Raw genomic sequence first — 71,316 nt, 5'->3', positions numbered from 1 at the left:
TTGTCCCGACGCTAACCCTAGTTGTCCTGAGGCTAACACTAGTTGTCCTGACGCTAACCCTAGTTGTCCTGACGCTAACCCTAGTTGTCCTGACGCTAACCCTAGTTGTCGTGACGCTAACCCTAGTTGTCCTGACGCTAACCCTAGTTGTCGTGACGCTAACCCTAGTTGTCCTGACGCTAACCCTAGTTGTCCTGACGCTAACCCTAGTTGTCCTGACGCTAACCCTAGTTGTCCTGACGCTAACCCTACTTTTCCTGACGCTAACCCTAGTTGTCCTGACGCTAACCCTAGTTGTCCTGACGCTAACCCTAGTTGTCCTGACGCTAACCCTAGTTGTCGTGACGCTAACCCTAGTTGTCCTGACGCTAACACTATATGTCCTGACGCTAACCCTAGTTGTCGTGACGCTAACCCTACTTGTCCTGACGCTAACCCTACTTGTCCTGACGCAAACCCTACTTGTCCTGACGCTAACCCTAGTTGTCCGGACGCTAACCCTAGTTGTCCTGACGCTAACCCTAGTTGTCCTGATGCTAACCCTAGTTGTCCCGAAGCTAACCCTAGTTGTCCTGAGGCTAACACTAGTTGTCCTGACGCTAACCCGAGTTGTCCTGACGTTAACCCGAGTTGTCCTGACGCTAACCCGAGTTGTCCTGACGCTAACCGAGTTGTCCTGACGCTAACCCTACTTGTCCTGACGCTAACCCTACTTGTCCTGACGCTAACCCTACTTGTCCTGACGCTAACCCTAGTTGTCCTGACGCTAACCCTAGTTGTCCTGACGCTAACCCTAGTTGTCCTGACGCTAACCCTAGTTGTCGTGACGCTAACCCTAGTTGTCGTGACGCTAACCCTAGCTGTCCTGACGCTAACCCTAGTTGTCCTGACGCTAACCCTAGTTGTCCTGACGCTAACCCTAGTTGTCCTGACGCTAACCCTAGTTGTCCTGACGCTAACCCTAGTTGTCCTGACGCTAACCCTACTTGTCCTGACGCTAACCCTAGTTGTCCTGACGCTAACCCTAGTTGTCCTGACGCTAACCCTAGTTGTCCTGACGCTAACCCTAGTTGTCCTGACGCTAACCCTAGTTGTCGTGACGCTAACCCTAGTTGTCCTGACGCTAACCCTAGTTGTCGTGACGCTAACCCTAGTTGTCCTGACGCTAACCCTAGTTGTCCTGACGCTAACCCTAGTTGTCCTGACGCTAACCCTACTTGTCCTGACGCTAACCCTAGTTGTCCTGACGCTAACCCTAGTTGTCCTGACGCTAACCCTAGTTGTCCTGACGCTAACCCTAGTTGTCCTGACGCTAACCCTAGTTGTCGTGACGCTAACCCTAGTTGTCCTGACGCTAACCCTAGTTGTCGTGACGCTAACCCTAGTTGTCCTGACGCTAACCCTAGTTGTCCTGACGCTAACCCTAGTTGTCGTGACGCTAACTCTAGTTGTCCTGACTCTAACCCTAGTTGTCCTGACGCTAACCCTAGTTGTCCTGACGCTAACCCTAGATGCCTTGACGCTAACCCTAGTTGTCCTGACGCAAACCCTAGTTGTCCTGACGCTAACCCTAGTTGTCCTGAAGCTAACCCTAGTTGTCCTGACGCTAACCCTAGTTGTCCTGACGCTAACCCTAGTTGTCCTGACGGTAACCCTAGTTGTCCTGACGCTAACCCTAGTTGTCCTGACGCTAACCCTAGTTGTCCTGACGGTAACCCTAGTTGTCGTGACGCTAACCCTAGTTGTCGTGACGCTAACCCTAGTTGTCCTGACGCTAACTCTAGTTGTCCTGACGCTAACCCTAGTTGTCGTGACGCTAACCCTAGTTGTCCTGACGCTAACCCTAGTTGTCGGGACGCTAACCCTAGTTGTCGTGACGCTAACCCTAGTTGTCCTGACGCTAACCCTAGTTGTCCTGACGCTAAACCTAGTTGTCCTGACGCTAACCCTAGTTGTCGTGACGCTAACCCTAGTTGTCCTGACGCTAACTCTAGTTGTCCTGACGCTAACCCTAGTTGTCGTGACGCTAACCCTAGTTGTCCTGATGGTAACCCTAGTTGTCGGGACGCTAACCCTAGTTGTCGTGACGCTAACCCTAGTTGTCCTGACGCTAACCCTAGTTGTCCTGACGCTAACCCTAGTTGTCCTGACGCTAACCCTAGTTGTCGTGACGCTAACCCTAGTTGTCCTGACGCTAACCCTAGTTGTCCTGACGTTAACCCTAGTTAGCCTGACGCTAACCCTAGTTGTCGTGACGCTAACCCTAGTTGTCCTGATGCTAACCCTAGTTGTTGTGACGCTAACCCTAGTTGTCCTGACGCTAACCCTAGTTGTCGTGACGCTAACCCTAGTTGTCCTGACGCTAACCCTAGTTGTCCTGACGCTAACCCTAGTTGTCCCGACGCTAACCCTAGTTGTCCCGATGCTAACCCTAGTTATCCTGACGCTAACCCTAGTTGTCCTGACGCTAACCCTAGTTGTCCTGACGCTAACCCTAGTTGTCCCGACGCTAACCCTAGTTGTCCTGACGCTAACCCTAGTTGTCGTGACGCTAACCCTAGGTGTCCTGACGCTAACCCTAGTTGTCGTGACGCTAACCCTAGTTGTCCTGACGCTAACACTATATGTCCTGACGCTAACCCTAGTTGTCCTGACGCTAACCCTAGTTGTCGTGACGCTAACCCTAGTTGTCCTGACGCTAACCCTAGTTGTCCTGACGCTAACCCTAGTTGTCCTGACGCTAACCCTAGTTGTCGTGACGCTAACCCTAGTTGTCCTGACGCTAACCCTAGTTGTCCTGACGCTAACCCTAGTTGTCCTGACGCTAACCCTAGTTGTCGTGACGCTAACCCTAGTTGTCCTGACGCTAACCCTAGTTGTCGTGACGCTAACCCTAGTTGTCCTGACGCTAACCCTAGTTGTCGTGACGCTAACCCTAGTTGTCCTGACGCTAACCCTAGTTGTCCTGACGCTAACCCTAGTTGTCCTGACGCTAACCCTAGTTGTCCTGATGCTAACCCTAGTTGTGACGCTAACCCTAGTTGTCCAGACGCTAACCCTAGTTGTCCTGACGCTAACCCTAGTTGTCCTGACGATAACCCTAGTTGTCCTGACGCTAACCCTAGTTGTCCTGACGCTAACCCTAGTTGTCCTGACTCTAACCCTAGTTGTCGTGACGCTAACCCTAGTTGTCGTGACGCTAACCCTAGTTGTCGTGACGCTAACGCTAGTTGTCCTGACGCTAACCCTAGTTGTCCTGACGCTAACCCTAGTTGTCCTGACGCTATCCCTAGTTGTCCTGATGCTAACCCTAGTTGTCCCGACGCTAACCCTAGTTGTCCTGAGGCTAACCCTAGTTGTCGTGACGCTAACCCTAGTTGTCCCGACGCTAACCCTAGTTGTCCTGACGCTAACCCTAGTTGTCCTGACGCTAACCCTAGTTGCCCTGACGCTATCCCTAGTTGTCCTGACGCTAACCCTAGTTGTCCTGACGCTAACCTTAGTTGTCCTGACGCTTACCCTAGTTGTCCTGATGCTAACCCTAGTTGTCCTGATGCTAACCCTAGTTGTCCTGGCGCTAACCCTAGTTGTCCTGGCGCTAACCCTAGTTGTCCTGGCGCTAACCCTAGTTGTCCTGACGCTAACCCTAGTTGTCCTGACGCTAACCCTAGTTGTCCTGACGCTTACCCTAGTTGTCCTGACGCTAACCCTAGTTGTCCTGACGCTAACCCTAGTTGTCCTGACGCTAACCCTAGTTGTCCTGACGCTAACCCTAGTTGTCCTGGAGCTAACCCTAGTTGTCCTGGCGCTAACCCTAGTTGTCCTGGCGCTAAACCTAGTTGTCCTGGCGCTAACCCTAGTTGTCCTGGCGCTAACCCTAGTTGTCCTGACGCTAACCCTAGTTGTCCTGACGCTAACCCTAGTTGTCCAGACGCTAACCTTAGTTGTCCTGACGCTAACCCTAGTTGTTCTGATGCTAACCCTAGTTGTCCTGACACTAATCCTACTTGTCCTGACGCTAACCCTACTTGTCCTGACGCTAACCCTACTTGTCCTGACGCAAACCCTACTTGTCCTGACGCTAACCCTAGTTGTCCGGACGCTAACCCTAGTTGTCCTGACGCTAACCCTAGTTGTCCTGATGCTAACCCTAGTTGTCCCGACGCTAACCCTAGTTGTCCTGAGGCTAACACTAGTTGTCCTGACGCTAACCCTAGTTGTCCTGACGCTAACCCTAGTTGTCCTGACGCTAACCCTAGTTGTCGTGACGCTAACCCTAGTTGTCCTGACGCTAACCCTAGTTGTCGTGACGCTAACCCTAGTTGTCCTGACGCTAACCCTAGTTGTCCTGACGCTAACCCTAGTTGTCCTGACGCTAACCCTAGTTGTCCTGACGCTAACCCTACTTTTCCTGACGCTAACCCTAGTTGTCCTGACGCTAACCCTAGTTGTCCTGACGCTAACCCTAGTTGTCCTGACGCTAACCCTAGTTGTCGTGACGCTAACCCTAGTTGTCCTGACGCTAACACTATATGTCCTGACGCTAACCCTAGTTGTCCTGACGCTAACCCTAGTTGTCGTGACGCTAACCCTAGTTGTCCTGACGCTAACCCTAGTTGTCCTGACGCTAACCCTAGTTGTCCTGACGCTAACCCTAGTTGTCGTGACGCTAACCCTAGTTGTCCTGACGCTAACCCTAGTTGTCCTGACGCTAACCCTAGTTGTCCTGACGCTAACCCTAGTTGTCCTGACGCTAACCCTAGTTGTCGTGACGCTAACCCTAGTTGTCCTGACGCTAACCCTAGTTGTCGTGACGCTAACCCTAGTTGTCCTGACGCTAACCCTAGTTGTCCTGACGCTAACCCTAGTTGTCCTGACGCTAACCCTAGTTGTCCTGACGCTAACCCTAGTTGTCCTGATGCTAACCCTAGTTGTGACGCTAACCCTAGTTGTCCAGACGCTAACCCTAGTTGTCCTGACGCTAACCCTAGTTGTCCTGACGATAACCCTAGTTGTCCTGACGCTAACCCTAGTTGTCCTGACGCTAACCCTAGTTGTCCTGACTCTAACCCTAGTTGTCGTGACGCTAACCCTAGTTGTCGTGACGCTAACCCTAGTTGTCGTGACGCTAACGCTAGTTGTCCTGACGCTAACCCTAGTTGTCCTGACGCTAACCCTAGTTGTCCTGACGCTAACCCTAGTTGTCCTGATGCTAACCCTAGTTGTCCCGACGCTAACCCTAGTTGTCCTGAGGCTAACCCTAGTTGTCGTGACGCTAACCCTAGTTGTCCCGACGCTAACCCTAGTTGTCCTGACGCTAACCCTAGTTGTCCTGACGCTAACCCTAGTTGCCCTGACGCTATCCCTAGTTGTCCTGACGCTAACCCTAGTTGTCCTGACGCTAACCTTAGTTGTCCTGACGCTTACCCTAGTTGTCCTGATGCTAACCCTAGTTGTCCTGATGCTAACCCTAGTTGTCCTGGCGCTAACCCTAGTTGTCCTGGCGCTAACCCTAGTTGTCCTGGCGCTAACCCTAGTTGTCCTGACGCTAACCCTTGTTGTCCTGACGCTAACCCTAGTTGTCCTGACGCTAACCCTAGTTGTCCTGACGCTTACCCTAGTTGTCCTGACGCTAACCCTAGTTGTCCTGACGCTAACCCTAGTTGTCCTGACGCTAACCCTAGTTGTCCTGACGCTAACCCTAGTTGTCCTGGAGCTAACCCTAGTTGTCCTGGCGCTAACCCTAGTTGTCCTGGCGCTAAACCTAGTTGTCCTGGCGCTAACCCTAGTTGTCCTGGCGCTAACCCTAGTTGTCCTGACGCTAACCCTAGTTGTCCTGACGCTAACCCTAGTTGTCCAGACGCTAACCTTAGTTGTCCTGACGCTAACCCTAGTTGTTCTGATGCTAACCCTAGTTGTCCTGACACTAATCCTACTTGTCCTGACGCTAACCCTACTTGTCCTGACGCTAACCCTACTTGTCCTGACGCAAACCCTACTTGTCCTGACGCTAACCCTAGTTGTCCGGACGCTAACCCTAGTTGTCCTGACGCTAACCCTAGTTGTCCTGATGCTAACCCTAGTTGTCCCGACGCTAACCCTAGTTGTCCTGAGGCTAACACTAGTTGTCCTGACGCTAACCCTAGTTGTCCTGACGCTAACCCTAGTTGTCCTGACGCTAACCCTAGTTGTCGTGACGCTAACCCTAGTTGTCCTGACGCTAACCCTAGTTGTCGTGACGCTAACCCTAGTTGTCCTGACGCTAACCCTAGTTGTCCTGACGCTAACCCTAGTTGTCGTGACGCTAACTCTAGTTGTCCTGACGCTAACCCTAGTTGTCCTGACGCTAACCCTAGTTGTCCTGACGCTAACCCTAGTTGTCCTGACGCTAACCCTAGATGCCTTGACGCTAACCCTAGTTGTCCTGACGCAAACCCTAGTTGTCCTGACGCTAACCCTAGTTGTCCTGAAGCTAACCCTAGTTGTCCTGACGCTAACCCTAGTTGTCCTGACGCTAACCCTAGTTGTCCTGACGGTAACCCTAGTTGTCCTGACGCTAACCCTAGTTGTCCTGACGGTAACCCTAGTTGTCCTGACGGTAACCCTAGTTGTCGTGACGCTAACCCTAGTTGTCGTGACGCTAACCCTAGTTGTCCTGACGCTAACTCTAGTTGTCCTGACGCTAACCCTAGTTGTCGTGACGCTAACCCTAGTTGTCCTGATGCTAACCCTAGTTGTCGGGACGCTAACCCTAGTTGTCGTGACGCTAACCCTAGTTGTCCTGACGCTAACCCTAGTTGTCCTGACGCTAACCCTAGTTGTCGTGACGCTAACCCTAGTTGTCCTGACGCTAACCCTAGTTGTCCTGACGCTAACCCTAGTTGTCCTGACGCTAACCCTAGTTAGCCTGACGCTAACCCTAGTTGTCGTGACGCTAACCCTAGTTGTCCTGATGCTAACCCTAGTTGTTGTGACGCTAACCCTAGTTGTCCTGACGCTAACCCTAGTTGTCGTGACGCTAACCCTAGTTGTCCTGACGCTAACCCTAGTTGTCCTGACGCTAACCCTAGTTGTCCCGACGCTAACCCTAGTTGTCCCGATGCTAACCCTAGTTATCCTGACGCTAACCCTAGTTGTCCTGACGCTAACCCTAGTTGTCCTGACGCTAACCCTAGTTGTCCCGACGCTAACCCTAGTTGTCCTGACGCTAACCCTAGTTGTCGTGACGCTAACCCTAGGTGTCCTGACGCTAACCCTAGTTGTCGTGACGCTAACCCTAGTTGTCCTGACGCTAACACTATATGTCCTGACGCTAACCCTAGTTGTCCTGACGCTAACCCTAGTTGTCGTGACGCTAACCCTAGTTGTCCTGACGCTAACCCTAGTTGTCCTGACGCTAACCCTAGTTGTCCTGACGCTAACCCTAGTTGTCGTGACGCTAACCCTAGTTGTCCTGACGCTAACCCTAGTTGTCCTGACGCTAACCCTAGTTGTCCTGACGCTAACCCTAGTTGTCGTGACGCTAACCCTAGTTGTCCTGACGCTAACCCTAGTTGTCGTGACGCTAACCCTAGTTGTCCTGACGCTAACCCTAGTTGTCGTGACGCTAACCCTAGTTGTCCTGACGCTAACCCTAGTTGTCCTGACGCTAACCCTAGTTGTCCTGACGCTAACCCTAGTTGTCCTGATGCTAACCCTAGTTGTGACGCTAACCCTAGTTGTCCAGACGCTAACCCTAGTTGTCCTGACGCTAACCCTAGTTGTCCTGACGATAACCCTAGTTGTCCTGACGCTAACCCTAGTTGTCCTGACGCTAACCCTAGTTGTCCTGACTCTAACCCTAGTTGTCGTGACGCTAACCCTAGTTGTCGTGACGCTAACCCTAGTTGTCGTGACGCTAACGCTAGTTGTCCTGACGCTAACCCTAGTTGTCCTGACGCTAACCCTAGTTGTCCTGACGCTAACCCTAGTTGTCCTGATGCTAACCCTAGTTGTCCCGACGCTAACCCTAGTTGTCCTGAGGCTAACCCTAGTTGTCGTGACGCTAACCCTAGTTGTCCCGACGCTAACCCTAGTTGTCCTGACGCTAACCCTAGTTGTCCTGACGCTAACCCTAGTTACCCTGACGCTATCCCTAGTTGTCCTGACGCTAACCCTAGTTGTCCTGACGCTAACCTTAGATGTCCTGACGCTTACCCTAGTTGTCCTGATGCTAACCCTAGTTGTCCTGATGCTAACCCTAGTTGTCCTGGCGCTAACCCTAGTTGTCCTGGCGCTAACCCTAGTTGTCCTGGCGCTAACCCTAGTTGTCCTGACGCTAACCCTAGTTGTCCTGACGCTAACCCTAGTTGTCCTGACGCTTACCCTAGTTGTCCTGACGCTAACCCTAGTTGTCCTGACGCTAACCCTAGTTGTCCTGACGCTAACCCTAGTTGTCCTGGAGCTAACCCTAGTTGTCCTGGCGCTAACCCTAGTTGTCCTGGCGCTAAACCTAGTTGTCCTGGCGCTTACCCTAGTTGTCCTGGCGCTAACCCTAGTTCTAATGGCGCTAACCCTAGTTGTCCTGGCGCTAACCCTAGTTGTCCTGACGCTAACCCGAGTTGTCCTGACGTTAACCCGAGTTGTCCTGACGCTAACCCGAGTTGTCCTGACGCTAACCGAGTTGTCCTGACGCTAACCCTAGTTGTCCTGACGCTAACCCTAGTTGTCCTGACGCTAACCCGATTTGTCCTGACGCTAACCCTACTTGTCCTGACGCTAACCCTAGTTGTCGTGACGCTAACCCTAGTTGTCCTGATGCTAACCCTAGTTGTGACGCTAACCCTAGTTGTCCTGACGCTAACCCTAGTTGTCCTCACGCTAACCCTAGTTGTCCTGACGATAACCCTAGTTGTCCTGACGCTAACCCTAGTTGTCCTGACGCTAACCCTAGTTGTCCTGACTCTAACCCTAGTTGTCGTGACGCAAACCCTAGTTGTCCTGGCGCTAACCCTAGTTGTCGTGACGCTAACGCTAGTTGTCCTGACGCTAACCCTAGTTGTCCTGACGCTAACCCTAGTTGTCCTGACGATAACCCTAGTTGTCCTGACGCTAACCCTAGTTGTCGTGTCGCTAACCCTAGGTGTCCTGACGCTAACCCTAGTTGTCGTGACGCTAACCCTAGTTGTCGTGACGCTAACCCTAGTTGTCCTGACGCTAACCCTAGTTGTCCTGACGCTAACCCTAGTTGTCCTGAAGCTAACCCTAGTTGTCGTGACGCTAACCCTAGTTGTCTTGACGCTAACCCTAGTTGTCCTGACGCTAACCCTAGTTGTCCTGACGCTAACCCTAGTTGTCCTGACGCTAACCCTAGTTGTCGTGACGCTAACCCTAGTTGTCCTGACGCTAACCCTAGTTGTCCTGCGCTAACCCTAGTTGTCCTGACGCTAACCCTAGTTGTCGTGACGCTAACCCTAGTTGTCCTGACGCTATCCCTAGTTGTCGTGACGCTAACCCTAGTTGTCCTGACGCTAACCCTAGTTGTCGTGACGCTAACCCTAGTTGTCCTGACGCTAACCCTAGTTGTCCTGACGCTAACCCTAGTTGTCCTGACGCTAACCCTAGTTGTCGTGACGCTAACCCTAGTTGTCCTGATGCTAACCCTAGTTGTGACGCTAACCCTAGTTGTCCTGACGCTAACCCTAGTTGTCCTGACGCTAACCCTAGTTGTCCTGACGATAACCCTAGTAGTCCTGACGCTCACCCTAGTTGTCCTGACGCTAACCCTAGTTGTCCTGACTCTAACCCTAGTTGTCGTGACGCTAACCCTAGTTGTCCTGACGCTAACCCTAGTTGTCGTGACGCTAATGCTAGTTGACCTGACGCTAACCCTAGTTGTCCTGACGCTAACCCTAGTTGTCCTGATGCTAACCCTAGTTGTCCCGACGCTAACCCTAGTTGTCCTGAGGCTAACCCTAGTTGTCCTGACGCTAACCCTAGTTGTCCCGACGCTAACCCTAGTTGTCCTGACGCTAACCCTAGTTGTCCTGACGCTAACCCTAGTTGTCCTGACGCTAACCCTAGTTGTCCTGACGCTAACCCTAGTTGTCGTGACGCTAACCCTAGGTGTCGTGACGCTAACGCTAGTTGTCCTGACGCTAACCCTAGTTGTCCTGACGCTAACCCTAGTTGTCGTGACGCTAACGCTAGTTGTCCTGACGCTAACCCTAGTTGTCCTGACGCTAACCCCAGTTGTCCTGACGATAACCCTAGTTGTCCTGACGCTAACCCTAGTTGTCGTGTCGCTAACCCTAGGTGTCCTGACGCTAACCCTAGTTGTCGTGACGCTAACCCTAGTTGTCCTGACGCTAACCCTAGTTGTCCTGACGCTAACCCTAGTTGTCCTGAAGCTAACCCTAGTTGTCGTGACGCTAACCCTAGTTGTCCTGACGCTAACCCTAGTTGTCCTGACGCTAACCCTAGTTGTCCTGACGCTAACCCTAGTTGTCGTGACGCTAACCCTAGGTGTCCTGACGCTAACCCTAGTTGTCCTGACGCTAACCCTAGTTGTCCTGACGCTAACCCTATATGTCCTGACGCTAACCCTATATGTCCTGACGCTAACCCTAGTTGTCCTGACGCTAACCCTAGTTGTCGTGACGCTAACCCTAGTTGTCCTGACGCTAACCCTAGTTGTCCTGACGCTAACCCTAGTTGTCCTGACGCTAACCCTAGTTGTCGTGACGCTAACCCTAGTTGTCCTGAAGCTAACCCTAGTTGTCCCGACGCTAACCCTAGTTGTCCTGAGGCTAACCCTAGTTGTCCTGACGCTAACCCTAGTTGTCCCGACGCTAACCCTAGTTGTCCTGACGCTAACCCTAGTTGTCCTGACGCTAACCCTAGTTGTCCTGACGCTAACCCTAGTTGTCCTGACGCTAACCCTAGTTGTCGTGACGCTAACCCTAGGTGTCCTGACGCTAACCCTAGTTGTCGTGACGCTAACCCTAGTTGTCCTGACGCTAACCCTATATGTCCTGACGCTAACCCTAGTTGTCCTGACGCTAACCCTAGTTGTCGTGACGCTAACCCTAGTTGTCCTGACGCTAACCCTAGTTGTCCTGACGCTAACCCTAGTTGTCCTGACGCTAACCCTAGTTGTCCTGACGCTAACCCTAGTTGTCGTGACGCTAACCCTAGTTGTCGTGACGCTAACCATAGTTGTCCTGACGCTAACCCTAGTTGTCGTGACGCTAACCCTAGTTGTCCTGACGCTAACCCTAGTTGTCCTGACGCTAACCCTAGTTGTCCTGACGCTAACCCTAGTTGTCCTGATGCTAACCCTAGTTGTGACGCTAACCCTAGTTGTCCAGACGCTAACCCTAGTTGTCCTGACGCTAACCCTAGTTGTCCTGACGATAACCCTAGTTGTCCTGACGCTAACCCTAGTTGTCCTGACGCTAACCCTAGTTGGCCTGACTCTAACCCTAGTTGTCTTGACGCTAACCCTAGTTGTCCTGACGCTAACCCTAGTTGTCGTGACGCTAACGCTAGTTGTCCTGACGCTAACCCTAATTGTCCTGACGCTAACCCTAGTTGTCCTGACGCTAACCCTAGTTGTCCTGATGCTAACCCTAGTTGTCCCGACGCTAACCCTAGTTGTCCTGAGGCTAACCCTAGTTGTCGTGACGCTAACCCTAGTTGTCCCGACGCTAACCCTAGTTGTCCTGACGCTAACCCTAGTTGTCCTGACGCTAACCCTAGTTGCCCTGACGCTATCCCTAGTTGTCCTGACGCTAACCCTAGTTGTCCTGACGCTAACCCTAGTTGTCCTGACGCTTACCCTAGTTGTCCTGATGCTAACCCTAGTTGTCCTGATGCTAACCCTAGTTGTCCTGGCGCTAACCCTAGTTGTCCTGGCGCTAACCCTAGTTGTCCTGGCGCTAACCCTAGTTGTCCTGACGCTAACCCTAGTTGTCCTGACGCTAACCCTAGTTGTCCTGACGCTTACCCTAGTTGTCCTGACGCTAACCCTAGTTGTCCTGACGCTAACCCTAGTTGTCCTGACGCTAACCCTAGTTGTCCTGGAGCTAACCCTAGTTGTCCTGGCGCTAACCCTAGTTGTCCTGGCGCTAAACCTAGTTGTCCTGGCGCTAACCCTAGTTGTCCTGGCGCTAACCCTAGTTGTAATGGCGCTAACCCTAGTTGTCCTGGCGCTAACCCTAGTTGTCCTGACGCTAACCCGAGTTGTCCTGACGTTAACCCGAGTTGTCCTGACGCTAACCCGAGTTGTCCTGACGCTAACCGAGTTGTCCTGACGCTAACCCTAGTTGTCCTGACGCTAACCCTAGTTGTCCTGACGCTAACCCTAGTTGTGACGCTAACCCTAGTTGTCCTGATGCTAACCCTAGTTGTGACGCTAACCCTAGTTGTCCTGATGCTAACCCTAGTTGTGACGCTAACCCTAGTTGTCCTGACGCTAACCCTAGTTGTCCTGACGCTAACCCTAGTTGTCCTGACGATAACCCTAGTTGTCCTGACGCTAACCCTAGTTGTCGTGACGCTAACCCTAGTTGTCCTGACGCTAACCCTAGTTGTCCTGACGCTAACCCTAGTTGTCCTGACGCTAACCCGAGTTGTCCTGACGCTAACCCTAGTTGTCGTGACGCTAACCCTAGTTGTCGTGACGCTAACCCTAGTTGTCCTGACGCTAACCCTAGTTGTCCTGACGCTAACCCTAGTTGTCCTGACGCTAACCCTAGTTGTCGTAACGCTAACCCTAGTTGTTCTGACGCTAACCCTAGTTGTCGTGACGCTAACCCTAGTTGTCCTGACGCTAACCCTAGTTGTCGTGACGCTAACCCTAGTTATCCTGACGCTAACCCTAGTTGTCCTGACGCTAACCCTAGTTGTCCTGACGCTAACCCTAGTTGTCCTGACGCTAACCCTAGTTGTCGTGCCGCTAACCCTAGTTGTCCTGATGCTAACCCTAGTTGTCCTGACGCTAACCCTAGTTGTCCTGACGCTAACCCTAGTTATCCTGACGCTAACCCTAGTTGTCCTGACGCTAACCCTAGTTGTCCTGACGCTAACCCTAGTTGTCCTGACGCTAACCCTAGTTGTCCTGACGCTAACCCTAGTTGTCGTGACGCTAACCCTAGTTGTCGTGACGCTAACCCTAGTTGTCCTGACGCTAACCCTAGTTGTCCTAACGCTAACCCTAGTTGTCCTGACGCCAACCCTAGTTGTCCTGACGCTAACCCTAGTTGTCCTGATGCTAACCCTAGTTGTCCTGACGCTAACCCTAGCTGTCGTGACGCTAACCCTAGTTGTCGTGACGCTAACCCTAGTTGTCCTGACGCTAACCCTAGTTGTCCTGACGCTAACCCTAGTTGTCCTGACGCTAACCCAAGTTGTCGTCATGCTAACCCTAGTTGTCCTGACGCTAACCCTAGTTGTCCTGACGCTAACCCTAGTTGTCCTGACGCTAACCCTAGTTGTCGTGACGCTAACCCTAGTTGTCCTGACGCTAACCCTAGTTGCCCTGACGCTAACCCTAGTTGTCGTGACGCTAACCCTAGGTGTCCTGACGCTAACCCTAGTTGTTGTGACGCGAACCCTAGTTGTCCTGACGCTAACCCTAGTTGTCCTGACGCTAACCCTAGTTGTCCTGACGCTAACCCTAGTTGTCCTGACGCTAACCCTAGTTGTCGTGACGCTAACCCTAGTTGTCCAGACGCTAACCCTAGTTGTCCTGACGCTAACCCTAGTTGTCCTGACGCTAACCCTAGTTGTCCTGATGCTAACCCTAGTTGTCGTGACGCTAACCCTAGTTGTCCTGACGCTAACCCTAGTTGTCCTGACGCTAACCCTAGTTGTCCTGACGCTAACCCTAGTTGTCCTGACGCTAACCCTAGTTGTCCTGACGCTAACCCTAGTTGTCCTGACGCTAACCCTAGTTGTCCTGACGCTAACCCTAGTTGTCCTGGAGCTAACCCTAGTTGTCCTGGCGCTAACCCTAGTTGTCCTGGCGCTAAACCTAGTTGTCCTGGCGCTAACCCTAGTTGTCCTGGCGCTAACCCTAGTTGTAATGGCGCTAACCCTAGTTGTCCTGGCGCTAACCCTAGTTGTCCTGACGCTAACCCGAGTTGTCCTGACGTTAACACGAGTTGTCCTGACGCTAACCCGAGTTGTCCTGACGCTAACCGAGTTGTCCTGACGCTAACCCTAGTTGTCCTGACGCTAACCCTAGTTGTCCTGACGCTAACCCGATTTGTCCTGACGCTAACCCTACTTGTCCTGACGCTAACCCTAGTTGTCGTGACGCTAACCCTAGTTGTCCTGATGCTAACCCTAGTTGTGACGCTAACCCTAGTTGTCCTGACGCTAACCCTTGTTGTCCTGACGCTAACCCTAGTTGTCCTGACGATAACCCTAGTTGTCCTGACGCTAACCCTAGTTGTCGTGACGCTAACCCTAGTTGTCCTGACGCTAACCCGAGTTGTCCTGACGCTAACCCTAGTTGTCGTGACGCTAACCCTAGTTGTCCTGACGCTAACCCTAGTTGTCCTGACGCTAACCCTAGTTGTCCTGACGCTAACCCTAGTTGTCCTGACGCTAACCCTAGTTGTCGTAACGCTAACCCTAGTTGTCCTGACGCTAACCCTAGTTGTCGTGACGCTAACCCTAGTTGTCCTGACGCTAACCCTAGTTGTCGTGACGCTAACCCTAGTTATCCTGACGCTAACCCTAGTTGTCCTGACGCTAATCCTAGTTGTCCTGACGCTAACCCTAGTTGTCCTGACGCTAACCCTAGTTGTCGTGCCGCTAACCCTAGTTGTCCTGATGCTAACCCTAGTTGTCCTGACGCTAACCCTAGTTGTCCTGACGCTAACCCTAGTTATCCTGACGCTAACCCTAGTTGTCCTGACGCTAACCCTAGTTGTCCTGACGCTAACCCTAGTTGTCCTGACGCTAACCCTAGTTGTCCTGACGCTAACCCTAGTTGTCGTGACGCTAACCCTAGTTGTCGTGACGCTAACCCTAGTTGTCCTGACGCTAACCCTAGTTGTCGTGACGCTAACCCTAGTTGTCGTGACGCTAACCCTAGTTGTCCTGACGCTAACCCTAGTTGTCCTGACGCTAACAGTAGTTGTCCTGACGCTAACCCTAGTTGTCGTGACGCTAACCCTAGTTGTCCTGACGCTAACCCTAGTTGTCCTGACGCTAACCCTAGTTGTGCTGACGCTAACCCTAGTTGTCCTGACGCTAACCCTAGTTGTCCTGACGCTAACCCTAGTTGTCGTGACGCTAACCCTAGTTGTCGTGACGCTAACCCTAGTTGTCGTGACGCTAACCCTAGTTGTCGTGACGCTAACCCGAGTTGTCCTGACGCTAACCCTAGTTGTCGTGACGCTAACCCTAGTTGTCCTGACGCTAACCCTAGTTGTCGTGACGCTAACCTTAGTTGTCCTGACGCTAACCTTAGTTGTTCTGACGCTAACCCTAGTTGTTGTGACGCTAACCCTAGTTGTCCTGACGCTAACCCTAGTTGTGACGCTAACCCTAGTTGTCCTGACGCTAACCCTAGTTGTACTGACGCTAACCCTAGTTGTCGTGACGCTAACCCTAGTTGTCCTGACGCTAACCCTAGTTGTCCTGATGCTAACCCTAGTTGTCCTGACGCTAACCGTACTTGTCCTGACGCTAACCCTAGTTGTCCTGACGCTAACCCTAGTTGTCCTGACGCTAACCCTAGTTGTCCTGACTCTAACCCTAGTTGTCCTGACGCTAACCCTATTTGTACTGACGCTAACCCTAGTTGTCCTGACGCTAACCCTAGTTGTCGTGACGCTAACCCTAGTTGTCCTGACGCTAACCCTAGTTGTCGTGACGCTAACCCTAGTTGTCGTGACGCTAACCCTAGTTGTCCTGACGCTAACCCTAGTTGTCCTGACGCTAACCCTAGTTGTCCTGACGCTAACCCGAGTTGTCCTGACGCTAACCCTAGTTGTCGTGACGCTAACCCTAGTTGTCGTGACGCTAACCCTAGTTGTCCTGACGCTAACCCTAGTTGTCCTGACGCTAACCCTAGTTGTCCTGACGCTAACCCTAGTTGTCCTGATGCTAACCCTAGTTGTCCCGACGCTAACCCTAGTTGTCCTGACGCTAACCCTAGTTGTCCTGACGCTAACCCTAGTTGTCCTGACGCTATCCCTAGTTGTCCTGACGCTAACCCTAGTTGTCCTGACGCTAACCCTAGTTGTCCTGACGCTAACCCTAGTTGTCCTGACGCTAACCCTAGTTGTCCCGACGCTAACCCTAGTTGTCCTGACGCTAACCCTAGTTGTCCTGACGCTAACCCTAGTTGTCCTGACGCTATCCCTAGTTGTCCTGACGCTAACCCTAGTTGTCCTGACGCTAACCCTAGTTGTCCTGACGCTAACCCTAGTTGTCCTGACGCTAACCCTAGTTGTCGTGACGCTAACCCTAGTTGTCCTGACGCTAACCCTAGTTGTCCTGACGCTAACCCTAGTTGTCCTGACGCTAACCCTAGTTGTCCTGACGCTAACCCTAGTTGTCCTGACGCTAACCCTAGTTGTCGTGACGCTAACCCTAGTTGTCCTGACGCTAACCCTAGTTGTCCTGACGCTAACCCTAGTTGTCGTAACGCTAACCCTAGTTGTCCTGACGCTAACCCTAGTTGTCGTGCCGCTAACCCTAGTTGTCCTGACGCTAACCCTAGTTGTCTTGACGCTAACCCTAGTTGTCCTGACGCTAACCCTAGTTGTCCTGACGCTAACCCTAGTTGTCCTGACGCTAACCCTAGTTGTCCTGACGCTAACCCTAGTTGTCGTGACGCTAACCCTAGTTGTCCTGACGCTAACCCTAGTTGTCCTAACGCTAACCCTAGTTGTCCTAACGCTAACCCTAGTTGTCCTGACGCTAACCCTAGTTGTCCTGACGCTAACCCTAGTTGTCCTGACGCTAACCCTAGCTGTCGTGACGCTAACCCTAGTTGTCGTGACGCTAACCCTAGTTGTCCTGACGCTAACCCTAGTTGTCCTGACGCTAACCCAAGTTGTCGTGACGCTAACCCTAGTTGTCCTGACGCTAACCCTAGTTGTCCTGACGCTAACCCTAGTTGTCTTGACGCTAACCCTAGTTGTCGTGACGCTAACCCTAGTTGTCCTGACGCTAACCCTAGTTGTCCTGACGCTAACCCTAGTTGCCCTGACGCTAACCCTAGTTGTCGTGACGCTAACCCTAGGTGTCCTGACGCTAACCCTAGTTGTCGTGACGCGAACCCTAGTTGTCCTGACGCTAACCCTAGTTGTCCTGACGCTAACCCTAGTTGTCCTGACGCTAACCCTAGTTGTCCTGACGCTAACCCTAGTTGTCGTGACGCTAACCCTAGTTGTCCAGACGCTAACCCTAGTTGTCCTGACGCTAACCCTAGTTGTCCTGACGCTAACCCTAGTTGTCCTGAAGCTAACCCTAGTTGTCGTGACGCTAACCCTAGTTGTCCTGACGCTAACCCTAGTTGTCCTGACGCTAACCCTAGTTGTCCTGACGCTAACCCTAGTTGTCTTGACGCTAACCCTAGTTGTCCTGACGCTAACCCTAGTTGTCCTGACGCTAACCCTAGTTGTCCTGACGGTAACCCTAGTTGTCCTGACGCTAACCCTAGTTGTCCTGATGCTAACCCTAGTTGTCGTGACGCTAACCCTAGTTGTCCTGACGCTAACCCTAGTTGTCCTGACGCTAACCCTAGTTGTCGTGACGCTAACCCTAGTTGTCCTGACGCTAACCCTAGTTGTCCTGACGCTAACAGTAGTTGTCCTGACGCTAACCCTAGTTGTCGTGACGCTAACCCTAGTTGTCCTGACGCTAACCCTAGTTGTCCTGACGCTAACCCGATTTGTCCTGACGCTAACCCTACTTGTCCTAACGCTAACCCTAGTTGTCGTGACGCTAACCCTAGTTGTCCTGATGATAACCCTAGTTGTGACGCTAACCCTAGTTGTCCTGACGCTAACCCTAGTTGTCCTGACGCTAACCCTAGTTGTCCTGACGATAACCCTAGTTGTCCTGACGCTAACCCTAGTTGTCCTGACGCTAACCCTAGTTGTCGTGACGCTAACCCTAGTTGTCCTGACGCTAGCCCTAGTTGTCGTGACGCTAACCCTAGTTGTCCTGACGCTAACCCTAGTTGTCCTGACGCTAACCCTAGTTGTCCTGACGCTAACCCGAGTTGTCCTGACGCTAACCCTAGTTGTCGTGACGCTAACCCTAGTTGTCGTGACGCTAACCCTAGTTGTCGTGACGCTAACCCTAGTTGTCCTGACGCTAACCCTAGTTGTCCTGACGCTAACCCTAGTTGTCCTGACGCTAACCCTAGTTGTCCTGACGCTAACCCTAGTTGTCCCGACGCTAACCCTAGTTGTCCTGACGCTAACCCTAGTTGTCCTGACGCTAACCCTAGTTGTCCTGACGCTATCCCTAGTTGTCCTGACGCTAACCCTAGTTGTCCTGACGCTAACCCTAGTTGTCCTGACGCTAACCCTAGTTGTCCTGACGCTAACCCTAGTTGTCGTGACGCTAACCCTAGTTGTCCTGACGCTAACCCTAGTTGTCCTGACGCTAACCCTAGTTGTCCTGACGCTAACCCTAGTTGTCCTGACGCTAACCCTAGTTGTCCTGACGCTAACCCTAGTTGTCGTGACGCTAACCCTAGTTGTCCTGACGCTAACCCTAGTTGTCCTGACGCTAACCCTAGTTGTCGTAACGCTAACCCTAGTTGTCCTGACGCTAACCCTAGTTGTCGTGCCGCTAACCCTAGTTGTCCTGACGCTAACCCTAGTTGTCTTGACGCTAACCCTAGTTGTCCTGACGCTAACCCTAGTTGTCCTGACGCTAACCCTAGTTGTCCTGACGCTAACCCTAGTTGTCCTGACGCTAACCCTAGTTGTCGTGACGCTAACCCTAGTTGTCCTGACGCTAACCCTAGTTGTCCTAACGCTAACCCTAGTTGTCCTAACGCTAACCCTAGTTGTCCTGACGCTAACCCTAGTTGTCCTGACGCTAACCCTAGTTGTCCTGACGCTAACCCTAGCTGTCGTGACGCTAACCCTAGTTGTCGTGACGCTAACCCTAGTTGTCCTGACGCTAACCCTAGTTGTCCTGACGCTAACCCTAGTTGTCCTGACGCTAACCCAAGTTGTCGTGACGCTAACCCTAGTTGTCCTGACGCTAACCCTAGTTGTCCTGACGCTAACCCTAGTTGTCTTGACGCTAACCCTAGTTGTCGTGACGCTAACCCTAGTTGTCCTGACGCTAACCCTAGTTGTCCTGACGCTAACCCTAGTTGCCCTGACGCTAACCCTAGTTGTCGTGACGCTAACCCTAGGTGTCCTGACGCTAACCCTAGTTGTCGTGACGCGAACCCTAGTTGTCCTGACGCTAACCCTAGTTGTCCTGACGCTAACCCTAGTTGTCCTGACGCTAACCCTAGTTGTCCTGACGCTAACCCTAGTTGTCGTGACGCTAACCCTAGTTGTCCAGACGCTAACCCTAGTTGTCCTGACGCTAACCCTAGTTGTCCTGACGCTAACCCTAGTTGTCCTGAAGCTAACCCTAGTTGTCGTGACGCTAACCCTAGTTGTCCTGACGCTAACCCTAGTTGTCCTGACGCTAACCCTAGTTGTCCTGACGCTAACCCTAGTTGTCTTGACGCTAACCCTAGTTGTCCTGACGCTAACCCTAGTTGTCCTGACGGTAACCCTAGTTGTCCTGACGCTAACCCTAGTTGTCCTGATGCTAACCCTAGTTGTCGTGACGCTAACCCTAGTTGTCCTGACGCTAACCCTAGTTGTCCTGACGCTAACCCTAGTTGTCGTGACGCTAACCCTAGTTGTCCTGACGCTAACCCTAGTTGTCCTGACGCTAACAGTAGTTGTCCTGACGCTAACCCTAGTTGTCGTGACGCTAACCCTAGTTGTCCTGACGCTAACCCTAGTTGTCCTGACGCTAACCCGATTTGTCCTGACGCTAACCCTACTTGTCCTAACGCTAACCCTAGTTGTCGTGACGCTAACCCTAGTTGTCCTGATGATAACCCTAGTTGTGACGCTAACCCTAGTTGTCCTGACGCTAACCCTAGTTGTCCTGACGCTAACCCTAGTTGTCCTGACGATAACCCTAGTTGTCCTGACGCTAACCCTAGTTGTCCTGACGCTAACCCTAGTTGTCCTGACTCTAACCCTAGTTGTCGTGACGCTAACCCTAGTTGTCCTGACGCTAACCCTAGTTGTCGTGACGCTAACGCTAGTTGTCCTGACGCTAACCCTAGTTGTCCTGACGCTAACCCTAGTTGTCCTGACGCTAACCCTAGTTGTCCTGACGCTAACCCTAGTTGTCCCGACGCTAACCCTAGTTGTCCCGACGCTAACCCTAGTTGTCCCGACGCTAACCCTAGTTGTCCTGACGCTATCCCTAGTTGTCCTGACGCTAACCCTAGTTGTCCTGACGCTAAACCTAGTTGTCCTGACGCTAACCCTAGTTGTCCTGACGCTAACTCTAGTTGTCCTGACGCTAACCCTAGTTGTCCTGACGATAACCCTAGTTGTCCTGACGCTAACCCTAGTTGTCGTGTCGCTAACCCTAAGTGTCCTGACGCTAACCCTAGTTGTCGTGACGCTAACCCTAGTTGTCCTGACGCTAACCCTAGTTGTCCTGACGCTAACCCTAGTTGTCCTGAAGCTAACCCTAGTTGTCGTGACGCTAACCCTAGTTGTCCTGACGCTAACCCTAGTTGTCCTGACGCTAACCCTAGTTGTCCTGACGCTAACCCTAGTTGTCGTGACGCTAACCCTAGGTGTCCTGACGCTAACCCTAGTTGTCGTGACGCTAACCCTAGTTGTCCTGACGCTAACCCTATATGTCCTGACGCTAACCCTAGTTGTCCTGACGCTAACCCTAGTTGTCGTGACGCTAACCCTAGTTGTCCTGACGCTAACCCTAGTTGTCCTGACGCTAACCCTAGTTGTCCTGACGCTAACCCTAGTTGTCGTGACGCTAACCCTAGTTGTCCTGACGCTAACCCTAGTTGTCCTGACGCTAACCCTAGTTGTCGTGACGCTAACCCTAGTTGTCCTGACGCTAACACTAGTTGTCGTGACGCTAACCCTAGTTGTCCTGACGCTAACCCTAGTTGTCGTGACGCTAACCCTAGTTGTCCTGACGCTAACTCTAGTTGTCCTGACGCTAACCCTAGTTGTCCTGACGATAACCCTAGTTGTCCTGACGCTAACCCTAGTTGTCGTGTCGCTAACCCTAGGTGTCCTGACGCTAACCCTAGTTGTCGTGACGCTAACCCTAGTTGTCCTGACGCTAACCCTAGTTGTCCTGACGCTAACCCTAGTTGTCCTGAAGCTAACCCTAGTTGTCGTGACGCTAACCCTAGTTGTCCTGACGCTAACCCTAGTTGTCCTGACGCTAACCCTAGTTGTCCTGACGCTAACCCTAGTTGTCGTGACGCTAACCCTAGGTGTCCTGACGCTAACCCTAGTTGTCGTGACGCTAACCCTAGTTGTCCTGACGCTAACCCTATATGTCCTGACGCTAACCCTAGTTGTCCTGACGCTAACCCTAGTTGTCGTGACGCTAACCCTAGTTGTCCTGACGCTAACCCTAGTTGTCCTGATGATAACCCTAGTTGTGACGCTAACCCTAGTTGTCCTGACGCTAACCCTAGTTGTCCTGACGCTAACCCTAGTTGTCCTGACGATAACCCTAGTTGTCCTGACGCTAACCCTAGTTGTCCTGACGCTAACCCTAGTTGTCCTGACTCTAACCCTAGTTGTCGTGACGCTAACCCTAGTTGTCCTGACGCTAACCCTAGTTGTCGTGACGCTAACGCTAGTTGTCCTGACGCTAACCCTAGTTGTCCTGACGCTAACCCTAGTTGTCCTGACGCTAACCCTAGTTGTCCTGACGCTAACCCTAGTTGTCCTGACGCTAACCCTAGTTGTCCCGACGCTAACCCTAGTTGTCCCGACGCTAACCCTAGTTGTCCTGACGCTAACCCTAGTTGTCCTGACGCTATCCCTAGTTGTCCTGACGCTAACCCTAGTTGTCCTGACGCTAAACCTAGTTGTCCTGACGCTAACCCTAGTTGTCCTGACGCTAACTCTAGTTGTCCTGACGCTAACCCTAGTTGTCCTGACGCTAACCCTAGTTGTCGTAACGCTAACCCTAGTTGTCCTGACGCTAACCCTAGTTGTCGTGCCGCTAACCCTAGTTGTCCTGACGCTAACCCTAGTTGTCTTGACGCTAACCCTAGTTGTCCTGACGCTAACCCTAGTTGTCCTGACGCTAACCCTAGTTGTCCTGACGCTAACCCTAGTTGTCCTGACGCTAACCCTAGTTGTCGTGACGCTAACCCTAGTTGTCCTGACGCTAACCCTAGTTGTCCTAACGCTAACCCTAGTTGTCCTAACGCTAACCCTAGTTGTCCTGACGCTAACCCTAGTTGTCCTGACGCTAACCCTAGTTGTCCTGACGCTAACCCTAGCTGTCGTGACGCTAACCCTAGTTGTCGTGACGCTAACCCTAGTTGTCCTGACGCTAACCCTAGTTGTCCTGACGCTAACCCTAGTTGTCCTGACGCTAACCCAAGTTGTCGTGACGCTAACCCTAGTTGTCCTGACGCTAACCCTAGTTGTCCTGACGCTAACCCTAGTTGTCTTGACGCTAACCCTAGTTGTCGTGACGCTAACCCTAGTTGTCCTGACGCTAACCCTAGTTGTCCTGACGCTAACCCTAGTTGCCCTGACGCTAACCCTAGTTGTCGTGACGCTAACCCTAGGTGTCCTGACGCTAACCCTAGTTGTCGTGACGCGAACCCTAGTTGTCCTGACGCTAACCCTAGTTGTCCTGACGCTAACCCTAGTTGTCCTGACGCTAACCCTAGTTGTCCTGACGCTAACCCTAGTTGTCGTGACGCTAACCCTAGTTGTCCAGACGCTAACCCTAGTTGTCCTGACGCTAACCCTAGTTGTCCTGACGCTAACCCTAGTTGTCCTGAAGCTAACCCTAGTTGTCGTGACGCTAACCCTAGTTGTCCTGACGCTAACCCTAGTTGTCCTGACGCTAACCCTAGTTGTCCTGACGCTAACCCTAGTTGTCTTGACGCTAACCCTAGTTGTCCTGACGCTAACCCTAGTTGTCCTGACGGTAACCCTAGTTGTCCTGACGCTAACCCTAGTTGTCCTGATGCTAACCCTAGTTGTCGTGACGCTAACCCTAGTTGTCCTGACGCTAACCCTAGTTGTCCTGACGCTAACCCTAGTTGTCGTGACGCTAACCCTAGTTGTCCTGACGCTAACCCTAGTTGTCCTGACGCTAACAGTAGTTGTCCTGACGCTAACCCTAGTTGTCGTGACGCTAACCCTAGTTGTCCTGACGCTAACCCTAGTTGTCCTGACGCTAACCCGATTTGTCCTGACGCTAACCCTACTTGTCCTAACGCTAACCCTAGTTGTCGTGACGCTAACCCTAGTTGTCCTGATGATAACCCTAGTTGTGACGCTAACCCTAGTTGTCCTGACGCTAACCCTAGTTGTCCTGACGCTAACCCTAGTTGTCCTGACGATAACCCTAGTTGTCCTGACGCTAACCCTAGTTGTCCTGACGCTAACCCTAGTTGTCCTGACTCTAACCCTAGTTGTCGTGACGCTAACCCTAGTTGTCCTGACGCTAACCCTAGTTGTCGTGACGCTAACGCTAGTTGTCCTGACGCTAACCCTAGTTGTCCTGACGCTAACCCTAGTTGTCCTGACGCTAACCCTAGTTGTCCTGACGCTAACCCTAGTTGTCCCGACGCTAACCCTAGTTGTCCCGACGCTAACCCTAGTTGTCCCGACGCTAACCCTAGTTGTCCTGACGCTATCCCTAGTTGTCCTGACGCTAACCCTAGTTGTCCTGACGCTAAACCTAGTTGTCCTGACGCTAACCCTAGTTGTCCTGACGCTAACTCTAGTTGTCCTGACGCTAACCCTAGTTGTCCTGACGATAACCCTAGTTGTCCTGACGCTAACCCTAGTTGTCGTGTCGCTAACCCTAAGTGTCCTGACGCTAACCCTAGTTGTCGTGACGCTAACCCTAGTTGTCCTGACGCTAACCCTAGTTGTCCTGACGCTAACCCTAGTTGTCCTGAAGCTAACCCTAGTTGTCGTGACGCTAACCCTAGTTGTCCTGACGCTAACCCTAGTTGTCCTGACGCTAACCCTAGTTGTCCTGACGCTAACCCTAGTTGTCGTGACGCTAACCCTAGGTGTCCTGACGCTAACCCTAGTTGTCGTGACGCTAACCCTAGTTGTCCTGACGCTAACCCTATATGTCCTGACGCTAACCCTAGTTGTCCTGACGCTAACCCTAGTTGTCGTGACGCTAACCCTAGTTGTCCTGACGCTAACCCTAGTTGTCCTGACGCTAACCCTAGTTGTCCTGACGCTAACCCTAGTTGTCGTGACGCTAACCCTAGTTGTCCTGACGCTAACCCTAGTTGTCCTGACGCTAACCCTAGTTGTCGTGACGCTAACCCTAGTTGTCCTGACGCTAACACTAGTTGTCGTGACGCTAACCCTAGTTGTCCTGACGCTAACCCTAGTTGTCGTGACGCTAACCCTAGTTGTCCTGACGCTAACTCTAGTTGTCCTGACGCTAACCCTAGTTGTCCTGACGATAACCCTAGTTGTCCTGACGCTAACCCTAGTTGTCGTGTCGCTAACCCTAGGTGTCCTGACGCTAACCCTAGTTGTCGTGACGCTAACCCTAGTTGTCCTGACGCTAACCCTAGTTGTCCTGACGCTAACCCTAGTTGTCCTGAAGCTAACCCTAGTTGTCGTGACGCTAACCCTAGTTGTCCTGACGCTAACCCTAGTTGTCCTGACGCTAACCCTAGTTGTCCTGACGCTAACCCTAGTTGTCGTGACGCTAACCCTAGGTGTCCTGACGCTAACCCTAGTTGTCGTGACGCTAACCCTAGTTGTCCTGACGCTAACCCTATATGTCCTGACGCTAACCCTAGTTGTCCTGACGCTAACCCTAGTTGTCGTGACGCTAACCCTAGTTGTCCTGACGCTAACCCTAGTTGTCCTGATGATAACCCTAGTTGTGACGCTAACCCTAGTTGTCCTGACGCTAACCCTAGTTGTCCTGACGCTAACCCTAGTTGTCCTGACGATAACCCTAGTTGTCCTGACGCTAACCCTAGTTGTCCTGACGCTAACCCTAGTTGTCCTGACTCTAACCCTAGTTGTCGTGACGCTAACCCTAGTTGTCCTGACGCTAACCCTAGTTGTCGTGACGCTAACGCTAGTTGTCCTGACGCTAACCCTAGTTGTCCTGACGCTAACCCTAGTTGTCCTGACGCTAACCCTAGTTGTCCTGACGCTAACCCTAGTTGTCCTGACGCTAACCCTAGTTGTCCCGACGCTAACCCTAGTTGTCCCGACGCTAACCCTAGTTGTCCTGACGCTAACCCTAGTTGTCCTGACGCTATCCCTAGTTGTCCTGACGCTAACCCTAGTTGTCCTGACGCTAAACCTAGTTGTCCTGACGCTAACCCTAGTTGTCCTGACGCTAACTCTAGTTGTCCTGACGCTAACCCTAGTTGTCCTGACGATAACCCTAGTTGTCCTGACGCTAACCCTAGTTGTCGTGTCGCTAACCCTAAGTGTCCTGACGCTAACCCTAGTTGTCGTGACGCTAACCCTAGTTGTCCTGACGCTAACCCTAGTTGTCCTGACGCTAACCCTAGTTGTCCTGAAGCTAACCCTAGTTGTCGTGACGCTAACCCTAGTTGTCCTGACGCTAACCCTAGTTGTCCTGACGCTAACCCTAGTTGTCCTGACGCTAACCCTAGTTGTCGTGACGCTAACCCTAGGTGTCCTGACGCTAACCCTAGTTGTCGTGACGCTAACCCTAGTTGTCCTGACGCTAACCCTATATGTCCTGACGCTAACCCTAGTTGTCCTGACGCTAACCCTAGTTGTCGTGACGCTAACCCTAGTTGTCCTGACGCTAACCCTAGTTGTCCTGACGCTAACCCTAGTTGTCCTGACGCTAACCCTAGTTGTCGTGACGCTAACCCTAGTTGTCCTGACGCTAACCCTAGTTGTCCTGACGCTAACCCTAGTTGTCGTGACGCTAACCCTAGTTGTCCTGACGCTAACACTAGTTGTCGTGACGCTAACCCTAGTTGTCCTGACGCTAACCCTAGTTGTCGTGACGCTAACCCTAGTTGTCCTGACGCTAACTCTAGTTGTCCTGACGCTAACCCTAGTTGTCCTGACGATAACCCTAGTTGTCCTGACGCTAACCCTAGTTGTCGTGTCGCTAACCCTAGGTGTCCTGACGCTAACCCTAGTTGTCGTGACGCTAACCCTAGTTGTCCTGACGCTAACCCTAGTTGTCCTGACGCTAACCCTAGTTGTCCTGAAGCTAACCCTAGTTGTCGTGACGCTAACCCTAGTTGTCCTGACGCTAACCCTAGTTGTCCTGACGCTAACCCTAGTTGTCCTGACGCTAACCCTAGTTGTCGTGACGCTAACCCTAGGTGTCCTGACGCTAACCCTAGTTGTCGTGACGCTAACCCTAGTTGTCCTGACGCTAACCCTATATGTCCTGACGCTAACCCTAGTTGTCCTGACGCTAACCCTAGTTGTCGTGACGCTAACCCTAGTTGTCCTGACGCTAACCCTAGTTGTCCTGACGCTAACCCTAGTTGTCCTGACGCTAACCCTAGTTGTCGTGACGCTAACCCTAGTTGTCCTGACGCTAACCCTAGTTGTCCTGACGCTAACCCTAGTTGTCGTGACGCTAACCCTAGTTGTCCTGACGCTAACCCTAGTTGTCGTGACGCTAACCCTAGTTGTCCTGACGCTAACCCTAGTTGTCGTGACGCTAACCCTAGTTGTCCTGACGCTAACCCTAGTTGTCCTGACGCTAACCCTAGTTGTCCTGACGCTAACCCTAGTTGTCCTGATGCTAACCCTAGTTGTGACGCTAACCCTAGTTGTCCTGACTCTAACCCTAGTTGTCCTGACGCTAACCCTAGTTGTCCTGACGATAACCCTAGTTGTCCTGACGCTAACCCTAGTTGTCCTGACGCTAACCCTAGTTGTCCTGACTCTAACCCTAGTTGTTGTGACGCTAACCCTAGTTGTCCTGACGCTAACCCTAGTTGTCGTGACGCTAATGCTAGTTTTCCTGACGCTAACCCTAGTTGTCCTGACGCTAACCCTAGTTGTCCTGACGCTAACCCTAGTTGTCCTGATGCTAACCCTAGTTGTCCCGACGCTAACCCTAGTTGTCCTGAGGCTAACCCTAGTTGTCCTGACGCTAACCCTAGTTGTCCCGACGCTAACCCTAGTTGTCCTGACGCTAACCCTAGTTGTCCTGACGCTAACCCTAGTTGTCCTGACGCTAACCCTAGTTGTCGTGACGCTAACCCTAGTTGTCCTGACGCTAACCCTAGTTGTCCTGACGCTAACCCTAGTTGTCCTGACGCTAACCCTAGTTGTCGTGACGCTAACCCTAGTTGTCCTGACGCTAACCCTAGTTGTCCTGACGCTAACCCTAGTTGTCCTGACGCTAACCCTAGTTGTCGTGACGCTAACCCTAGTTGTCCTGATGCTAACCCTAGTTGTGACGCTAACCCTAGTTGTCCTGACTCTAACCCTAGTTGTCCTGACGCTAACCCTAGTTGTCCTGACGATAACCCTAGTTGTCCTGACGCTAACCCTAGTTGTCCTGACGCTAACCCTAGTTGTCCTGACTCTAACCCTAGTTGTTGTGACGCTAACCCTAGTTGTCCTGACGCTAACCCTAGTTGTCGTGACGCTAATGCTAGTTTTCCTGACGCTAACCCTAGTTGTCCTGATGCTAACCCTAGTTGTCCTGACGCTAACCCTAGTTGTCCTGATGCTAACCCTAGTTGTCCCGACGCTAACCCTAGTTGTCCTGAGGCTAACCCTAGTTGTCCTGACGCTAACCCTAGTTGTCCCAACGCTAACCCTAGTTGTCCTGACGCTAACCCTAGTTGTCCTGACGCTATCCCTAGTTGTCCTGACGCTAACCCTAGTTGTCCTGACGCTAACCCTAGTTGTCCTGACGCTTACCCTAGTTGTTCTGACGCTAACCCTAGTTGTCCTGACGCTAACCCTAGTTGTCCTGACGCTTACCCTAGTTGTCCTGATGCTAACCCTAGTTGTCCTGATGCTAACCCTAGTTGTCCTGGAGCTAACCCTAGTTGTCCTGGCGCTAACCCTAGTTGTCCTGACGCTAACCCTAGTTGTCCTGACGCTAACCCTAGTTGTCCTGACGCTAACCCTAGTTGTCCTGACGCTTACCCTAGTTGTCCTGACGCTAACCCTAGTTGTCCTGACGCTAACCCTAGTTGTCCTGACGCTAACCCTAGTTGTCCTGGAGCTAACCCTAGTTGTCCTGGCGCTAACCCTAGTTGTCCTGGCGCTAAACCTAGTTGTCCTGGCGCTAACCCTAGTTGTCCTGGCGCTAACCCTAGTTGTAATGGCGCTAACCCTAGTTGTCCTGGCGCTAACCCTAGTTGTCCTGACGCTAACCCGAGTTGTCCTGACGTTAACCCGAGTTGTCCTGACGCTAACCCGAGTTGTCCTGACGCTAACCGAGTTGTCCTGACGCTAACCCTAGTTGTCCTGACGCTAACCCGATTTGTCCTGACGCTAACCCTACTTGTCCTGACGCTAACCCTAGTTGTCGTGACGCTAACCCTAGTTGTCCTGACGCTAACCCTAGTTGTCCCGACGATAACCCTAGTTGTCCTGACGCTAACCCTAGTTGTCCTGACGCTAACCCTAGTTGTCCTGACTCTAACCCTAGTTGTCGTGACGCTAACCCTAGTTGTCCTGACGCTAACCCTAGTTGCCGTGACGCTAACGCTAGTTGTCCTGACGCTAACCCTAGTTGTCCTGATGCTAACCCTAGTTGTCCCGACGCTAACAATAGTTGTCCTGACGCTAACCCTAGTTGTCCTGACGCTAACCCTAGTTGTCGTGACGCTAACCCTAGTTGTCCTGACGCTAACCCTAGTTGTCCTGATGCTAACCCTAGTTGTCCCGACGCTAACCCTAGTTGTCCTGAGGCTAACCCTAGTTGTCCTGACGCTAACCCTAGTTGTCCCGACGCTAACCCTAGTTGTCCTGGCGCTAACCCTAGTTGTCCTGGCGCTAACCCTAGTTGTCCTGGCGCTAACCCTAGTTGTCCTGACGCTAACCCTAGTTGTCCTGACGCTAACCCTAGTTGTCGTGTCGCTAACCCTAGGTGTCCTGACGCTAACCCTAGTTGTCGTGACGCTAACCCTAGTTGTCCTGACGCTAACCCTAGTTGTCCTGACGCTAACCCTAGTTGTCCTGAAGCTAACCCTAGTTGTCGTGACGCTAACCCTAGTTGTCCTGACGCTAACCCTAGTTGTCCTGACGCTAACCCTAGTTGTCCTGACGATAACCCTAGTTGTCGTGACGCTAACCCTAGGTGTCCTGACGCTAACCCTAGTTGTCGTGACGCTAACCCTAGTTGTCCTGACGCTAACCCTATATGTCCTGACGCTAACCCTAGTTGTCCTGACGCTAACCCTAGTTGTCGTGACGCTAACCCTAGTTGTCCTGACGCTAACCCTAGTTGTCCTGACGCTAACCCTAGTTGTCCTGACGCTAACCCTAGTTGTCGTGACGCTAACCCTAGTTGTCCTGACGCTAACCCTAGTTGTCGTGACGCTAACCCTAGTTGTCCTGACGCTAACCCTAGTTGTCGTGACGCTAACCCTAGTTGTCCTGACGCTAACCCTAGTTGTCCTGACGCTAACCCTAGTTGTCCTGACGCTAACCCTAGTTGTCCTGATGCTAACCCTAGTTGTGACGCTAACCCTAGTTGTCCTGACTCTAACCCTAGTTGTCCTGACGCTAACCCTAGTTGTCCTGACGATAACCCTAGTTGTCCTGACGCTAACCCTAGTTGTCCTGACGCTAACCCTAGTTGTCCTGACTCTAACCCTAGTTGTTGTGACGCTAACCCTAGTTGTCCTGACGCTAACCCTAGTTGTCGTGACGCTAATGCTAGTTTTCCTGACGCTAACCCTAGTTGTCCTGACGCTAACCCTAGTTGTCCTGACGCTAACCCTAGCTGTCCTGATGCTAACCCTAGTTGTCCCGACGCTAACCCTAGTTGTCCTGAGGCTAACCCTAGTTGTCCTGACGCTAACCCTAGTTGTCCCGACGCTAACCCTAGTTGTCCTGACGCTAACCCTAGTTGTCCTGACGCTAACCCTAGTTGTCCTGACGCTATCCCTAGTTGTCCTGACGCTAACCCTAGTTGTCCTGACGCTAGCCCTAGTTGTCCTGACGCTTACCCTAGTTGTTCTGACGCTAACCCTAGTTGTCCTGACGCTAACCCTAGTTGTCCTGACGCTAACCCTAGTTGTCCTGACGCTTACCCTAGTTGTCCTGATGCTAACCCTAGTTGTCCTGATGCTAACCCTAGTTGTCCTGGCGCTAACCCTAGTTCTCCTGGCGCTAATCCTAGTTGTCCTGGCGCTAACCCTAGTTGTCCTGACGCTAACCCTAGTTGTCCTGACGCTAACCCTAGTTGTCCTGACGCTAACCCTAGTTGTCCTGACGCTAACCCTAGTTGTCCTGACGCTTACCCTAGTTGTCCTGACGCTAACCCTAGTTGTCCTGACGCTAACCCTAGTTGTCCTGACGCTAACCCTAGTTGTCCTGACGCTAACCCTAGTTGTCCTGGAGCTAACCCTAGTTGTCCTGGCGCTAACCCTAGTTGTCCTGGCGCTAAACCTAGTTGTCCTGGCGCTAACCCTAGTTGTCCTGGCGCTAACCCTAGTTGTAATGGCGCTAACCCTAGTTGTCCTGGCGCTAACCCTAGTTGTCCTGACGCTAACCCGAGTTGTCCTGACGTTAACCCGAGTTGTCCTGACGCTAACCCGAGTTGTCCTGACGCTAACCGAGTTGTCCTGATGCTAACCCTAGTTGTCCTGACGCTAACCCGATTTGTCCTGACGCTAACCCTAGTTGTCGTGACGCTAACCCTAGTTGTCCTGACGCTAACCCTAGTTGTCCTGACGCTAACCCTAGTTGTCCTGACGCTAACCCTAGTTGTCGTGACGCTAACCCTAGTTGTCCTGACGCTAACCCTAGTTGTCCTGACGCTAACCCTAGTTGTCCTGATGCTAACCCTAGTTGTCGTGACGCTAACCCTAGTTGTCCTGACGCTAACCCTAGTTGTCGTGACGCTAACCCTAGTTGTCCTGACGCTAACCCTAGTTGTCGTGACGCTAACCCTAGTTGTCCTGACGCTAACCCTAGTTGTCCTGACGCTAACCCTAGTTGTCCTGACGCTAACCCTAGTTGTCCTGACGCTAACCCTAGTTGTCGTGACGCTAACCCTAGTTGTCCTGATGCTAACCCTAGTTGTGACGCTAACCCTAGTTGTCCTGACTCTAACCCTAGTTGTCCTGACGCTAACCCTAGTTGTCCTGACGATAACCCTAGTTGTCCTGACGCTAACCCTAGTTGTCCTGACGCTAACCCTAGTTGTCCTGACTCTAACCCTAGTTGTTGTGACGCTAACCCTAGTTGTCCTGACGCTAACCCTAGTTGTCGTGACGCTAATGCTAGTTTTCCTGACGCTAACCCTAGTTGTCCTGATGCTAACCCTAGTTGTCCTGACGCTAACCCTAGTTGTCCTGATGCTAACCCTAGTTGTCCCGACGCTAACCCTAGTTGTCCTGAGGCTAACCCTAGTTGTCCTGACGCTAACCCTAGTTGTCCCAACGCTAACCCTAGTTGTCCTGACGCTAACCCTAGTTGTCCTGACGCTATCCCTAGTTGTCCTGACGCTAACCCTAGTTGTCCTGACGCTAACCCTAGTTGTCCTGACGCTTACCCTAGTTGTTCTGACGCTAACCCTAGTTGTCCTGACGCTAACCCTAGTTGTCCTGACGCTAACCCTAGTTGTCCTGACGCTTACCCTAGTTGTCCTGATGCTAACCCTAGTTGTCCTGATGCTAACCCTAGTTGTCCTGGAGCTAACCCTAGTTGTCCTGGCGCTAACCCTAGTTGTCCTGACGCTAACCCTAGTTGTCCTGACGCTAACCCTAGTTGTCCTGACGCTAACCCTAGTTGTCCTGACGCTTACCCTAGTTGTCCTGACGCTAACCCTACTTGTCCTGACGCTAACCCTAGTTGTCCTGACGCTAACCCTAGTTGTCCTGGAGCTAACCCTAGTTGTCCTGGCGCTAACCCTAGTTGTCCTGGCGCTAACCCTAGTTGTCCTGGCGCTAACCCTAGTTGTAATGGCGCTAACCCTAGTTGTCCTTGCGCTAACCCTAGTTGTCCTGACGCTAACCCGAGTTGTCCTGACGTTAACCCGAGTTGTCCTGACGCTAACCCGAGTTGTCCTGACGCTAACCGAGTTGTCCTGACGCTAACCCTAGTTGTCCTGACGCTAACCCGATTTGTCCTGACGCTAACCCTACTTGTCCTGACGCTAACCCTAGTTGTCGTGACGCTAACCCTAGTTGTCCTGACGCTAACCCTAGTTGTCCTGACGATAACCCTAGTTGTCCTGACGCTAACCCTAGTTGTCCTGACGCTAACCCTAGTTGTCCTGACTCTAACCCTAGTTGTCGTGACGCTAACCCTAGTTGTCCTGACGCTAACCCTAGTTGTCGTGACGCTAACGCTAGTTGTCCTGACGCTAACCCTAGTTGTCCTGATGCTAACCCTAGTTGTTCCGACGCTAACCCTAGTTGTCCTGAGGCTAACCCTAGTTGTCCTGATGCTAACCCTAGTTGTCCCGACGCTAACAATAGTTGTCCTGACGCTAACCCTAGTTGTCCTGACGCTAACCCTAGTTGTCGTGACGCTAACCCTAGTTGTCCTGACGATAACCCTAGTTGTCCTGATGCTAACCCTAGTTGTCCCGACGCTAACCCTAGTTGTCCTGAGGCTAACCCTAGTTGTCCTGACGCTAACCCTAGTTGTCCCGACGCTAACCCTAGTTGTCCTGACGCTAACCCTAGTTGTCCTGACGCTAACCCTAGTTGTCCTGACGCTATCCCTAGTTGTCCTGACGCTAACCCTAGTTGTCCTGACGCTAACCCTAGTTGTCCTGACGCTCACCCTAGTTGTCCTGACGCTAACCCTAGTTGTCCTGACGCTAACCCTAGTTGTCCTGACGCTTACCCTAGTTGTCCTGATGCTAACCCTAGTTGTCCTGATGCTAACCCTAGTTGTCCTGGCGCTAACCCTAGTTGTCCTGGCGCTAACCCTAGTTGTCCTGGCGCTAACCCTAGTTGTCCTGACGCTAACCCTAGTTGTCCTGACGCTAACCCTAGTTGTCCTGATGCTTACCCTAGTTGTCCTGACGCTAACCCTAGTTGTCCTGACGCTAACCCTAGTTGTCCTGACGCTAACCCTAGTTGTCCTGACGCTAACCCTAGTTGTCCTGGAGCTAACCCTAGTTGTCCTGGCGCTAACCCTAGTTGTCCTGGCGCTAAACCTAGTTGTCCTGGCGCTAACCCTAGTTGTCCTGGCGCTAACCCTAGTTGTAATGGTGCTAACCCTAGTTGTCCTCGCGCTAACCCTAGTTGTCCTGACGCTAACCCGAGTTGTCCTGACGTTAACCCGAGTTGTCCTGACGCTAACCCGAGTTGTCCTGACGCTAACCGAGTTGTCCTGACGCTAACCCTAGTTGTCCTGACGCTAACCCGATTTGTCCTGACGCTAACCCTACTTGTCCTGACGCTAACCCTACTTGTCCTGACGCTAACCCTAGTTGTCCTGACGCTAACCCTAGTTGTCCTGACGCTAACCCTAGTTGTCCTGACGCTAACCCTAGTTGTCGTGACGCTAACCCTAGCTGTCCTGACGCTAACCCTAGTTGTCCTGACGCTAACCCTAGTTGTCCTGACGCTAATCCTACTTGTCCTGACGCTAACCCTAGTTGTCCTGACGCTAACCCTACTTGTCCTGAGGCTAACCCTAGTTGTCCTGACGCTAACCCTAGTTGTCCTGACGCTAACCCTACTTGTCCTGACGCTAACCCTAGTTGTCCTGACGCTAACCCTAGTTGTCCTGACGCTAAACCTAGTTGTCCTGACGCTAACCCTAGTTGTCCAGACGCTAACCCTAGTTGTCCTGACGCTAACCCTAGTTGTTCTGATGCTAACCCTAGTTGTCCTGACACTAATCCTACTTGTCCTGACGCTAACCCTACTTGTCCTGACGCTAACCCTACTTGTCCTGACGCAAACCCTAGTTGTCCTGACGCTAACCCTAGTTGTCCTGACTCTAACCCTAGTTGTCCTGATGCTAACCCTAGTTGTCCCGACGCTAACCCTAGTTGTCCTGAGGCTAACCCTAGTTGTCCTGACGCTAACCCTAGTTGTCCCGACGCTAACCCTAGTTGTCCTGACGCTAACCCTAGTTGTCCTGACGCTAACCCTAGTTGTCGTGACGCTAACCCTAGTTGTCCTGACGCTAACCCTAGTTGTCCCGACGCTAACCCTAGTTGTCCTGAGGCTAACCCTAGTTGTCCTGACGCTAACCCTAGTTGTCCCGACGCTAACCCTAGTTGTCCTGACGCTAACCCTAGTTGTCCTGACGCTAACCCTAGTTGTCCTGACGCTATCCCTAGTTGTCCTGACGCTAACCCTAGTTGTCCTGACGCTAACCCTAGTTGTCCTGACGCTTACCCTAGTTGTCCTGGCGCTAACCCTAGTTGTCCTGACGCTAACCCTAGTTGTCCTGGAGCTAACCCTAGTTGTCCTGGCGCTAACCCTAGTTGTCCTGGCGCTAAACCTAGTTGTCCTGGCGCTAACCCTAGTTGTCCTGGCGCTAACCCTAGTTGTAATGGCGCTAACCCTAGTTGTCTTGGCGCTAACACTAGTTGTCCTGAAGCTAACCCGAGTTGTCCTGACGTTAACCCGAGTTGTCCTGACGCTAACCCGAGTTGTCCTGACGCTAACCGAGTTGTCCTGACGCTAACCCTAGTTGTCCTGACGCTAACCCTAGTTGTCCTGACGCTAACCCGATTTGTCCTGACGCTAACCCTACTTGTCCTGACGCTAACCCTACTTGTCCTGACTCCTGACGCTAACCCTAGTTGTCCTGACGCTAACCGTAGTTGTCCTGACGCTAACCCTAGTTGTCCTGACGCTAACCCTAGTTGTCGTGACGCTAACCCTAGTTGTCGTGACGCTAACCCTAGCTGTCCTGACGCTAACCCTAGTTGTCCTGACGCTAACCCTAGTTGTCCTGACGCTAACCCTACTTGTCCTGACGCTAACCCTAGTTGTCCTGACGCTAACCCTACTTGTCCTGAGGCTAACCCTAGTTGTCCTGACGCTAACCCTAGTTGTCCTGACGCTAACCCTACTTGTCCTGACGCTAACCCTAGTTGTCCTGACGCTAACCCTAGTTGTCCTGACGCTAAACCTAGTTGTCCTGACGCTAACCCTAGTTGTCCAGACGCTAACCCTAGTTGTCCTGACGCTAACCCTAGTTGTTCTGATGCTAACCCTAGTTGTCCTGACGCTAATCCTACTTGTCCTGACGCTAACCCTACTTGTCCTGACGCTAACCCTACTTGTCCTGACGCTAACCCTAGTTGTCCTGACGCTAACCCTAGTTGTCCTGACGCTAACCCTACTTGTCCTGACGCAAACCCTACTTGTCCTGACGCTAACCCTAGTTGTCCTGACGCTAACCCTAGTTGTCCTGACGCTAACCCTACTTGTCCTGACGCTAACCCTAGTTGTCCTGACGCTAACCCTAGTTGTCCTGACGCTAACCCTACTTGTCGTGACGCTAACCCTAGTTGTCGTGACGCTAACCCTAGTTGTCCTGACGCTAACCCTAGTTGTCGTGACGCTAACCCTTTTGTCCTGACGCTAACCCTAGTTGTCCTGACGCTAACCCTAGTTGTCCTGACGCTAACCCTAGTTGTCGTGACGCTAACCCTAGTTGTCCTGACGCTAACCCTAGTTGTCCTGACGCTAACCCTAGTTGTCCTGATGCTAACCCTAGTTGTCGTGATGCCAACCCTAGTTGTCCTGATGCTAACCCTAGTTGTCGTGACGCTAACCCTAGTTGTCCTGATGCTAACCCTAGTTGTCCTGACGCTAACCCTAGTTGTCCTGACGCTAACCCTAGTTGTCCTGATGCTAACCCTAGTTGTCCTGACGCTAAACCTAGTTGTCCTGACGCTAACCCTAGTTGTCCTGACGCTAACCCTAGTTGTCCTGACGCTAACCCTAGTTGTCGTGACGCTAACCCTAGTTGTCCTGACGCTAACCCTAGTTGTCGTGACGCTAACCCTAGTTGTCCTGACGCTAACCCTAGTTGTCCTGACGCTAACCCTAGTTGTCCTGACGCTAACCCTAGTTGTCGTGACGCTAACTCTAGTTGTCCTGACGCTAACCCTAGTTGTCGTGACGCTATCCCTAGTTGTCCTGACGCTAACCCTAGTTGTCCTGACGCTAACCCTAGTTGTCCTGACACTAACCCTAGTTGTCCTGATGCTAACCCTAGTTGTCGTGATGCCAACCCTAGTTGTCCTGATGCCAACCCTAGTTGTCGTGACGCTAACCCTAGTTGTCCTGACGCTAACCCTAGTTGTCCTGACGCTAACCCTAGTTGTCCTGACGCTAACCCTAGTTGTCCTGACGCTAACCCTAGTTGTCCTGACGCTAACCCTAGTTGTCCTGACGCTAACCCTAGTTGTCCTGACGGTAACCCTAGTTGTCCTGACGCTAACCCTAGTTGTCCTGACGCTAACCCTAGTTGTCGTGACGCTAACCCTAGTTGTCCTGACGCTAACCCTAGTTGTCGTGACGCTATCCCTAGTTGTCCTGACGCTAACCCTAGTTGTCCTGACGCTAACCCGAGTTGTCCTGACACTAACCCTACTTGTCCTGACGCTAACCCGATTTGTCCTGACGCTAACCCGAGTTGTCCTGATGCTAACCCGAGTTGTCCTGACGCTAACCCTACTTGTCCTGACGCTAACCCTAGTTGTCCTGACGCTAACCCTAGTTGTCCTGATGCTAACCCTAGTTGTCGTGATGCCAAACCTAGTTGTCCTGATGCTAACCCTAGTTGTCGTGACGCTAACCCTAGTTGTCCTGACGCTAACCCTAGTTGTCCTGACGCTAACCCTAGTTGTCCTGACGCTAACCCTAGTTGTCGTGACGCTAACTCTAGTTGTCCTGACGCTAACCCTAGTTGTCGTGACGCTATCCCTAGTTGTCCTGACGCTAACCCTAGTTGTCCTGACGCTAACCCTAGTTGTCCTGACACTAACCCTAGTTGTCCTGATGCTAACCCTAGTTGTCGTGATGCCAACCCTAGTTGTCCTGATGCCAACCCTAGTTGTCGTGACGCTAACCCTAGTTGTCCTGACGCTAACCCTAGTTGTCCTGACGCTAACCCTAGTTGTCCTGACGCTAACCCTAGTTGTCCTGACGCTAACCCTAGTTGTCCTGACGCTAACCCTAGTTGTCCTGACGCTAACCCTAGTTGTCCTGACGGTAACCCTAGTTGTCCTGACGCTAACCCTAGTTGTCCTGACGCTAACCCTAGTTGTCCTGACGCTAACCCTAGTTGTCGTGACGCTAACCCTAGTTGTCCTGACGCTAACCCTAGTTGTCGTGACGCTATCCCTAGTTGTCCTGACGCTAACCCTAGTTGTCCTGACGCTAACCCGAGTTGTCCTGACACTAACCCTACTTGTCCTGACGCTAACCCGATTTGTCCTGACGCTAACCCGAGTTGTCCTGATGCTAACCCGAGTTGTCCTGACGCTAACCCTACTTGTCCTGACGCTAACCCTAGTTGTCCTGACGCTAACCCTAGTTGTCCTGATGCTAACCCTAGTTGTCGTGATGCCAAACCTAGTTGTCCTGATGCTAACCCTAGTTGTCGTGACGCTAACCCTAGTTGTCCTGACGCTAACCCTAGTTGTCCTGACGCTAACCCTAGTTGTCCTGACGCTAACCCTAGTTGTCCTGATGCTAACCCTAGTTGTCCTGACGCTAAACCTAGTTGTCCTGACGCTAACCCTAGTTGTCCTGACGCTAACCCTAGTTGTCCTGACGGTAACCCTAGTTGTCCTGACGCTAACCCTAGTTGTACTGACGCTAACCCTAGTTGTCGTGACGCTAACCCTAGTTGTCCTGACGCTAACCCTAGTTGTCGTGACGCTAACCCTAGTTGTCGTGACGCTAACCCTAGTTGTCCTGACGCTAACCCTAGTTGTCCTGACGCTAACCCTAGTTGTCGTGACGCTAACTCTAGTTGTCCTGACGCTAACCCTAGTTGTCGTGACGCTATCCCTAGTTGTCCTGACGCTAACCCTAGTTGTCCTGACGCTAACCCGAGTTGTCCTGACGCTAACCCTACTTGTCCTGACGCTAACCCGAGTTGTCCTGACGCTAACCCGAGTTGTCCTGACGCTAACCCTAGTTGTCCTGGCGCTAAACCTAGTTGTCCTGGCGCTAACCCTAGTTGTCCTGGCGCTAACCCTAGTTGTAATGGCGCTAACCCTAGTTGTCTTGGCGCTAACACTAGTTGTCCTGAAGCTAACCCGAGTTGTCCTGACGTTAACCCGAGTTGTCCTGACGCTAACCCGAGTTGTCCTGACGCTAACCGAGTTGTCCTGACGCTAACCCTAGTTGTCCTGACGCTAACCCTAGTTGTCCTGACGCTAACCCGATTTGTCCTGACGCTAACCCTACTTGTCCTGACGCTAACCCTACTTGTCCTGACGCTAACCCTAGTTGTCCTGACGCTAACCGTAGTTGTCCTGACGCTAACCCTAGTTGTCCTGACGCTAACCCTAGTTGTCGTGACGCTAACCCTAGTTGTCGTGACGCTAACCCTAGCTGTCCTGACGCTAACCCTAGTTGTCCTGACGCTAACCCTAGTTGTCCTGACGCTAACCCTAGTTGTCCTGACGCTAACCCTACTTGTCCTGAGGCTAACCCTAGTTGTCCTGACGCTAACCCTAGTTGTCCTGACGCTAACCCTACTTGTCCTGACGCTAACCCTAGTTGTCCTGACGCTAACCCTAGTTGTCCTGACGCTAAACCTAGTTGTCCTGACGCTAACCCTAGTTGTCCAGACGCTAACCCTAGTTGTCCTGACGCTAACCCTAGTTGTTCTGATGCTAACCCTAGTTGTCCTGACGCTAATCCTACTTGTCCTGACGCTAACCCTACTTGTCCTGACGCTAACCCTACTTGTCCTGACGCTAACCCTAGTTGTCCTGACGCTAACCCTAGTTGTCCTGACGCTAACCCTACTTGTCCTGACGCAAACCCTACTTGTCCTGACGCTAACCCTAGTTGTCCTGACGCTAACCCTAGTTGTCCTGACGCTAACCCTACTTGTCCTGACGCTAACCCTAGTTGTCCTGACGCTAACCCTAGTTGTCCTGACGCTAACCCTACTTGTCGTGACGCTAACCCTAGTTGTCGTGACGCTAACCCTAGTTATAATGACGCTAACCCTAGTTGTCGTGACGCTAACCCTTTTGTCCTGACGCTAACCCTAGTTGTCCTGACGCTAACCCTAGTTGTCCTGACGCTAACCCTAGTTGTCCTGACGCTAACCCTAGTTGTCCTGACGGTAACCCTAGTTGTCCTGACGCTAACCCTAGTTGTCCTGACGCTAACCCTAGTTGTCGTGACGCTAACCCTAGTTGTCCTGACGCTAACCCTAGTTGTCGTGACGCTATCCCTAGTTGTCCTGACGCTAACCCTAGTTGTCCTGACGCTAACCCGAGTTGTCCTGACACTAACCCTACTTGTCCTGACGCTAACCCGATTTGTCCTGACGCTAACCCGAGTTGTCCTGATGCTAACCCGAGTTGTCCTGACGCTAACCCTACTTGTCCTGACGCTAACCCTAGTTGTCCTGACGCTAACCCTAGTTGTCCTGACGCTAACCCTAGTTGTCGTGATGCCAAACCTAGTTGTCCTGATGCTAACCCTAGTTGTCGTGACGCTAACCCTAGTTGTCCTGACGCTAACCCTAGTTGTCCTGACGCTAACCCTAGTTGTCCTGACGCTAACCCTAGTTGTCCTGACGCTAACCCTAGTTGTCCTGACGCTAAACCTAGTTGTCCTGACGCTAACCCTAGTTGTCCTGACGCTAACCCTAGTTGTCCTGACGGTAACCCTAGTTGTCCTGACGCTAACCCTAGTTGTACTGACGCTAACCCTAGTTGTCGTGACGCTAACCCTAGTTGTCCTGACGCTAACCCTAGTTGTCGTGACGCTAACCCTAGTTGTCGTGACGCTAACCCTAGTTGTCCTGACGCTAACCCTAGTTGTCCTGACGCTAACCCTAGTTGTCGTGACGCTAACTCTAGTTGTCCTGACGCTAACCCTAGTTGTCGTGACGCTATCCCTAGTTGTCCTGACGCTAACCCTAGTTGTCCTGACGCTAACCCGAGTTGTCCTGACACTAACCCTACTTGTCCTGACGCTAACCCGAGTTGTCCTGACGCTAACCCGAGTTGTCCTGATGCTAACCCGAGTTGTCCTGACGCTAACCCTACTTGTCCTGACGCTAACCCTACTTGTCCTGACGCTAACCCTAGTTGTCCTGACGCTAACCCTAGTTGTCGTGACACTAACCCTAGTTGTCCTGACGCTAACCCTAGTTGTCCTGACGCTAACCCTAGTTGTCCTGACGCTAACCCTAGTTGTCGTGACGCTAACCCTAGTTGTCGTGACGCTAACCCTAGTTGTCGTGACGCTAACCCTAGTTGTCCTGACGCTAACCCTAGTTGTCCTGACGCTAACCCTAGTTGTCCTGACGCTAACCCTAGTTGTCCTGACGCTAACCCTAGTTGTCCTGATGCTAACCCTAGTTGTCCTGACGCTAACCCTAGTTGTCCTGATGCTAACCCTAGTTGTCGTGATGCCAACCCTAGTTGTCCTGACGCTAACCCTAGTTGTCGTGACGCTAACCCTAGTTGTCCTGATGCTAACCCTAGTTGTCCTGACACTAATCCTAGTTGTCCTGATGCTAACCCTAGTTGTCCTGACGCTAAACCTAGTTGTCCTGACGCTAACCCTAGTTGTCCTGACGCTAACCCTAGTTGTCCTGACGGTAACCCTAGTTGTCCTGACGCTAACCCTAGTTGTCCTGACGCTAACCCTAGTTGTCCTGACGCTAACCCTAGTTGTCGTGACGCTAACCCTAGTTGTCCTGACGCTAACCCTAGTTGTCGTGACGCTAACCCTAGTTGTCCTGACGCTAACCCTAGTTGTCCTGACGCTAACCCTAGTTGTCGTGACGCTAACTCTAGTTGTCCTGACGCTAACCCTAGTTGAGGTGACGCTATCCCTAGTTGTCCTGACGCTAACCCTAGTTGTCCTGACGCTAACCCTAGTTGTCCTGACGCTAACCCTAGTTGTCCTGATGCTAACCCTATTGGTCGTGATGCCAACCCTAGTTGTCCTGATGCTAACCCTAGTTGTCGTGACGCTAACCCTAGTTGTCCTGACGCTAACCCTAGTTGTTCTGACGCTAACCCTAGTTGTCCTGATGCTAACCCTAGTTGTCCTGACGCTAAACCTAGTTGTCCTGACGCTGACCCTAGATGTCCTGACGGTAACCCTAGTTGTCCTGACGCTAACCCTAGTTGTCCTGACGCTAACCCTAGTTGTCGTGACGCTAACCCTAGTTGTCCTGACGCAAACCCTAGTTGTCGTGACGCTAACCCTAGTTGTCGTGACGCTAACCCTAGTTGTCCTGACGCTAACCCTAGTTGTCCTGACGCTAACCCTAGTTGTCCTGACGCTAACCCTAGTTGTCGTGACGCTAACCCTAGTTGTCCTGACGCTAACCCTACTTGTCCTGACGCTAACCCTAGTTGTCCTGACGCTAACCCTAGTTGTCCTGATGCTAACCCTAGTTGTCGTGATGCCAACCCTAGTTGTCCTGATGCTAACCCTAGTTGTCGTGACGCTAACCCTAGTTGTCCTGACGCTAACCCTAGTTGTCGTGACGCTAACTCTAGTTGTCCTGACGCTAACCCTAGTTGTCGTGATGCTATCCCTAGTTGTCCTGACGCTAACCCTAGTTGTCCTGACGCTAACCCTAGTTGTCCTGACGCTAACCCTAGTTGTCCTGACGCTAACCCTAGTTGTCCTGACGCTAACCCTAGTTGTCCTGACGCTAACCCTACTTGTCGTGACGCTAACCCTAGTTGTCCTGATGCTAACCCTAGTTGTCGTGATGCCAACCCTAGTTGTCCTGATGCCAACCCTAGTTGTCGTGACGCTAACCCTAGTTGTCCTGACGCTAACCCTAGTTGTCCTGACGCTAACCCTAGTTGTCCTGACGCTAACCCTAGTTGTCCTGATGCTAACCCTAGTTGTCCTGACGCTAACCCTAGTTGTCCTGACGCTAACCCTAGTTGTCCTGACGGTAACCCTAGTTGTCCTGACGCTAACCCTAGTTGTCCTGACGCTAACCCTAGTTGTCGTGACGCTAACCCTAGTTGTCCTGACGCTAACCCTAGTTGTCGTGACGCTATCCCTAGTTGTCCTGACGCTAACCCTAGTTGTCCTGACGCTAACCCGAGTTGTCCTGACACTAACCCTACTTGTCCTGACGCTAACCCGATTTGTCCTGACGCTAACCCGAGTTGTCCTGATGCTAACCCGAGTTGTCCTGACGCTAACCCTACTTGTCCTGACGCTAACCCTAGTTGTCCTGACGCTAACCCTAGTTGTCCTGATGCTAACCCTAGTTGTCGTGATGCCAAACCTAGTTGTCCTGATGCTAACCCTAGTTGTCGTGACGCTAACCCTAGTTGTCCTGACGCTAACCCTAGTTGTCCTGACGCTAACCCTAGTTGTCCTGACGCTAACCCTAGTTGTCCTGATGCTAACCCTAGTTGTCCTGACGCTAAACCTAGTTGTCCTGACGCTAACCCTAGTTGTCCTGACGCTAACCCTAGTTGTCCTGACGCTAACCCTAGTTGTACTGACGCTAACCCTAGTTGTCGTGACGCTAACCCTAGTTGTCCTGACGCTAACCCTAGTTGTCGTGACGCTAACCCTAGTTGTCGTGACGCTAACCCTAGTTGTCCTGACGCTAACCCTAGTTGTCCTGACGCTAACCCTAGTTGTCGTGACGCTAACTCTAGTTGTCCTGACGCTAACCCTAGTTGTCGTGACGCTAACCCTACTTGTCCTGACGCTAACCCTAGTTGTCCTGACTCTAACCCGAGTTGTCCTGACACTAACCCTACTTGTCCTGACGCTAACCCGAGTTGTCCTGACGCTAACCCGAGTTGTCCTGATGCTAACCCGAGTTGTCCTGACGCTAACCCTACTTGTCCTGACGCTAACCCTACTTGTCCTGACGCTAACCCTAGTTGTCCTGACGCTAACCCTAGTTGTCGTGACGCTAACCCTAGTTGTCCTGACGCTAACCCTAGTTGTCCTGACGCTAACCCTAGTTGTCCTGACGCTAACCCTAGTTGTCGTGACGCTAACCCTAGTTGTCGTGACGCTAACCCTAGTTGTCCTGACGCTAACCCTAGTTGTCGTGACGCTAACCCTAGTTGTCCTGACGCTAACCCTAGTTGTCCTGACGCTAACCCTAGTTGTCCTGACGCTAACCCTAGTTGTCGTGACGCTAACCCTAGTTGTCCTGATGCTAACCCTAGTTGTCCTGACGCTAACCCTAGTTGTCCTGATGCTAACCCTAGTTGTCGTGATGCCAACCCTAGTTGTCCTGACGCTAACCCTAGTTGTCGTGACGCTAACCCTAGTTGTCCTGATGCTAACCCTAGTTGTCCTGACGCTAATCCTAGTTGTCCTGATGCTAACCCTAGTTGTCCTGACGCTAAACCTAGTTGTCCTGACGCTAACCCTAGTTGTCCTGACGCTAACCCTAGTTGTCCTGACGGTAACCCTAGTTGTCCTGACGCTAACCCTAGTTGTCCTGACGCTAACCCTAGTTGTCCTGACGCTAACCCTAGTTGTCGTGACGCTAACCCTAGTTGTCCTGACGCTAACCCTAGTTGTCGTGACGCTAACCCTAGTTGTCCTGACGCTAACCCTAGTTGTCCTGACGCTAACCCTAGTTGTCGTGACGCTAACTCTAGTTGTCCTGACGCTAACCCTAGTTGAGGTGACGCTATCCCTAGTTGTCCTGACGCTAACCCTAGTTGTCCTGACGCTAACCCTAGTTGTCCTGACGCTAACCCTAGTTGTCCTGATGCTAACCCTATTGGTCGTGATGCCAACCCTAGTTGTCCTGATGCTAACCCTAGTTGTCGTGACGCTAACCCTAGTTGTCCTGACGCTAACCCTAGTTGTCCTGACGCTAACCCTAGTTGTCCTGATGCTAACCCTAGTTGTCCTGACGCTAAACCTAGTTGTCCTGACGCTGACCCTAGATGTCCTGACGGTAACCCTAGTTGTCCTGACGCTAACCCTAGTTGTCCTGACGCTAACCCTAGTTGTCGTGACGCTAACCCTAGTTGTCCTGACGCAAACCCTAGTTGTCGTGACGCTAACCCTAGTTGTCGTGACGCTAACCCTAGTTGTCCTGACGCTAACCCTAGTTGTCCTGACGCTAACCCTAGTTGTCCTGACGCTAACCCTAGTTGTCGTGACGCTAACCCTAGTTGTCCTGACGCTAACCCTAGTTGTCCTGACGCTAACCCTAGTTGTCCTGACGCTAACCCTAGTTGTCCTGATGCTAACCCTAGTTGTCGTGATGCCAACCCTAGTTGTCCTGATGCTAACCCTAGTTGTCGTGACGCTAACCCTAGTTGTCCTGACGCTAACCCTAGTTGTCCTGACTCTAACCCTAGTTGTCCTGACGCTAACCCTATTTGTCCTGATGCTAACCCTAGTTGTCCTGACGCTAAACCTAGTTGTCCTGACGCTAACCCTAGTTGTCCTGACGCTAACCCTAGTTGTCCTGACGCTAACCCTAGTTGTCCTGACGCTAACCCTAGTTGTCGTGACGCTAACCCTAGTTGTCCTGATGCTAACCCTAGTTGTCCTGACGCTAACCCTAGTTGTCGTGACGCTAACTCTAGTTGTCCTGACGCTAACCCTAGTTGTCGTGATGCTATCCCTAGTTGTCCTGACGCTAACCCTAGTTGTCCTGACGCTAACCCTAGTTGTCCTGACGCTAACCCTAGTTGTCCTGATGCTAACCCTAGTTGTCGTGATGCCAACCCTAGTTGTCCTGATGCTAACCCTAGTTGTCGTGACGCTAACCCTAGTTGTCCTGACGCTAACCCTAGTTGTCCTGACGCTAACCCTAGTTGTCCTGATGCTAACCCTAGTTGTCCTGACGCTAACCCTAGTTGTCCTGACGCTAACCCTAGTTGTCCTGACGCTAACCCTAGTTGTCCTGACGGTAACCCTAGTTGTGCTGACGCTAACCCTAGTTGTCCTGACGCTAACCCTAATTGTCGTGACGCTAACCCTAGTTGTCGTGACGCTAACCCTAGTTGTCCTGACGCTAACCCTAGTTGTCCTGACGCTAACCCTAGTTGTCCTGACGCTAACCCTAGTTGTCCTGACGCTAACCCTAGTTGTCGTGACGCTAACTCTAGTTGTCCTGAGCTAACCCTAGTTGTCGTGACGCTATCCCTAGTTGTCCTGACGCTAACCCTAGTTGTCCTGACGCAAACCCTAGTTGTCCTGACGCTAACCCTAGTTGTCCTGACGCAAACCCTAGTTGTCCTGACGCTAACCCTAGTTGTCCTGAAGCTAACCCTAGTTGTCCTGACGCTAACCCTAGTTGTCCTGACGCTAACCCTAGTTGTCCTGACGGTAACCCTAGTTGTCCTGACGCTAACCATAGTTGTCCTGACGCTAACCCTAGTTGTCCTGACGCTAACCCTAGTTGTCGTGACGCTAACCCTAGTTGTCCTGACGGTAACCCTAGTTGTCCTGACGCTAACCCTAGTTGTCCTGACGGTAACCCTAGTTGTCCTGACGCTAACCCTAGTTGTCCTGATGCTAACCCTAGTTGTCCTGACGCTAACCCTAGTTTTCGGGACGCTAACCTTAGTTGTCCTGACGCTAACCCTAGTTGTCCTGACACTAACCCTAGTTGTCCTGACGCTAACCCTAGTTGTTGTGACGCTAACCCTAGTTGTCCTGACACTAACCCTAGTTGTCCTGACGCTAACCCTAGTTATCATGACGCTAACCCTAGTTGTCCTGACGCTAACCCTAGTTGTCGGGACGCTAACCCTAGTTGTCGTGACGCTAACCCTAGTTGTCCTGACGCTAACCCTAGTTGTCCTGATGCTAACCCTAGTTGTCCTGATGCTAACCCTAGTTGTCCTGACGCTAACCCTAGTTGTCCTGACGCTAACCCTAGTTGTCCTGACGCTAACCCTAGTTGTCCTGACGCTAACCCTAGTTGTCGTGACGCTAACCCTAGTTGTCCTGACGCTAACCCTAGTTGTCGTGACGCTAACCCTAGTTGTCCTGACGCTAACCCTAGTTGTCGTGACGCTAACCCTAGTTGTCCTGACGCTAACCCTAGTTGTCCTGACGCTAACCCTAGTTGTCCCGACGCTAACCCTAGTTGTCCCGATGCTAACCCTAGTTATCCTGACGCTAACCCTAGTTCTCCTGATGCTAACCCTAGTTGTCCTGACGCTAACCCTAGTTGTCCCGACGCTAACCCTAGTTGTCCTGACGCTAACCCTAGTTGTCCTGATGCTAACCCTAGTTGTCCTGATGCTAACCCTAGTTGTCGTGACGCTAACCCTAGTTGTCCTGACGCTAACCCTAGTTGTCCTGACGCTAACCCTAGTTGTCGTGACGCTAACCCTAGTTGTCCTGACGCTAACCCTAGTTGTCGTGACACTAACCCTAGTTGTCCTGACGCTAACCCTAGTTGTCGTGACGCTAACCCTAGTTGTCCTGACGCTAACCCTAGTTGTCCTGACGCTAACCCTAGTTGTCCCGACGCTAACCCTAGTTGTCCCGATGCTAACCCTAGTTATCCTGACGCTAACCCTAGTTCTCCTGATGCTAACCCTAGTTGTCCTGACGCTAACCCAGTTGTCCCGACGCTAACCCTAGTTGTCCTGACGCTAACCCTAGTTGTCCTGACGCTAACCCTAGTTGTCCTGACGCTATCCCTAGTTGTCTTGACGCTAACCCTAGTTGTCCTGACGCTAACCCTAGTTGTCCTGACGCTAACCTTAGTTGTCCTGACGCTAACCCTAGTTGTCCTGACGCTAAACCTAGTTTTCCTGACGCTAACCCTAGTTGTCCTGACGCTAACCCTAGTTGTCCTGACGCTAACCCTAGTTGTCCTGACGCTAACCCTAGTTGTCCTGACGCTAACCCTAGTTGTCCTGACGCTAACCCTAGTTGTCGTGACGCTAACCCTAGGTGTCCTGACGCTAACCCTAGTTGTCCTGACGCTAACCCTAGTTGTCCTGACGCTAACCCTAGTTGTCCTGACGCTAACCCTAGTTGTCGTGACGCTAACCCTAGGTGTCCTGACGCTAACCCTAGTTGTCGTGACGCTAACCCTAGTTGTCCTGACGCTAACCCTATATGTCCTGACGCTAACCCTAGTTGTCGTGACGCTAACCCTAGTTGTCGTGACGCTAACCCTAGTTGTCCTGACGCTAACCCTAGTTGTCCTGACGCTAACCCTAGTTGTCCTGACGCTAACCCTAGTTGTCGTGACGCTAACCCTAGTTCTCCTGACGCTAACCCTAGTTGTCGTGACGCTAACCCTAGTTGTCGTGACGCTAACCCTAGTTGTCGTGACGCTAACCCTAGTTGTCGTGACGCTAACCCTAGTTGTCGTGACGCTAACCCTAGTTGTCCTGACGCTAACCCTAGTTGTCCCGACGCTAACCCTAGTTGTCCTGATGCTAACCCTAGTTGTGACGCTAACCCTAGTTGTCCTGACGCTAACCCTAGTTGTCGTGACGCTAACCCTAGATGTCCTGACGCTAACCCTAGTTGTCTTGACGCTAACCCTAGTTGTCCTGACGCTAACCCTAGTTGTCCTGACGCTAACCCTAGTTGTCCTGACTCTAACCCTAGTTGTCGTGACGCTAACCCTAGTTGTCCTGACGCTAACCCTAGTTGTCGTGACGCTAACGCTAGTTGTCCTGACGCTAACCCTAGTTGTCGTGACGCTAACCCTAGTTGTCCTGACGCTAACCCTAGTTGTCCTGACGCTAACCCTAGTTGTCGTGACGCTAACCCTAGTTGTCGTGACGCTAACCCTAGTTGTCGTGACGCTAACCCTAGTTGTCGTGACGCTAACCCTAGTTGTCCTGACGCTAACCCTAGTTGTCCCGACGCTAACCCTAGTTGTCCTGATGCTAACCCTAGTTGTGACGCTAACCCTAGTTGTCCTGACGCTAACCCTAGTTGTCGTGACGCTAACCCTAGATGTCCTGACGCTAACCCTAGTTGTCTTGACGATAACCCTAGTTGTCCTGACGCTAACCCTAGTTGTCCTGACGCTAACCCTAGTTGTCCTGACTCTAACCCTAGTTGTCGTGACGCTAACCCTAGTTGTCCTGACGCTAACCCTAGTTGTCGTGACGCTAACGCTAGTTGTCCTGACGCTAACCCTAGTTGTCCTGACGCTAACCCTAGTTGTCCTGACGCTAACCCTAGTTGTCCTGATGCTAACCCTAGTTGTCCCGACGCTAACCCTAGTTGTCCTGAGGCTAACCCTAGTTGTCCTGACGCTAACCCTAGTTGTCCCGACGCTAACCCTAGTTGTCCTGACGCTAACCCTAGTTGTCCTGACGCTAACCCTAGTTGTCCTGACGCTAACCCTAGGTGTCCTGACGCTAACCCTAGTTGTCGTGACGCTAACCCTAGTTGTCCTGACGCTAACCCTATATGTCCTGACGCTAACCCTAGTTCTCCTGACGCTAACCCTAGTTGTCGTGACGCTAACCCTAGTTGTCCTGACGCTAACCCTAGTTGTCCTGACGCTAACCCTAGTTGTCGTGACGCTAACCCTAGTTGTCCTGACGCTAACCCTAGTTGTCCTGACGCTAACCCTAGTTGTCGTGACGCTAACCCTAGTTGTCCTGACGCTAACCCTAGTTGTCGTGACGCTAACCCTAGTTGTCCTGACGCTAACCCTAGTTGTCGTGACGCTAACCCTAGTAGTCCTGACGCTAACCCTAGTTGTCCTGACGCTAACCCTAGTTGTCGTGACGCTAACCCTAGTTGTCCTGATGCTAACCCTAGTTGTGACGCTAACCCTAGTTGTCCTGACGCTAACCCTAGTTGTCCTGACGCTAACCCTAGTTGTCGTGACGCTAACCCTAGTTGTCCTGACGCTAACCCTAGTTGTCCTGACGATAACCCTAGTTGTCCTGACGCTAACCCTAGTTGTCCTGACGCTAACCCTAGTTGTCCTGACTCTAACCCTAGTTGTCGTGACGCTAACCCTAGTTGTCCTGACGCTAACCCTAGTTGTCGTGACGCTAACGCTAGTTGTCCTGACGCTATCCCTAGTTGTCCTGACGCTAACCCTAGTTGTCCTGACGCTAACCCTAGTTGTCCTGATGCTAACCCTAGTTGTCCCGACGCTAACCCTAGTTGTCCTGAGGCTAACCCTAGTTGTCCTGACGCTAACCCTAGTTGTCCTGACGCTAACCCTAGTTGTCCTGACGCTAACCCTAGTTGTCCTGACGCTAACCCTAGTTGTCCTGACGCTAACCCTAGTTGTCCTGGAGCTAACCCTAGTTGTCCTGACGCTAACCCTAGTAGTCCTGACGCTAACTCTAGTTGTCCTGACGCTTACCCTAGTTGTCCTGACGCTAACCCTAGTTGTCCTGACGCTTACCCTAGTTGTCCTGACGCTAACCCTAGCTGTCCTGACGCTTACCCTAGTTGTCCTGACGCTAACCCTAGTTGTCCTGACGCTAACCCTAGTTGTCCTGGAGCTAACCCTAGTTGTCCTGGCGCTAACCCTAGTTGTCCTGGCACTAAACCTACTTGTCCTGGCGCTAACCCTAGTTGTCCTGGCGCTAACCCTAGTTGTCGTGATGCTAACTCTAGTTGTCCTGACGCTAACCCTAGTTGTCGTGATGCTATCCCTAGTTGTCCTGATGCTAACCCTAGTTGTCCTGACGCTAACCCTAGTTGTCCTGACGCTAACCCTAGTTGTCCTGATGCTAACCCTAGTTGTCGTGATGCCAACCCTAGTTGTCCTGATGCTAACCCTAGTTGTCGTGACGCTAACCCTAGTTGTCCTGACGCTAACCATAGTTGTCCTGACGCTAACCCTAGTTGTCCTGATGCTAACCCTAGTTGTCCTGACGCTAAACCTAGTTGTCCTGACGCTAACCCTAGTTGTCCTGACGCTAACCCTAGTTGTCCTGACGGTAACCCTAGTTGTGCTGACGCTAACCCTAGTTGTCCTGACGCTAACCCTAGTTGTCCTGACGCTAACCCTAGTTGTCGTGACGCTAACCCTAGTTGTCCTGACGCTAACCCTAGTTGTCGTGACGCTAACCCTAGTTGTCCTGACGCTAACCCTAGTTGTCCTGACGCTAACCCTAGTTGTCCTGACGCTAACCCTAGTTGTCGTGACGCAAACCCTAGTTGTCCTGACGCTAACCCTAGTTGTCCTGAAGCTAACCCTAGTTGTCCTGACGCTAACCCTAGTTGTCCTGACGCTAACCCTAGTTGTCCTGACGGTAACCCTAGTTGTCCTGACGCTAACCATAGTTGTCCTGACGCTAACCCTAGTTGTCCTGACGCTAACCCTAGTTGTCGTGACGCTAACCCTAGTTGTCCTGACGGTAACCCTAGTTGTCCTGACGCTAACCCTAGTTGTCCTGACGGTAACCCTAGTTGTCCTGACGCTAACCCTAGTTGTCCTGATGCTAACCCTAGTTTTCCTGACGCTAACCCTAGTTGTCGGGACGCTAACCTTAGTTGTCCTGACGCTAACCCTAGTTGTCCTGACGCTAACCCTAGTTGTCCTGACGCTAACCCTAGTTGTTGTGACGCTAACCCTAGTTGTCCTGACACTAACCCTAGTTGTCCTGACGCTAACCCTAGTTATCATGACGCTAATCCTAGTTGTCCTGACGCTAACCCTAGTTGTCGGGACGCTAACCCTAGTTATCGTGACGCTAACCCTAGTTGTCCTGACGCTAACCCTAGTTGTCCTGATGCTAACCCTAGTTGTCCTGATGCTAACCCTAGTTGTCGTGACGCTAACCCTAGTTGTCCTGACGCTAACCCTAGTTGTCCTGACGCTAACCCTAGTTGTCCTGACGCTAACCCTAGTTGTCGTGACGCTAACCCTAGTTGTCCTGACGCTAACCCTAGTTGTCGTGACGCTAACCCTAGTTGTCCTGACGCTAACCCTAGTTGTCGTGACGCTAACCCTAGTTGTCCTGACGCTAACCCTAGTTGTCCTGACGCTAACCCTAGTTGTCCCGACGCTAACCCTAGTTGTCCCGATGCTAACCCTAGTTATCCTGACGCTAACCCTAGTTCTCCTGATGCTAACCCTAGTTGTAATGACGCTAACCCTAGTTGTCCTGACGCTAACCCTAGTTGTCCTGACGCTAACCCTAGTTGTCCTGACGCTAACCCTAGTTGTCCTGACGCTATCCCTAGTTGTCTTGACGCTAACCCTAGTTGTCCTGACGCTAACCCTAGTTGTCCTGACGCTAACCTTAGTTGTCCTGACGCTAACCCTAGTTGTCCTGACGCTAAACCTAGTTTTCCTGACGCTAACCCTAGTTGTCCTGACGCTAACCCTAGTTGTCCTGACGCTAACCCTAGTTGTCCTGACGATAACCCTAGTTGTCCTGACGCTAACCCTAGTTGTCGTGACGCTAACCCTAGGTGTCCTGACGCTAACCCTAGTTGTCCTGACGCTAACCCTAGTTGTCCTGACGCTAACCCTAGTTGTCCTGACGCTAACCCTAGTTGTCCTGACGCTAACCCTAGTTGTCGTGACGCTAACCCTAGTTGTCCTGACGCTAACCCTAGTTGTCCTGATGCTAACCCTAGATGTCGTGACGCTAACCCTAGTTGTCCTGACGCTAACCCTAGTTGTCGTGACGCTAACCCTAGTTGTCGTGACGCTAACCCTAGTTGTCCTGACGCTAACCCTAGTTGTCCTGATGCTAACCCTAGATGTCGTGACGCTAACCCTAGTTGTCCTGACGCTAACCCTAGTTGTCCTGACGCTAACCCTAGTTGTCCCGACGCTAACCCTAGTTGTCCCGATGCTAACCCTAGTTATCCTGACGCTAACCCTAGTTGTCCTGACGCTAACCCTAGTTGTCCTGACGCTAACCCTAGTTGTCCCGACGCTAACCCTAGTTGTCCTGACGATAACCCTAGTTGTCCTGACGCTAACCCTAGTTGTCCCGACGCTAACCCTAGTTGTCCTGACGCTAACCCTAGTTGTCCCGACGCTAACCCTAGTTGTCCTGACGCTAACCCTAGTTGTCCTGACGCTAAACCTAGTTGTCCTGACGCTAACCCTAGTTGTCCTGACGCTAACCCTAGTTGTCCTGACGCTAACCCTAGTTGTCCTGACGATAACCCTAGTTGTCCTGACGCTAACCCTAGTTGTCGTGACGCTAACCCTAGGTGTCCTGACGCTAACCCTAGTTGTCGTGACGCTAACCCTAGTTGTCCTGACGCTAACCCTATATGTCCTGACGCTAACCCTAGTTGTCCTGACGCTAACCCTAGTTGTCGTGACGCTAACCCTAGTTGTCCTGACGCTAACCCTAGTTGTCCTGACGCTAACCCTAGTTGTCCTGACGCTAACCCTAGTTGTCGTGACGCTAACCCTAGTTGTCTTGACGCTAACCCTAGTTGTCCTGACGCTAACCCTAGTTGTCGTGACGCTAACCCTAGTTGTCCTGACGCTAACCCTAGTTGTCCTGGAGCTAACCCTAGTTGTCCTGGCGCTAACCCTAGTTGTCCTGGTGCTAAACCTAGTTGTCCTGGCGCTAACCCTAGTTGTCCTGGCGCTAACCCTAGTTGTAATAGCGCTAACCCTAGTTGTCCTGGCGCTAACCCTAGTTGTCCTGGCGCTAACCCTAGTTGTCCTGGCGCTAACCCTAGTTGTCCTGGCTCTAACTCTAGTTGTCCTGACGCTAACCCTAGTTGTCCTGACGCTAACCCTAGTTGTCCTGACGCTTACCCTAGTTGTCGTGACGCTAACCCTAGTTGTCCTGACGCTAACCCTAGTTGTCCTGACGCTAACCCTAGTTGTCCTGACGCTAACCCTAGTTGTCCTGGAGCTAACCCTAGTTGTCCTGACGCTAACCCTAGTAGTCCTGACGCTAACTCTAGTTGTCCTGACGCTTACCCTAGTTGTCTTGACGCTAACCCTAGTTGTCCTGACGCTTACCCTAGTTGTCCTGACGCTAACCCTAGTTGTCCTGACGCTTACCCTAGTTGTCCTGACGCTAACCCTAGTTGTCCTGACGCTAACCCTAGTTGTCCTGGAGCTAACCCTAGTTGTCCTGGCGCTAACCCTAGTTGTCCTGGCGCTAAACCTAGTTGTCCTGGCGCTAACCCTAGTTGTCCTGGCGCTAACCCTAGTTGTCCTGGCGCTAACCCTAGTTGTAATGGCGCTAACCCTAGTTGTCCTGGCGCTAACCCTAGTTGTCCTGGCACTAACCCTAGTTGTCCTGGCGCTAACCCTAGTTGTCCTGGCTCTAACCCTAGTTGTCCTGACGCTAACCCTAGTTGTCCTGACGCTAACCCTAGTTGTCCTGACGCTAACCCTAGTTGTCCTGACGCTAACCCTAGTTATCATGACGCTAACCCTAGTTGTCCTGACGCTAACCCTAGTTGTCGGGACGCTAACCCTAGTTGTCGTGACGCTAACCCTAGTTGTCCTGACGCTAACCCTAGTTGTCCTGATGCTAACCCTAGTTGTCCTGATGCTAACCCTAGTTGTCGTGACGCTAACCCTAGTTGTCCTGACGCTAACCCTAGTTGTCCTGACGCTAACCCTAGTTGTCCTGACGCTAACCCTAGTTGTCGTGACGCTAACCCTAGTTGTCCTGACGCTAACCCTAGTTGTCGTGACGCTAACCCTAGTTGTCCTGACGCTAACCCTAGTTGTCGTGACGCTAACCCTAGTTGTCCTGACGCTAACCCTAGTTGTCCTGACGCTAACCCTAGTTGTCCCGACGCTAACCCTAGTTGTCCCGATGCTAACCCTAGTTATCCTGACGCTAACCCTAGTTCTCCTGATGCTAACCCTAGTTGTCCTGACGCTAACCCTAGTTGTCCCGACGCTAACCCTAGTTGTCCTAACGCTAACCCTAGTTGTCCTGACGCTATCCCTAGTTGTCTTGACGCTAACCCTAGTTGTCCTGACGCTAACCCTAGTTGTCCTGACGCTAACCTTAGTTGTCCTGACGCTAACCCTAGTTGTCCTGACGCTAAACCTAGTTTTCCTGACGCTAACCCTAGTTGTCCTGACGATAACCCTAGTTGTCCTGACGCTAACCCTAGTTGTCGTGACGCTAACCCTAGGTGTCCTGACGCTAACCCTAGTTGTCCTGACGCTAACCCTAGTTGTCCTGACGCTAACCCTAGTTGTCCTGACGCTAACCCTAGTTGTCCTGACGCTAACCCTAGTTGTCGTGACGCTAACCCTAGTTGTCCTGACGCTAACCCTAGTTGTCCTGACGCTAACCCTAGATGTCGTGACGCTAACCCTAGTTGTCCTGACGCTAACCCTAGTTGTCGTGACGCTAACCCTAGTTGTCGTGACGCTAACCCTAGTTGTCCTGACGCTAACCCTAGTTGTCCTGATGCTAACCCTAGATGTCGTGACGCTAACCCTAGTTGTCCTGACGCTAACCCTAGTTGTCCTGACGCTAACCCTAGTTGTCCCGACGCTAACCCTAGTTGTCCCGACGCTAACCCTAGTTATCCTGACGCTAACCCTAGTTGTCCTGACGATAACCCTAGTTGTCCTGACGCTAACCCTAGTTGTCCCGACGCTAACCCTAGTTGTCCTGACGCTAAACCTAGTTGTCCTGACGCTAACCCTAGTTGTCCTGACGCTAACCCTAGTTGTCCTGACGCTAACCCTAGTTGTCCTGACGATAACCCTAGTTGTCCTGACGCTAACCCTAGTTGTCGTGACGCTAACCCTAGGTGTCCTGACGCTAACCCTAGTTGTCGTGACGCTAACCCTAGTTGTCCTGACGCTAACCCTATATGTCCTGACGCTAACCCTAGTTGTCCTGACGCTAACCCTAGTTGTCGTGACGCTAACCCTAGTTGTCCTGACGCTAACCCTAGTTGTCGTGACGCTAACCCTAGTTGTCCTGACGCTAACCCTAGTTGTCCTGACGCTAACCCTAGTTGTCCCGACGCTAACCCTAGTTGTCCCGACGCTAACCCTAGTTGTCCTGACGCTAACCCTAGTTGTCCCGACGCTAACCCTAGTTGTCCCGATGCAAACCCTAGTTATCCTGACGCTAACCCTAGTTGTCCTGACGCTAACCCTAGTTGTCCTGACGCTAAACCTAGTTGTCCCGACGCTAACCCTAGTTGTCCCGACGCTAACCCTAGTTGTCCCGACGCTAACCCTAGTTGTCCTGACGCTAACCCTAGTTGTCCCGACGCTAACCCTAGTTGTCCCGACGCTAACCCTAGTTGTCCTGACGCTAAACCTAGTTGTCCTGACGCTAACCCTAGTTGTCCTAACGCTAACCCTAGTTGTCCTGACGCTAACCCTAGTTGTCCTGACGATAACCCTAGTTGTCCTGACGCTAACCCTAGTTGTCGTGACGCTAACCCTAGGTGTCCTGACGCTAACCCTAGTTGTCGTGACGCTAACCCTAGTTGTCCTGACGCTAACCCTAGTTGTCCTGACGCTAACCCTAGTTGTCCTGACGCTAACCCTATATGTCCTGACGCTAACCCTAGTTGTCCTGACGCTAACCCTAGTTGTCGTGACGCTAACCCTAGGTGTCCTGACGCTAACCCTAGTTGTCCTGACGCTAACCCTAGTTGTCCTGACGCTAAACCTAGTTGTCCCGACGCTAACCCTAGTTGTCCCGACGCTAACCCTAGTTGTCCCGACGCTAACCCTAGTTGTCCTGACGCTAACCCTAGTTGTCCCGACGCTAACCCTAGTTGTCCCGACGCTAACCCTAGTTGTCCTGACGCTAAACCTAGTTGTCCTGACGCTAACCCTAGTTGTCCTAACGCTAACCCTAGTTGTCCTGACGCTAACCCTAGTTGTCCTGACGATAACCCTAGTTGTCCTGACGCTAACCCTAGTTGTCGTGACGCTAACCCTAGGTGTCCTGACGCTAACCCTAGTTGTCGTGACGCTAACCCTAGTTGTCCTGACGCTAACCCTAGTTGTCCTGACGCTAACCCTAGTTGTCCTGACGCTAACCCTAGTTGTCGTGATGCTAACCCTAGTTGTCCTGACGCTAACCCTAGTTGTCCTGACGCTAACCCTAGTTGTCGTGACGCTAACCCTAGTTGTCGTGACGCTAACCCTAGTTGTCCTGACGCTAACCCTATATGTCCTGACGCTAACCCTAGTTGTCCTGACGCTAACCCTAGTTGTCGTGACGCTAACCCTAGTTGTCCTGACGCTAACCCTAGTTGTCCTGACGCTAACCCTAGTTGTCCTGACGCTAACCCTAGTTGTCGTGACGCTAACCCTTGTTGTCCTGACGCTAACCCTAGTTGTCCTGACGCTAACCCTAGTTGTCCTGACGCTAACCCTAGTTGGCGTGACGCTAACCCTAGTTGTCCTGACGCTAACCCTAGTTGTCGTGACGCTAACCCTAGTTGTCCTGACGCTAACCCTAGTTGTCGTGACGCTAACCCTAGTTGTCCTGACGCTAACCCTAGTTGTCCTGACGCTAACCCTAGTTGTCCTCACGCTAACCCTAGTTGTCGTGACGCTAACCCTAGTTGTCCTGATGCTAACCCTAGTTGTGATGCTAACCCTAGTTGTCCTGACGCTAACCCTAGTTGTCCTGACGCTAACCCTAGTTCTCGTGACGCTAACCCTAGTTGTCCTGACGCTAACCCTAGTTGTCCTGACGATAACCCTAGTTGTCCTGACGCTAACCCTAGTTGTCCTGACTCTAACCCTAGTTGTCGTGACGCTAACCCTAGTTGTCCTGACGCTAACCCTAGTTGTCGTGACGCTAACGCTAGTTGTCCTGATGCTAACCCTAGTTGTCCTGACGCTAACCCTAGTTGTCCTGATGCTAACCCTAGTTGTCCCGACGCTAACCCTAGTTGTCCTGACGCTAACCCTAGTTGTCCTGACGCTATCCCTAGTTGTCCTGACGCTAACCCTAGTTGTCCTGACGCTAACCCTAGTTGTCCTGACGCTTACCCTAGTAGTCCTGACGCTAACCCTAGTTGTCCTGACGCTAACCCTAGTTGTCCTGACGCTAACCCTAGTTGTCCTGACGCTTACCCTAGTTGTCCTGACGCTAACCCTAGTTGTCCTGACGCTAACCCTAGTTGTCCTGGCGCTAACCCTAGTTGTCCTGGCGCTAACCCTAGTTGTCCTGACGCTAACCCTAGTTGTCCTGACGCTAACCCTATTTGTCCTGACGCTAACCCTAGTTGTCGTGACGCTAACCCTAGTTGTCCTGACGCTAACCCTAGTTGTCCTGACGCTAACCCTAGTTGTCCTGACGCTAACCCTAGTTGTCGTGACGCTAACCCTAGTTGTCCTGACGCTAACCCTAGTTGTCGTGACGCTAACCCTAGTTGTCCTGACGCTAACCCTAGTTGTCGTGACGCTAACCCTAGTTGTCCTGACGCTAACCCTAGTTGTCCTGACGCTAACCCTAGTTGTCCTGACGCTAACCCTAGTTGTCGTGACGCTAACCCTAGTTGTCCTGATGCTAACCCTAGTTGTGACGCTAACCCTAGTTGTCCTGACGCTAACCCTAGTTGTCCTGACGCTAACCCTAGTTCTCGTGACGCTAACCCTAGTTGTCCTGACGCTAACCCTAGTTGTCCTGACGATAACCCTAGTTGTCCTGACGCTAACCCTAGTTGTCCTGACTCTAACCCTAGTTGTCGTGACGCTAACCCTAGTTGTCCTGACGCTAACCCTAGTTGTCGTGACGCTAACGCTAGTTGTCCTGATGCTAACCCTAGTTGTCCTGACGCTAACCCTAGTTGTCCTGACGCTAACCCTAGTTGTCCTGATGCTAACCCTAGTTGTCCCGACGCTAACCCTAGTTGTCCTGAGGCTAACCCTAGTTGTCCCGACGCTAACCCTAGTTGTCCTGACGCTAACCCTAGTTGTCCTGACGCTATCCCTAGTTGTCCTGACGCTAACCCTAGTTGTCCTGACGCTAACCCTAGTTGTCCTGACGCTTACCCTAGTAGTCCTGACGCTAACCCTAGTTGTCCTGACGCTAACCCTAGTTGTCCTGACGCTAACCCTAGTTGTCCCGACGCTAACCCTAGTTGTCCTGACGCTAACCCTAGTTGTCCCGACGCTAACCCTAGTTGTCCCGACGCTAACCCTAGTTGTCCTGACGCTAAACCTAGTTGTCCTGACGCTAACCCTAGTTGTCCTAACGCTAACCCTAGTTGTCCTGACGCTAACCCTAGTTGTCCTGACGATAACCCTAGTTGTCCTGACGCTAACCCTAGTTGTCGTGACGCTAACCCTAGGTGTCCTGACGCTAACCCTAGTTGTCGTGACGCTAACCCTAGTTGTCCTGACGCTAACCCTAGTTGTCCTGACGCTAACCCTAGTTGTCCTGACGCTAACCCTAGTTGTCGTGATGCTAACCCTAGTTGTCCTGACGCTAACCCTAGTTGTCCTGACGCTAACCCTAGTTGTCGTGACGCTAACCCTAGTTGTCGTGACGCTAACCCTAGTTGTCGTGACGCTAACCCTAGTTGTCCTGACGCTAACCCTATATGTCCTGACGCTAACCCTAGTTGTCCTGACGCTAACCCTAGTTGTCGTGACGCTAACCCTAGTTGTCCTGACGCTAACCCTAGTTGTCCTGACGCTAACCCTAGTTGTCCTGACGCTAACCCTAGTTGTCGTGACGCTAACCCTTGTTGTCCTGACGCTAACCCTAGTTGTCCTGACGCTAACCCTAGTTGTCCTGACGCTAACCCTAGTTGGCGTGACGCTAACCCTAGTTGTCCTGACGCTAACCCTAGTTGTCGTGACGCTAACCCTAGTTGTCCTGACGCTAACCCTAGTTGTCGTGACGCTAACCCTAGTTGTCCTGACGCTAACCCTAGTTGTCCTGACGCTAACCCTAGTTGTCCTCACGCTAACCCTAGTTGTCGTGACGCTAACCCTAGTTGTCCTGATGCTAACCCTAGTTGTGATGCTAACCCTAGTTGTCCTGACGCTAACCCTAGTTGTCCTGACGCTAACCCTAGTTCTCGTGACGCTAACCCTAGTTGTCCTGACGCTAACCCTAGTTGTCCTGACGATAACCCTAGTTGTCCTGACGCTAACCCTAGTTGTCCTGACTCTAACCCTAGTTGTCGTGACGCTAACCCTAGTTGTCCTGACGCTAACCCTAGTTGTCTTGACGCTAACGCTAGTTGTCCTGATGCTAACCCTAGTTGTCCTGACGCTAACCTTAGTTGTCCTGATGCTAACCCTAGTTGTCCCGACGCTAACCCTAGTTGTCCTGACGCTAACCCTAGTTGTCCTGACGCTATCCCTAGTTGTCCTGACGCTAACCCTAGTTGTCCTGACGCTAACCCTAGTTGTCCTGACGCTTACCCTAGTAGTCCTGACGCTAACCCTAGTTGTCCTGACGCTAACCCTAGTTGTCCTGACGCTAACCCTAGTTGTCCTGACGCTTACCCTAGTTGTCCTGACGCTAACCCTAGTTGTCCTGACGCTAACCCTAGTTGTCCTGGCGCTAACCCTAGTTGTCCTGGCGCTAACCCTAGTTGTCCTGACGCTAACCCTAGTTGTCCTGACGCTAACCCTATTTGTCCTGACGCTAACCCTAGTTGTCGTGACGCTAACCCTAGTTGTCCTGACGCTAACCCTAGTTGTCCTGACGCTAACCCTAGTTGTCCTGACGCTAACCCTAGTTGTCGTGACGCTAACCCTAGTTGTCCTGACGCTAACCCTAGTTGTCGTGACGCTAACCCTAGTTGTCCTGACGCTAACCCTAGTTGTCGTGACGCTAACCCTAGTTGTCCTGACGCTAACCCTAGTTGTCCTGACGCTAACCCTAGTTGTCCTGACGCTAACCCTAGTTGTCGTGACGCTAACCCTAGTTGTCCTGATGCTAACCCTAGTTGTGACGCTAACCCTAGTTGTCCTGACGCTAACCCTAGTTGTCCTGACGCTAACCCTAGTTCTCGTGACGCTAACCCTAGTTGTCCTGACGCTAACCCTAGTTGTCCTGACGATAACCCTAGTTGTCCTGACGCTAACCCTAGTTGTCCTGACTCTAACCCTAGTTGTCGTGACGCTAACCCTAGTTGTCCTGACGCTAACCCTAGTTGTCGTGACGCTAACGCTAGTTGTCCTGATGCTAACCCTAGTTGTCCTGACGCTAACCCTAGTTGTCCTGACGCTAACCCTAGTTGTCCTGATGCTAACCCTAGTTGTCCCGACGCTAACCCTAGTTGTCCTGAGGCTAACCCTAGTTGTCCCGACGCTAACCCTAGTTGTCCTGACGCTAACCCTAGTTGTCCTGACGCTATCCCTAGTTGTCCTGACGCTAACCCTAGTTGTCCTGACGCTAACCCTAGTTGTCCTGACGCTTACCCTAGTAGTCCTGACGCTAACCCTAGTTGTCCTGACGCTAACCCTAGTTGTCCTGACGCTAACCCTAGTTGTCCTGACGCTTACCCTAGTTGTCATGACGCTAACCCTAGTTGTCCTGACGCTAACCCTAGTTGTCCTGGCGCTAACCCTAGTTGTCCTGGCGCTAACCCTAGTTGTCCTGACGCTAACCCTAGTTGTCCTGACGCTAACCCTAGTTGTCCTGACGCTAACCCTAGCTGTCCTGACGCTAACCCTAGATGTCCTGACGCTAACCCTAGTTGTCCTGACGCTAACCCTAGTTGTCCTGACGCTAACCCTAGTTGTCCTGACGCTAACCCTAGTTGTCCTGGATCTAACCCTAGTTGTCCTGGCGCTAACCCTAGTTGTCCTGGCGCTAAACCTAGTTGTCCTGGCGCTAACCCTAGTTGTCCTGACGCTAACCCTAGTTGTCCTGGTGCTAACCCTAGTTGTCCTGGAGCTAACCCTAGTTGTCCTGGCGCTAACCCTAGTTGTCCTGGCTCTAACCCTAGTTGTCCTGACGCTAACCCTAGTTGTCCTGACGCTAACCCTAGTTGTCCTGACGCTAACCCTAGCTGTCCTGGCGCTAACCCTAGTTGTCCTGGCGCTAACCCTAGTTGTCCTGACGCTAACCCTAGCTGTCCTGATGCTAACCCTAGTTGTCCTGACGCTAACCCTAGTTGTCCTGACGCTAACCCTAGCTGTCCTGGCGCTAACCCTAGTTGTCCTGGCACTAACCCTAGTTGTCCTGATGCTAACCCTAGTTGTCCTGGCGCTAACCCTAGTTGTCCTGACGCTAACCCTAGTTGTCCTGGTGCTAACCCTAGTTTTCCTGGCGCTAACCCTAGTTGTCCTGGCGCTAACCCTAGTTGTCCTGGCGCTAACCCTAGTTGTCCTGGCGCTAACCCTAGTTGTCCTGGCGCTAACCCTAGTTGTCCTGGTGCTAACCCTAGTGGTCCTGGCGCTAACCCTAGTTGTCCTGGCGCTAACCCTAGTTGTCCTGGCGCTAACCCTAGTTGTCCTGGCGCTAACCCTAGTTGTCCTGGCGCTAACCCTAGTTGTCCTGACGCTAACCCTAGTTGTCCTGATGCTAACCCGAGTTGTCCTGACGCTAACCCGAGTTGTCCTGACGCTATCCTGAGTTGTCCTGACGCTAACCCGAGTTGTCCTGACGCTAACCCGAGTTGTCCTGACGCTAACCCTAGTTGTCCTGACGCTAACCCTAGTTGTCCTGATGCTAACCCTAGTTGTCCTGACGCTAACCCTAGTTGTCCTGATGCTAACCCTAGTTGTCCTGACGCTAACCCTAGTTGAACATCAACTGATCTTCACTGTCCTTTTAAAGGAATAGAAGAATCCAAGTTATCTGTAAACAGAAAGATTGTGAGGGAATATTTAGCTAACATAAATGAGTTCAAGTCTCCAGGTCCAGATGAATTACACCCCAGAGTACTGAAGGAGATCGTAGAAGAAATTTTAGAACCACTCTCCATAATCTTTGAAAATTCTTGGAGAACAGGAGAAGTCCCAGAAGACTGGAGAAGAGCAAATGTTGTTCCTATCTTCAAAAAGGGGAAGAAGGTGGACCCAGGGAACTATAGGCCGGTGAGTCTGACTTCTATACCAGGAAAGATCTTTGAACAAATTATTAAACAACATGTATGTAAGTACCTGGATAAGAATGAAGTGATTAACCAGAGTCAGCATGGGTTTATAACTAACAAGTCATGTCAGACTAACTTAATTTCCTTCTATGACAGAATCACTGACTGGGTGGATCAGGGAAATGCTGTAGATATAGTATATCTTGACTTCAGCAAAGCATTTGACAAAGTATCTCACACCATCCTTATTGAAAAAATGACCAAGTATGCAATGGACCAGGCAACTGTTAGGTGGATTCATAACTGGCTTAGTGATCGGACTCAAAGGGTGATTGTAAATGGCTTCACATCCAGCTGGATGACTGTTTCAAGTGGGGTACCACAGGGCTCCGTCCTGGGACCTGTATTGTTCAACATCTTTATCAATGATTTAGATGAAGGAATTGAGGGTAAACTGATTAAATTTGCTGATGACACAAAGCTAGGAGGGATAGCTAATACTAGAGAAGAGAGAGAGAGGATTCAAAAAGACCTAAATAAACTGGAGCAGTGGGCAGCAACCAACAGAATGGTTTTTAACAGGGAAAAATGCAAAGTACTACATCTGGGCAATAAAAATGAAAAAAGCATATACAGAATGGGAGGAATAGAGCTAAGCAACAGTACATGTGAAAAAGACTTAGGTATACTAATAGATCATAGACTGAACATGAGTCAACAGTGTGATGCAGCAGCAAAAAAGGCAAATACAATTCTGGGATGTATTAACAGAAGCATACAGTCTAGATCACGTGAAGTCATTATTGGTCTTTACTCCTCTTTGGTCAGACCTCATCTGGAATACTGTGTACAGTTTTGGGCACCACATTTTAAAAAAGACATAGACAAACTGGAGCAAGTTCAGAGAAGAGCGACCAGAATGGTGACTGGTCTGCAAACCATGTCCTATGAGGAACGGTTGCAGGATTTGGGAATGTTTAGCTTGCAAAAAAGAAGACTGAGAGGAGACTTAATAGCTGTCTACAAATATGTCAAGGGCTGTCACATTGTAGAAGGATCATCTTTATTCTCATTTGCACAAGGAAAGACTAGAAGCAATGGGATGAAACTAAATGGGAGGAGACACAGATTAGATATGAGAAAAAACTTTTTGACAGTTAGGGTGATTAATGAGTGGAACAGGCTGCCACGAGAGGTGGTGAGTTCCCCTTCAATGGACGTCTTCAAACAGAGGCTGGACAGACATCTGTCTGAGATGATTTAGTGAATCCTGCTTTGAGCAGGGGGTTGGACCAGATGACCCAGGAGGTCCCTTCCAACTCTACCATTCTATGATTCTATGATTCTATGATTCTATCCTGAGTTGTCCTGACGCTAACCCGAGTTGTCCTGACGCTAACCCGAGTTGTCCTGACGCTAACCCTAGTTGTCCTGACGCTAACCCTAGTTGTCCTGATGCTAACCCTAGTTGTCCTGACGCTAACCCTAGTTGTCCTGATGCTAACCCTAGTTGTCCTGACGCTAACCCTAGTTGTCCTGACGCTAACCCTAGTTGTCTTGACAATAACCCTAGTTGTCCTGACGCTAACCCTAGTTGTCGTGACGCTAACCCTAGGTGTCCTGACGCTAACCCTAGTTGTCGTGACGCTAACCCTAGTTGTCCTGATGCTAACCCTAGTTGTCCTGACGCTAACCCTAGTTGTCCTGACGCTAACCCTAGTTGTCCTGACGCTAACTCTAGTTGTCCTGAAGCTAACCCTAGTTGTCCTGACGCTAACCCTAGTTGTCGTGACGCTAACCCTAGGTGTCCTGACGCTAACCCTAGTTGTCGTGACGCTAACCCTAGTTGTCCTGACGCTAACCCTATATGTCCTGACGCTAACCCTAGTCGTCCTGACGCTAACCCTAGTTGTCGTGACGCTAACCCTAGTTGTCGTGACGCTAACCCTAGTTGTCCTGACGCTAACCCTAGTTGTCCTGACGCTAACCCTAGTTGTCCTGACGCTAACCCTAGTTGTCGTGACGCTAACCCTAGTTGTCCTGACGCTAACCCTAGTTGTCCTGACGCTAACCCTAGTTGTCGTGACGCTAACCCTAGTTGTCCTGACGCTAACCCTAGTTGTCGTGACGCTAACCCTAGTTGTCCTGACGCTAACCCTAGTTGTCGTGACGCTAACCCTAGTTGTCCTGACGCTAACCCTAGTTGTCCTGACGCTAACCCTAGTTGTCCTGACGCTAACCCTAGTTGTCGTGACGCTAACCCTAGTTGTCCTGATGCTAACCCTAGTTGTGACGCTAACCCTAGTTGTCCTGACGCTAACCCTAGTTGTCCTGACTCTAACCCTAGTTGTCGTGACGATAACCCTAGTTGTCCTGACGCTAACCCTAGTTGTCGTGACGCTAACCCTATTTGTCCTGACGCTAACCCTAGTTGTCCTGACGCTAACCCTAGTTGTCCTGATGCTAACCCTAGTTGTCCTGACGCTAACCCTAGTTGTCCTGAGGCTAACCCTAGTTGTCCTGACGCTAAACCTAGTTGTCCCGACGCTAACCCTAGTTGTCCTGACGCTAGCCCTAGTTGTCCTGACGCTAACCCTAGTTGTCCTGACGCTATCCCTAGTTGTCCTGACGCTAACCCTAGTTCTCCTGACGCTAACCCTAGTTGTCCTGACGCTTACCCTAGTTGTCCTGACGCTAACCCTAGTTGTCCTGACGCTAACCCTAGTTGTCCTGATGCTTACCCTAGTTGTCCTGACGCTAACCCTAGTTGTCCTGACGCTAACCCTAGTTGTCCTGGCGCTAACCCTAGTTGTCCTGGCGCTAACCCTAGTTGTCCTGGCGCTAACCCTAGTTGTCCTGACGCTAACCCTAGTTGTCCTGAAGCTAACCCTAGTTGTCCTGAAGCTAACCCTAGTTGTCCTGACGCTTACCCTAGTTATCCTGACGCTAACCCTCGTTGTCCTGACGCTAACCCTAGTTGTCCTGACGCTAACCCTAGTTGACCTGACGCTAACCCTAGTTGTCCTGGAGCTAACCCTAGTTGTCCTGGCGCTAACCCTAGTTGTCCTGGCGCTAAACCTAGTTGTCCTGGCGCTAACCCTAGTTGTCCTGATGCTTACCCTAGTTGTCCTGGCGCTAACCCTAGTTGTCCTGGCGCTAACCCTAGTTGTCCTGATGCTAACCCTAGTTGTCCTGACGCTAACCCTAGTTGTCCTGAAGCTAACCCTAGTTGTCCTGACGCTTACCCTAGTTGTCCTGACGCTAACCCAAGTTGTCCTGACGCTAACCCTAGTTGTCCTGACACTAACCCTAGTTGTCCTGACGCTAACCCTAGTTGTCCTGGAGCTAACCCTAGTTGTCCTGGCGCTAACCCTAGTTGTCCTGGCGCTAAACCTAGTTGTCCTGGCGCTAACCCTAGTTGTCCTGGCGCTAACCCTAGTTGTCCTGGCGCTAACCCTAGTTGTAATGGCGCTAACCCTAGTTGTCCTGGCGCTAACCCTAGTTGTCCTGGCGCTAACCCTAGTTGTCCTGGCGCTAACCCTAGTTGTCCTGGCTCTAACCCTAGTTGTCCTGACGCTAACCCTAGTTGTCCTGACGCTAACCCTAGTTGTCCTGACGCTTACCCTAGTTGTCCTGACGCTAACCCTAGTTGTCCTGACGCTAACCCTAGTTGTCCTGACGCTAACCCTAGCTGTCCTGACGCTAACCCTAGCTGTCCTGACGCTAACCCTAGTTGTCCTGACGCTAACCCTAGATGTCCTGACGCTAACCCTAGCTGTCCTGGCGCTAACCCTAGTTGTCCTGGCACTAACCCTAGTTGTCCTGATGCTAACCCTATTTGTCCTGGCGCTAACCCTAGTTGTCCTGGCGCTAACCCTAGTTTTCCTGGCGCTAACCCTAGTTGTCCTGGCGCTAACCCTAGTTGTCCTGGCGCTAACCCTAGTTGTCCTGGCGCTAACCCTAGTTGTCCTGGTGCTAACCCTAGTTGTCCTGGCGCTAACCCTAGTTGTCCTGGCGCTAACCCTAGTTGTCCTTTCACTAACCCTAGTTGTCCTGGCGCTAACCCTAGTTGTCCTGGCGCTAACCCTAGTTGTCCTGGCGCTAACCCTAGTTGTCCTGCCGCTAACCCTAGTTGTCCTGATGCTAACCCGAGTTGTCCTGACGCTAACCCGAGTTGTCCTGACGCTAACCCTAGTTGTCCTGATGCTAACCCTAGTTGTCCTGACGCTAACCCTAGTTGTCCTGAAGCTAACCCTAGTAGTCCTGACGCTAACCCTAGTTGTCCTGACGCTAACCCTAGTTGTCCTGACGCTAACCCTAGTTGTCCTGATGCTAACCCTAGTTGTCCTGACGCTAACCCTAGTTGTCCTGACGCTAACCCTACTTGTCCTGACGCTAACCCTAGTTGTCCTGACGCTAACCCTACTTGTCCTGACGCTAACCCTAGTTGTCCTGACGCTATCCCTAGTTGTCCTGACGCTAACCCTACTTGTCCTGACGCTAACCCTAGTTGTCCTGATGCTAACCCTAGTTGTCATGACGCTAAGCCTACTTGTCCTGACGCTAACCCTACTTGTTCTGACGCTAACCCTAGTTGTCCTGACGCTAACCCTAGTTGTCCTGACGCTAACCCTTCTTGTCCTGACGCTAACCCTAGTTGTCCTGGCGCTAACCCTAGTTGTCCTGGTGCTAACCCTAGTTGTCCTGGCGCTAACCCTAGTTGTCCTGATGCTAACCCGAGTTGTCCTGATGCTAACCCGAGTTGTCCTGAAGCTAACCCGAGTTGTCCTGACGCTAACCCGAGTTGTCCTGACGCTAACCCTAGTTGTCCTGACGCTAACCCTAGTTGTCCTGATGCTAACCCTAGTTGTCCTGAAGCTAACCCTAGTAGTCCTGACGCTAACCCTAGTTGTCCTGACGCTAACCCTAGTTGTCCTGACGCTAACCCTAGTTGTCCTGATGCTAACCCTAGTTGTCCTGATGCTAACCCTAGTTGTCCTGACGCTAACCCTACTTGTCCTGACGCTAACCCTAGTTGTCCTGACGCTAACCCAACTTGTCCTGACGCTAACCCTAGTTGTCCTGACGCTAACCTAGTTGTCCTGTCGCTAACCCTACTTGTCCTGACGCTAACCCTAGTTGTCCTGACGCTAACCCTAGTTGTCCTGACGCTAAGCCTACTTGTCCTGACGCTAACCCTACTTGTTCTGACGCTAACCCTAGATGTCCTGACGCTAACCCTAGTTGTCCTGACGCTAACCCTAGTTGTCCTGACGCTAACCCTAGTTGTCCTAACGGTAACCCTAGTTGTCCTGACGCTAACCCTAGTTGTCCTGACGCTAACCCTAGTTGTCCTGACGCTAACCCTAGTTGTCCTGACGCTAACCCTAGTTGTCCTGACGCTAACCCTAGTTGTCCTGACGCTAACCCTAGTTGTCCTGATGCTAACCCTACTTGTCCTGACGCTAAACCTAGTTGTCCTGACGCTAACCCTAGTTGTCCTGACGCTAACCCTAGTTGTCCTGACGCTAACCCTAGTTGTCCTGACGCTAACCCTAGTTGTCCTGACGCTAACCCTACTTGTCCTGACGCTAACCCTAGTTGTCCTGACGCTAACCCTAGTTGTCCTGACGCTAACCCTACTTGTCCTGATGCTAACCCTAGTTGTCCTGACGCTAACCCGAGATATCCTGACGCTAACCCTAGTTGTCCTGACGCTAACCCGATTTGTCGTGACGCTAACCCTAGTTGTCGTGACGCTAACCCTAGGTGTCCTGACGCTAACCCTAGTTGTCGTGACGCTAACCCTAGTTGTCCTGACGCTAACCCTAGTTGTCCTGACGCTAACCCTAGTTGTCCTGACGCTAACCCTAGTTGTCCTGAAGCTAACCCTAGTTGTCCTGACGCTAACCCTAGTTGTCGTGACGCTAACCCTAGGTGTCCTGACGCTAACCCTAGTTGTCGTGACGCTAACCCTAGTTGTCCTGACGCTAACCCTATATGTCCTGACGCTAACCTTAGTTGTCCTGACGCTAACCCTAGTTGTCGTGACGCTAACCCTAGTTGTCCTGACGCTAACCCTAGTTGTCCTGACGCTAACCCTAGTTGTCCTGACGCTAACCCTAGTTGTCGTGACGCTAACCCTAGTTGTCCTGACGCTAACCCTAGTTGTCCTGACGCTAACCCTAGTTGTCGTGACGCTAACCCTAGTTGTCCTGGCGCTAAACCTAGTTGTCCTGGCGCTAACCCTAGTTGTCCTGGCGCTAACCCTAGTTGTCCTGGCGCTAACCCTAGTTGTAATGGCGCTAACCCTAGTTGTCCTGGCGCTAACCCTAGTTGTCCTGGCGCTAACCCTAGTTGTCCTGGCGCTAACCCTAGTTGTCCTGGCTCTAACCCTAGTTGTCCTGACGCTAACCCTAGTTGTCCTGACGCTAACCCTAGTTGTCCTGACGCTTACCCTAGTTGTCCTGACGCTAACCCTAGTTGTCCTGACGCTAACCCTAGTTGTCCTGACGCTAACCCTAGCTGTCCTGACGCTAACCCTAGCTGTCCTGACGCTAACCCTAGTTGTCCTGACGCTAACCCTAGATGTCCTGACGCTAACCCTAGCTGTCCTGGCGCTAACCCTAGTTGTCCTGGCACTAACCCTAGTTGTCCTGATGCTAACCCTATTTGTCCTGGCGCTAACCCTAGTTGTCCTGGCGCTAACCCTAGTTTTCCTGGCGCTAACCCTAGTTGTCCTGGCGCTAACCCTAGTTGTCCTGGCGCTAACCCTAGTTGTCCTGGCGCTAACCCTAGTTGTCCTGGTGCTAACCCTAGTTGTCCTGGCGCTAACCCTAGTTGTCCTGGCGCTAACCCTAGTTGTCCTTTCACTAACCCTAGTTGTCCTGGCGCTAACCCTAGTTGTCCTGGCGCTAACCCTAGTTGTCCTGGCGCTAACCCTAGTTGTCCTGCCGCTAACCCTAGTTGTCCTGATGCTAACCCGAGTTGTCCTGACGCTAACCCGAGTTGTCCTGACGCTAACCCTAGTTGTCCTGATGCTAACCCTAGTTGTCCTGACGCTAGCCCTAGTTGTCCTGAAGCTAACCCTAGTAGTCCTGACGCTAACCCTAGTTGTCCTGACGCTAACCCTAGTTGTCCTGACGCTAACCCTAGTTGTCCTGATGCTAACCCTAGTTGTCCTGACGCTAACCCTAGTTGTCCTGACGCTAACCCTACTTGTCCTGACGCTAACCCTAGTTGTCCTGACGCTAACCCTACTTGTCCTGACGCTAACCCTAGTTGTCCTGACGCTATCCCTAGTTGTCCTGACGCTAACCCTACTTGTCCTGACGCTAACCCTAGTTGTCCTGATGCTAACCCTAGTTGTCATGACGCTAAGCCTACTTGTCCTGACGCTAACCCTACTTGTTCTGACGCTAACCCTAGTTGTCCTGACGCTAACCCTAGTTGTCCTGACGCTAACCCTTCTTGTCCTGACGCTAACCCTAGTTGTCCTGGCGCTAACCCTAGTTGTCCTGGTGCTAACCCTAGTTGTCCTGGCGCTAACCCTAGTTGTCCTGATGCTAACCCGAGTTGTCCTGATGCTAACCCGAGTTGTCCTGAAGCTAACCCGAGTTGTCCTGACGCTAACCCGAGTTGTCCTGACGCTAACCCTAGTTGTCCTGACGCTAACCCTAGTTGTCCTGATGCTAACCCTAGTTGTCCTGAAGCTAACCCTAGTAGTCCTGACGCTAACCCTAGTTGTCCTGACGCTAACCCTAGTTGTCCTGACGCTAACCCTAGTTGTCCTGATGCTAACCCTAGTTGTCCTGATGCTAACCCTAGTTGTCCTGACGCTAACCCTACTTGTCCTGACGCTAACCCTAGTTGTCCTGACGCTAACCCAACTTGTCCTGACGCTAACCCTAGTTGTCCTGACGCTAACCTAGTTGTCCTGTCGCTAACCCTACTTGTCCTGACGCTAACCCTAGTTGTCCTGACGCTAACCCTAGTTGTCCTGACGCTAAGCCTACTTGTCCTGACGCTAACCCTACTTGTTCTGACGCTAACCCTAGATGTCCTGACGCTAACCCTAGTTGTCCTGACGCTAACCCTAGTTGTCCTGACGCTAACCCTAGTTGTCCTAACGGTAACCCTAGTTGTCCTGACGCTAACCCTAGTTGTCCTGACGCTAACCCTAGTTGTCCTGACGCTAACCCTAGTTGTCCTGACGCTAACCCTAGTTGTCCTGACGCTAACCCTAGTTGTCCTGACGCTAACCCTAGTTGTCCTGATGCTAACCCTACTTGTCCTGACGCTAAACCTAGTTGTCCTGACGCTAACCCTAGTTGTCCTGACGCTAACCCTAGTTGTCCTGACGCTAACCCTAGTTGTCCTGACGCTAACCCTAGTTGTCCTGACGCTAACCCTACTTGTCCTGACGCTAACCCTAGTTGTCCTGACGCTAACCCTAGTTGTCCTGACGCTAACCCTACTTGTCCTGATGCTAACCCTAGTTGTCCTGACGCTAACCCGAGATATCCTGACGCTAACCCTAGTTGTCCTGACGCTAACCCGATTTGTCGTGACGCTAACCCTAGTTGTCGTGACGCTAACCCTAGGTGTCCTGACGCTAACCCTAGTTGTCGTGACGCTAACCCTAGTTGTCCTGACGCTAACCCTAGTTGTCCTGACGCTAACCCTAGTTGTCCTGACGCTAACCCTAGTTGTCCTGAAGCTAACCCTAGTTGTCCTGACGCTAACCCTAGTTGTCGTGACGCTAACCCTAGGTGTCCTGACGCTAACCCTAGTTGTCGTGACGCTAACCCTAGTTGTCCTGACGC

The sequence above is a fragment of the Phyllobates terribilis genome, unplaced genomic scaffold, assembly GCF_046119375.1.
Source record: "Phyllobates terribilis strain yellow unplaced genomic scaffold, ASM4611937v1 Scaffold_10__3_contigs__length_209671492, whole genome shotgun sequence".
In the NCBI taxonomy this organism is placed as follows: Eukaryota; Metazoa; Chordata; class Amphibia; order Anura; family Dendrobatidae; genus Phyllobates; species Phyllobates terribilis.
This window is presented reverse-complemented; position numbering follows the sequence as displayed.